The sequence below is a fragment of the Oncorhynchus tshawytscha genome, linkage group LG24 (genome assembly GCF_018296145.1).
Source record: "Oncorhynchus tshawytscha isolate Ot180627B linkage group LG24, Otsh_v2.0, whole genome shotgun sequence".
Taxonomy (NCBI): Eukaryota; Metazoa; Chordata; class Actinopteri; order Salmoniformes; family Salmonidae; genus Oncorhynchus; species Oncorhynchus tshawytscha.
The window spans coordinates 8,313,469-8,385,557 of record NC_056452.1 but is presented as its reverse complement, the minus strand read 5'-3'; the positions used below and the strand labels follow the sequence as shown (position 1 = coordinate 8,385,557).

Below are 72,089 nucleotides of genomic sequence, written 5' to 3'. Positions count from 1 at the left end.
GAATTTGAAGGTGTCAAATTCACTTATAGTGTTGTAGTAAATTAGTCAAAAGTGTATTATTTGGTCCCATATTCCTAGCATGTAATGACTACATCAAGCTTGTGACTCTACAAACTTGTTGGATGCATTTTCAGTTTGGTTTGGTTGTGTTTGAATCACTGCTTGACTTGGACTGAAATAGATTCCACTACTCATTTTGGGTACAGTTGTTACAGTATGTAGGTGCAGGAACTCCACAATACTTTTGAGCTAATATTCTATAAGACGAACAGGAACAGCTCAAGCAGTAGAACATTTGAGGTGCCGGTACTCAGCTCCTGTCCAAGTCAAGCACTGGTTTGAATGAATTGTGAATAACGATGAGTGAGAAAGTTATAGGAACAAAGAACATACCCACAAAACATGCTAATCTCTCACCCTTACCAAAAACAAGGGAGGTTCTTCTCACTCATCATAATTCAACATTCATTAATGATTATCTTAATGATTATCTATAATTATGGCAGCATCCATACTAATGTAGTGTTCAGTAACATATTCTATTGTTATTTAATCTAAAAGTGACTCCAAAATACATTATTTACCATTCATTTTTACTGGGCACAACATAATCCGAAACACAACCAAAACAAACTGTCCAACAAGTCTGTAAAGTCAGAAGCTTAAAAGTAAAAAAAAAAAAACATACTGCATTCAGATGGCCTTGCTGTTACTTTTGTTGTCCTTGATGTATGGTTGTTCACGATATAATGGCGCCGGAGGGATGGCTGCCGTTTTACTGGCAGCCATCCGTTTCAAGGGCCCCTAACCAACTATGCTATTTTGTGTGTTTTTTCGCATTCCTCCTGAAAGAGCTGGTGTAACTGAGTCAGGTTTGAAGGCCTCCTTTCTCGCACATGCTTTTTCAGTTCTTGCCCACACATTTTCTATAGGATTGAGGTCAGGGCTTTGTGATGGCCACTCCAATACCTTGACTTTGTTGTCCTTAAGCTATTTTGCCACAACTTTGGAAGTATGCTTTGGGTCATTGTCCATTTGGAAGACCCATTTGTGACCAAGCTTTAACTTCCTGACTGATGTCTTGAGATGTGGATATATTGAAGCAACAGCATTTTCCTCCATCATGATGCCATCTATTTTCTGAAAGGCACCAGTCCCTCCTGCAGCAAAGCACCCCCACAACATGATGCTGCCACCCCCGTGCTTCCCCTTTTCCCTCCAAACATAACGATGGTCATCATGGCCAAACAATTCTATTTTTTTTCATCAGACCAGAGGACATTTCTCCGAAAAGTACAATCTTTGTCCCCATGTGCAGTTCCAAACCGTAGTCTGGCTTTTTAATGGCAGTTTTGGAGCAGTGGCTTCTTCCTTGCTGAGCGGCCTTTCAGGTTATGTCGATATAGGACTCGTTTTACTGTGGATATATATACTTTTGTACCTGTTTCTTCCTGCATCTTCACAAGGTCCTTTGCTGTTGTTCTGGGATTTATTTGCACTTTTCACACCAAATTACGTTCATCTCTAGGAGACAGAACTCCTTAGTGAGCGGTATGACGACTGCGTGGTCCCATGGTGTTAATACTCGCGTATTATTTTTGTACAGATGAACGTGGTACCTTCAGGCGTTTGGAAATTGCGCCCAAGGATGAACCAGACTTGTGTAAGTCTACAATTTGTTTTCTGAGGTCTTGGCTGATTTCTTTTGATTTTCCAATGTTGTCAAGCAAATATGCACTGAGTTTGAAGGTAGGCCTTGAAACATGTACACTTGATTGAAATTATGTCAATTATCCATGTCAATTAGCCTATCAGAAGCTTTTAACCATGACATAATTTTCTGGAATTTTCCAAGTTGTTAAATTAAAGGCACAGTCAACATAGTGTACGTAATCTTCTGACCCACTGGAATTGGGATACAGTGAATTATCGGTGAAATAGTTAAATAATCGGTCCGTAAACAATTGTTGGGAAAATTACTTGCATCATGCACAAAGTAGAGGTCCAAACCGAATTGCCAAAACTATAGTTTGTTAACAATAAATGTGTGGAGTGCTTGAAAAATGACTTTTAATGAATCCAACCTAAGTGTATGTAAACTTCCGACTTCAACTGTATACAGTTAAGGGTAGGCAACAACTCATCTGCCAAGCTGATCCTCAACACGGGGGACCCGCATGGGTGCATGCTTAGTCCCTCCTGTGCTCCCTGTTCAACCATGACTGTGTGGCCAGGACAACAACCTCTCCCTCAACGTGAGCAAGACCAAGGAGATGATTGTGGACTATAGGAAAAGGAGGGCTGAACACGCAACCATTCACAGACAGGGCTGTATTGGAGCAGGTCAAGAGTTTCAAGTTCCTTGGTGTCCACATCACCAACAAACTATCATAGTCCAAACACACCAAGACAGTAGTGAAGAGGGCACGACAACACCTTTTCCCTCTCTGGAGACTGAAAAGATTTGGTATGGATCCCAATATCCTCAAAGTTCTACAGCTGCACCATCGAGAGCTTCCTGTGTTACTTTATTTTATAAATATTTTCTTAACTCTATTTCTTGAACTTCATTGTTGGTTAACAGCTTGTAAGTAAGCATTTCACGGTAAGGTCTACACCTGTTGTATTTGGCGCATGTGATGGATTTGATTTAGTTTTTTGCATTGTTTGTTTTCTTTTGTCTTTCTCTTTTGTTCATTTTGTTGGTGCATTGGGGATGGGGGTGTGGGGACAGCGGGGGGTCTCGGATGGTTGAGTTGCAGCCCTTGGGAATCTGTGGGGGAGATCTTGGAGCCTGGTGGTTGGGAGCTTGGACCGGTGGCTGACAGGTCTCTGGTTCAAGTCCCCGTTTTTGACCTTGTGTGAGATCTGTCAACATGCCCTTGAGCAGGACATTGACCCTGATTGCGTCTGTGGGTCGCTCTGGATGGGACTGAGTTTGTTAGATGACTGAATGTGATGTGAAATAGAGCCCCACAGTGGAGGTGTCATAACCATAAAACCTAGGGGGTTATTGATTTTTTTTAGGTGCACTTCTTTGCGAGGCATTGGAAAAACTCTGATCTTTATGGTTGAATCTGTTTGAAATTCACTGCTCGACCTAACAGATTACTGTATGTGTGGGGTACAGAGAGGAGCTCGTCATTCAAACAGGGTCGGCTCTAGCCTTTTAGCAGCCCTAATTGAGATTTGGCGACAACAAAAAATGTTTCCGAGTAAATTTCCTACAATTCTACACATTTTGCTATGGGTTGTAGAGAAAATGTTGCAGTTTTAAAGAAAGTTTTCTACAGATTTTGCAATGGGGCCGAGAGAAAACATAGCAATTTTAACACATTTCATCCAATTCTACTAATTTAAATCAAATGTATTTATATAGCCTTTCTTACATCAGCTGATATCTCAAAGTGCTGTACAGAAACCCAGCCTAAAACCCCAAACAGCAAGCAATGCAGGTGTAGAAGCACGGTGGCTAGGAAAAACTAGGAAGAAACCTAGAGAGGAACCAGGCTATGAGGGGTGGCCAGTCCTCGTCTGGCTGTGCCGAGTGGAGATTATAACAGAACATGGCCAAGATGTTCAAATGTTCAAAAATGACAAACCGGGTCAAATAATAATAATCACAGTAGTTGTCGAGGGTGCAACAGGTCAGCACCTCAGGAGTAAATGTCAGTTGGCTTTTCATAGCCGATCATTAAGAGTATCTCTACCGCTCCTGCTGTCTCTAGAGAGTTTAAAACAGCAGGTCTGGGACAGGTAGCACGTCTGGTGAACAGGTCAGGGTTCCATAGCCACAGGCAGAACAGCTGAAACTGGAGCAGCAGCATGGCCAGGTGGCTTGGGGACAGCAAGGAGTCATCATTCCAGGTAGTCCTAAGACATGGTCCTCAGGCTCAGGTCCTCCGAGAGAGAGAATTAGAGAGAGCATACTTAAATTCACACAGGACACCAGATAAGACAGGAGAAGTACTCCAGATATAACAGACTGACCCCAGCCCCCCGACACAAACTACTGCAGCATAAATACTGGAGGCTGAGACAGGAGGGGTCAGGAGACACTGTGGCCCCATCCGATGATACCCCTGGACAGGGCCAAACGGGCAGGATATAACCCCACCCACTTTTCCAAAGCACAGCCTGCATACCACTAGAGGGATGTCTTCAACCACCAACTTACCATCCTAAGACAAGGCCGAGTATAGCCCACAAAGATCTCCGCCACGGCACAACCCAAGGGGGGGCGCCAACCCTGACAGGAAGATCACGTCAGTGACTCAACCCACTCAAGTGACGCACCTCTCCTAGGGACGGTATGGAAGAGCACCAGTAAGCCAGTGACTCAGCACCTGTAATAGGGTTAGAGGCAGAGAATCCCAGTGGAGAGAGGGGAACCGGCCAGGCAGTGACAGCAAGGGAAGTTCGTTGCTCCAGGGCCTTTCCGTTCACCTTCACACTCCTGGGCCAGACTACACTCAATCATTTGACCTACTGAAGAGATGAGTCTTCAGTAAAGACTTAAAGGTTGAGACAGAGTCTGCGTCTCTCACATGGGTAGGCAGACCGTTCCATAAAAATTGAGCTCTATAGGAGAAAGCCCTGCCTCCAGCTGTTTGCTTAGAAATTCTAGGGACAAATAGGAGGCCTGCGTCTTGTGACTGTAGCATACGTGTAGGTATGTACTGCAGAACCAAATCGGAAAGATAGGTAGGAGCAAGCCCATGTAATGCTTTGTAGGTGAGCAATAAAACCTTGAAATCAGCCCTTGCCTTAACAGGAAGCCAGTGTAGGGAGGCTCGCAATGGAATAATATGATCAATTTATTTTGGATCTAGTCAGGATTCTAGTAGCCGTATTTAGTACCTGCTGAAGTTTATTTAGTGCTTTATCCAGGTAACCGGAAAGGAGAGCATTGCAGTAGTCTAACCTGGAAGTGACAAAAGCATGGATACATTTTTCTGCATCATTTTTGGACAGAAAATTTCAGATTTTTGCAATGTTACGTTGATGGAATAAAGCGGTCCTTGAAACAGTCTTTATATGTTCATCAAAAAGAGAGATCAGGGTCCAAAGTAACGCAGAGGTCCTTCAGTTTTATTTGAGACGACTGTACAACCATCAAGATTAATTGTCAGATTCAACAGAAGATCTCTTTTGGCCATGGGGTTGGGCAGAGACACATTCTTTCACTTCTAAAGCAAATTGTCTGCAGTTCTACACATTTTGCAATGGGGTGGAGAGACATTTTTGCAATTTTATAACAAATTCAACTGTTTTTCCATGACTTATACCATGCTAATGATATCTGAGTGATAGGGACTATCAAAATCAATGGTACCCCCTGGAAGTCAGGGCCCCTGGGCACCTCACTTTTTACAATTTGATAATGCACAGATTTGGTCAAATTAATTCGGATAAATTCCACCACTAAAATTCCATGACAACGATAGAATGACAAACAAATTAAATATGTACTGTAGGATACAGCAGCCTATATGTAGGTATGGTGGTTTCTTCCCTGTCTTCTATCTCTCTGGAATAACTGTAGGTGTGTGCAGAGGCATGTTGGTCGGAGCATTTTGACCAGGCCAAACCCGACTTAACAAGAACAGCCACAGACAGAACTTTAACAGGGGTTGCTAAAATGGCTGTCCTCAAAGCAGTTTGTTATGGAGTTGGTACTCATGTACAAGTATGATGCACTTGAACTCACCGTACTGTCCGAGTCCTTAGCTTACAGAAACGTACCACTGCGTATGCAGACAAACTGATCCACCGAATTAACCTTATCACACCAACCAGATCTAGGATCCAAATTCACTGGGTGTCTCCTTGATGTTCAAAAAACTCCACTGACCCCCCTCTTGTGCAGAGGAACCCTGAACAATATGTGGCTACGTGGTTATGGTGTTGTCCACCACAATTCGAAGGGCACTCAAATTGCTTAAAATAACCCTCATCAAGATCTGTGTCTGTTGCCTACATCTAATAGTCCTACTCATCATCATTACAAATAGAAGATCACATCTCACAACGATGCTTGTTTAGTAAAGTTAGATCAAAGCTGAATCAACGTCTCGCAAGTATCACAGGCCGGCTCATAGCCTGTGGCAAAAATGAGGGGACGCAAACAGGTATAGGCCAATTTAAAAAAATTATTTATTGTAAACAAAACTATTAACTTTAAACTAAGAAAAATGAATGAGTTGTGGAAGTATCATAATGTAAGGTGTATGTAAAGTGCATGGATGTGTGAATCTGTGTGTGTGAATGACTGAGTGAAAACTGTGCAAAACTACAAACAAAACAGGTTCATACCTGGAGGAGCAGACAGAGAGAGAGAGAGAGAGAGAAGTGATTAGTGACACAGTTTAAATACTTAGAGCCCAGGTGACTCCAATCACTAATGACCCTCTGCCTGCAGGAGAAACCGCCCCTGCACTGCAGAGGAGCCGTGACACAAGATCAGTGATTAATTAGCATTTTCCATAACATAACCGAAAATAATAGCACAATAGGCCTAGCATAATAGGCCTATACTATGTTACACCAAAAACACCTCCTCAGTCAATTCTTATCTGAAGCTGAATAGTAAAAAAAAAAAATCATAACGCGAACAAAACTCAACAGCGCCCACCACTAGGCAGGATACAGTATACACTTTGATTAAAACAAAATAGGCCTACAAGAAAGGCTGATGGATAGATATTAAGCAAATCTGGAGTCCGAAATGGTCATTCCAACACTGACAATTTGGTAGGAACTATTCCAAGCTATATGTTCTTCGTTTTGGCACCATACTTCACAGCAATACTTTTTTTTGTAATCTACAGGGGATACAGATTAACCTTTTTTTTTTAAACAGATTTGGTACCATGTACTGTATGTTCTATTCTGTTCTGTTTTATTCTATTTCAATTATATTCTGTTCTGTTCTTACCCCTTAAGTACTTACTTATCAAGTAAGGTGAAATTAAATTGACTTTCACTCGTGTGAAACAAACTGCATGGATTCTTCTAGAAGAAGCATAGGAGGGTCCCACTGGGAACACACTGGTTGAATCAACCCCACTGGGCACAGATGTCAATTCAACATCTATTCCACGATGGTTAAACATCATTTCATAGAAATGACGTGACAACAATGTTGATTCAACCAGTGTGTGCCCAGTGGGACGTTATTTTCATGCCATTTCAATGAAATGACGTTGAACCAACGTGGAATAGATGTTGAATTGACGTTTGTGCCCAATTGAGTGTCTTCTTTTTAAGTAAGCAGTTTCTTGGAAGCTGTACAAGTACTCAATGAGCCAGAGAATAGATTACTTTATCTGGGGTTAATTGGGGTGAGGGGAAAGAACAAACTGCCCTTATGAGAGATGTCAGGAATCCTCTATTGCCCTTTAGATTCTCTCTAGGCTCTATAAAAACACTGTCAGTGTGTTTCCCAAATGGAACCCTATTCCCCATTTAGTGCACTAGGGCCATAGGGCTCTGGTCAAAAGTAGTGCACTAACTAGGTAAAAGGGTTCCATTTGGGACAAGATTCAGTGTTCCTCTGACCCATGCATGCAGAGTCCCTAGAAAACCTAATTAATGTTAAGCTCATGCATTGTGAGTGTGTTTGAATAAATATACTGTCAGTGTGCATTGGTTGACTGTCAGATATTGACTAGACCTAGACAGTCTCGTATTGCTGTCTACAGTCTATCACTTTGGTCCTAAGGTACTGTAGCATTTATTTAGACTTAAAAAAAGACATACATACTACCATTCAAAAGTTTGGGGTCACTGAGAAATGTCTTTGTTTTTGAAAGAAAAGCACATTTTTTGTACATTTAAATAACATTAAATTGATCAGATTTACAGTGTAGACATTGTTAATGTTGTAAATGACTGTTGTAGTTGGAAACAGCTGATTTAAAAAAAGAATAATATCTACATAGGCGTACAGAAGCCCATTATCAGCAACCATCACTCCTGTGTTCCAATGGCACGTTGTGTTAGCTAATCCAAGTTTATCATTTTAAAAGGCTAATTGATCATTAGAAAACCCTTTTGCAATTATGTTAGCACAGCTGAAAACTGTTGTCCTGATTAAAGAAGCAACACAACATTCTATACTTACTGTAGATGCAGGTATGGATATTGTTTTTCCTCTCAGACCGCAAAGGCATGTTGTTTCTTGATTTGTTTTACAGTAACCCTTAAGAGGAGTTGGGAACAACCCATGTCCGTGCAAGCCAACCCTTTAATATCTTCACACACCTGACATGTTTAGTGCAGTCAAAAAGTCCTGTGTTTTATATACAATACCAGTCAAAGGTTTGGACACACCTACTCAAGGGTTTTTCTTTATTTTTACTATTTTCTACATTGTAGGATAATAATAGAGACAAACTATGAAATAACACATGTGTAATCATGTAGTAACTAAAAAGAGTGTTTAAATAAAAATGCATCTTATATTTGAGATTCTTCAAACTAGCAACCCTTTGCCTTGATAGCTTTGCACACTCTTAGCTTCATGAGGTAATCACCGGGATTGCTTTTCAATTAACCTCTTGGTGTTAGGGGGCAGTATTTACATTTTTGGGAAAAAAATGTTCCCGTTTTAAACGGGATATTTTGTCAGGAAAAGATGCTAGAATATGCATATATGCAGCTTTGGATAGAAAACACTAACGTTTCCAAAACGTTTCCAAAACTGTAAAGATATTGTCTGAGTACAACAGAACTGATGTTGCAGGCGAAAGCCTGAGAACAATCCAATCCGGAAGTGCCCCAGGTTTTGAAAGCGCTCCCTATATGGCTGTGAATGTACCATCAACGAGCTTACGCTTTCTACCTATTCCCCAAGGTGTCTACAGCATTGTGACGTAGTTTTACGCATTTCTGTTGAAGAATAGCTGTATGGGGGCACATTGCGTAAGTGGTCACATGGTGGCTCCGAGAGAGATTCTCACGTAAAGTGCAGAGGTAGCCATTACTCCAATCGGTCCTAGAGAAAAAGAAATTGTCCCGACGGATATATTATCAAATAAAAGATATTAGAAAAACACCTTGAGGATGGATTCTAAACAACGTTTGCCATGTTTCTGTCGATATTATGGAGCTAATTTGGAATATTTTTCGGCATTGTAGTGACCGCAATTTCCGGGCAATTTCTCAGCCAAACGTGAATAACAAACGGAGCTATTTCACCTACAAAAATAATCTTTTGGGAAAAAATGAACTTTGGCTGTCTACCTGGGAGTCTCGTGAGTGAAAACATCCGAAGTTCATCAAAGGTAAACGATTTAATTTGATTGCTTTTCGGATTTCCGTGACAAGTTTGCCTGCTGCTGGCAAGGCATAATGCTATGCTAGGCTATGATAAACTTACACAAATGCTTGTCTAGCGTTGGCTGTAAAGCATATTTTGAAAATCTGAGATGACAGGGTGATTAACAAAAGGCTAAGCTGTGTTCCAATATATTTCACTTGTGATTTTCATGGAAGATTTATGTCCGTTGCGTTATGCTAATTAGTGTCAGATGATGATAACGGTCCCGTTCACGGGCTGGGCGTCACTACAGGTTAATTGAATTGACTCAATAGCAATGGAATTGACCCCAACACAGCTAACACCCTGTCCTGTGTTTCCCCTATTGTGCCAGGTAGGCTGCACTCCTTAAATAACCTTAAGCCTGGCTCGTAGATTAATCAATCAATCACATTTATTTATAGATCCCTTCTTACATCAGCTGATGTTACAAAGTGCTGTACAGAAACCCATCCTAAAACCCCAAACAGCAAGCAATGCAGGTGTAGAAACACGGTGGCTAGGAAAAACTCCCTAGAAAGGCCAGGACCTAGAAAGAAACCTAGAGAGGAACCAGGCTATGAGGGGTGGCCAGTCCTCTTCTGGCTGTGCTGGGTGGAGATTATAACAGAACATGGTCAAGATGTTCATAGATGACCAGCAGGGTCAAATAATAATAATCACCGTGGTTGTAGAGGGTGCAACAGGTCAGCACCTCAGGAGTAAATGTCAGTTGGCTTTTCATAGCCGATCATTCAGAGTACCTCTACCGCTCCTGCTGTCTCTAGAGAGTTGAAAACAGCAGGTCTGGGACAGGTAGCACGTCCGGTGAACAGGTCAGGGTTCTATAGCCGCAGGCAGAACAATTGAAACTGGAGCAGCAGCACGACCAGGTGGACTGGGGACAACAAGGAGTCATCTGTCCAGGTAGTCCTAAGGCATGGTCCTAGAGCTCAGGTCCTTCGAGAGAGAAAGAAAAAAGAGAGAAGGGGAAAAAGAGTATTAGAGAGAGCATACTTAACTTCTTACGGGCAGGTGGGACGGTAGCGTCCCACCTGGCCAACATTCAATAAAATTGCAGAGCGCAAAATTCCAAAATACGTTATTCAAATATTTAACATTCTTGAAGATATGTGTTATACATCAAAATAAAGCTTAACTTCTTGTTAATCCAGCTGTCTTGTCAGATTTCAAAAAGGCTTTACGGCGAAAGCAAACCATACGATTATCTGAGCACAGCGCCCCATCATACAAATGCATGACAAACATATTTCAACCAGGGAGTTGCGACACGAAAGTCAGAAATAGCGATATAAGAAATGCCCTACCTTTGATGATCTTCTTCTGTTGGGCACTCCAAAAGGTCCTAGTTACATCATAAATGGTCATTTTGTTCGATAATGTTCTTCTTTATATCCATAAACTCAGTTTAGCTGGTGCGCTTCAGTCAATAATCCACTCAGTTTCCCTCTGTCAAAATGCATACAAAATTAATCCCTAATGTTACTAATAAACTTTTCCAAACAAGTCTAACAACATTTATAATCAACCCTTAGGTAATCTAATACCCGAATAATCGATCAAATTTAAGACGGAGAATCGTTAATGTCTTTACCGGAGATAAACAAGAAAGAACGCGCTTTCCTCCACGAGCTTGGAAACACTACAGCCAAAATGGGAGCCACCTAGAAAAACTACAATTTCTGGGTCATTTTTCAAAAAAACTGCCCGAAACTGAAAAACCAGCCTCTTTCTAAAGACTGATGACATCTATTGGAAGCCCTAGGAATTGCAATGTGGGAGGACTTGGACTTTTTTTTTGGGGGGTTGTCCTCGGGGTTTCGCCTGCCATATCAGTTCTGTTACACTCACAGACATAATTTTAACAGTTTTAGAAACTTTAGAGTGTTTTCTATCCAGATCTACCAATTATATGCATATCCTAGGTGCTGGCAGTTAGTTTACTTTGCCCCCTACCCCAAAGAAGTTAAATTCACACAGGACACCGGATAAGACAGGCGAAATACTCCAGATATAACAGACTGACCCTAGCCCCCCGACACAAACTATTGCAGCATAAATACTGAAGGCTGAGACAGGAGGGGTCGGGAGACACTGTGGCCCTGTCCGACGATACCCGCGGACAGGGCCAAACAGGCAGGATATAACCCCACCCACCTTGCCAAAGCACAGCCACCACACCACTAGAGGGATATCTTCAATTATAATTAGAAAGAGATACATACAGTACCTTTAAGTTATCTGTCTTCAGAGCTTGATGTGATCCATGATATGGATGGTGTTCTTGGTGTTATTAGATTGTAAACTGTCATGGTCAAAGCATGTTGATGCACAATTGAGAGCATCCTGTCGGGCTGTATCATCGCCTGGTATGGCGACTGCATCGCCCACAACAGCAAGGCTCTTGTGGGCGATGTGGACTGCACAAAGCCTCACCGGGAGTAAACTACCTGCCCTACAGGACATCTACAGCGCCCAATGTCACAGGAAGGCCAAAAAATCAAGGACAACCGCCACCCAAGCCAATGCCTGTTCACCCTGCTACCGTCCAGAAGTCGAGGTCAGTACAGGTGCATCAAAGCTGAGACCGAGAGACTGAAAAACAGCTTCTATCTCAAGGCCATCAGACTTTTAAACAGCCTTCACTAACACAGAGGCTTCTGCCTACATACAGACTTGAAATCATTGGCCACTTTAATAAATGGATCACTAGTCACTTTAGTGATGCCACTTTAATAATGTTTACATATCTTGCACGACTCATCTCATACGTTTATACTGTATTTTATACCACATATTGCATCTTGCCTATGCCGCTCTGTCATTGCTTATCCATATATTTATATATTCTTATTCCATTCCTTTACTTAGATTTGTGTGTATTAGGTAGTTGTTGTGGAATTGTTAGATTACATGTTAGATATTGCTGCACTGTCGGAACTAGAAGCACAAGCATTTTGCTACACTCGCAATAACATCTGCTAACCATGTGTATGTGACCAATAAAATGTGGTTTGATTTGATTATATTGTTGAAAAGATGGGGAGAGGTCTGTCTTTGATAAAGCAATGCTCTGCAATCAACAAATCCTGTAAACTCTGATTTTGTAGCATCTTGACTATTTCCCAGTTGTATGGTCAGGTGCGGCAAAAAATTACCTAGAAATGCTGCAGCTAGCCCAGAACAGAGCACCACGTCTGGCCCTCAAATGTACATGGAGGGGCTAATGTCAATAACATTCATTTCAGTCTCTCCTGTTTCAGAGTGGAGGAGAGATTGACTGCATCAAGGAGGGGAGATTGATGTGCTGAAAGTACCAAATTGTCTGTTCAGCCAGTTAACACAGCAAAAAAATCCATACATACCTGACAAGACACACAATCAGTGGTCTCTTCACAGTCCCCAAGTCCAGAACAGAGGCTGGGAGTTCCACAGTACTGTATAGTGCAGGGGTATTCAGCTCTTATCCTACGAGATTCGGATGGTTTTCTGTTCTTCTACCTGATACTTAATTGCACTCACCTGGTGTACCAGGTCTAAATCAGTTAATGATGAGAAGGGAACAAGGAAAATGCAGTGGAACTGGCTTCGAGGTCCAGAGTTGAGTTCGAGGGGTATAGAGCAATGACTACATGGAATTCTCTCCACCTCAGGTAACTCAGGCAAGCAATAAAATCACTTATTAAATACCAGATACAACAACACTGCAAGGAACAATGTGGTCTTTGAAGAGACACAAACCACACACTCTAACACACCCTCTCACACACACAAACCCACACATACATTTATTTGCTGCATTCTTTAGCTGCAACATCCTAAACATGTCTACACGACAATGCACTTGAATGTTTGAGATTAGTATTATTCATTTATTTATTTTCTCCTACTTCATCTTTTTTTTAAACAGTCATAATGTTCTTTAGTCGTAGTGTTCTTATTTAAATGTTATTGCTGTTCTTGTCCATTAGTGTTCTGTATTTTGTCATGTTCTATGTTTTCTGTGGACCGCAGGAAGAATAGCTGCTGTTCTTCAACAGCTAATGGGGATCTGACTAAAAATCATAAAAAGTTATAAATCATATGCTAATTGTAGTTACACAGTCCTATTCTTACCATGTCAGTCTGTGTGTTTTGATTGACAGGTGGCAGATGTATTATTGCTTGGCTGCTGATGAAAAGTCTGCACTTTAACCTTTTTGGCAAGATTAATCATAGCCCATAAAAACACATTGGACTGTCTTTTTCAGATCACACTGAAAGCAGATTATGGCAGGTTTAGGAAGTTAAAACTAAAGACTAAAACAAAGACCTTGAATCATGCCTCGAGTCTAAATAGTTATCCTTGCCATATCAATGGTCAGTTTGTGTATAATGCCCTGCATGTGAGGTCTCTGCTGCCATCTGTTGGATAAAAAATTAAATTTAGCCACGACTCCTGTCACTTATGTTCAGAGAACGATAGACAGAGTTTACAAAATATTAAGATCACCTTCCTAATATTGAGTTGCACCTTCTTTTGACCACAGAACAGCCTACATTTTGGGGGGCTTGCACTCTGCACTCTACAAGCTGTTGAAAGCATTCCACAGGGATTGTGGCCCATGTTGACTCCAATAATTCCCACAGTTGTGTTAAGTTGGCTGGATGTCCTTTGGGTGGTGGACCATTCTTGATACACATGGGAAACTGTTGAGTGTGAAAAACCTAGCAGCGTTTCAGTTCTTGACAAACTGGCACCTACTAACATATCTCATTCAAAGGCACTTAAATCTTTTGTCTTGCCCATTCACCTTCTGAATTGCATACATATTCAATCCATGTCTCAATTGTCTCAAGGCTTAAAAATCCTTCTTTAACCTGTCTCCTCCCCTTCATCTACACTGATTTAAGTGGATTTAGTAAGTGACATCAATAAGGGATCATATCTTTCACCTGGATTCACCTGGTCAATCTATGTTATGGAAAGAGCCGGTCAGACCTTCTCGTTTTCTAAACCATATAACGCACCTACAAAGAGTTTCCATATTTCACAAGTTAATATCCACTGTCAAACTGTCGATGACGATAACGATTCTGACAGCAGAGCAGGATAAATGATGTCCATATGGTTTATGAGAGAATACAAGTGGAGGAGCGATACTGTTAATAGAGTACAGACATAAACCTGCCCCATCTAAGAGGAAGTTTGTTTCAAAACATGTAATCCCCAAGTCAAGGACACTCCCACTTATCTTTCCTGACCAATAAAAGGAGCCACCAAACTAACAGAAATTCTAGCAACCTTCTCTGAGTTGCCCTTATAGTTGCCATGTATATGGAATGTATTAATTAGCATTTCTAGGAGAGGACTTGGCCTCCCAGACAGTGAATTCCTAGAGTAAGGTCTTCTTGCTTGATGATTCCTTTCCTCAACTGAACACATGAGCTCTACTTCACATGTAATGGAAGCTACTCTGACAAGCTTTTTTTCCCCAGAGGTGAAATTCAGAATATGAGCTTATCTTGAAGTAAGGAGAGTATTTTATCTCACTTCGGTATCACCCATATAGCCCAGTGATACACTCTGTTTGTGCTTTTGCCAAATGTAAGACATGACAACGAGCTGTTTATACTGTAGGCCTAACAACATTATGGGACCAGGCTATTACCATCATGCCCAGAGTTACATACATGCCTTACATTCAGATGGTTATGACATGGTGGGCTGACTCTGTGGTTGCTGTGTGTGGTTTCTCAGTATGGGTGTTTTTCCCCCAATAACTAATGTTGAAAGAGGATGGGACATATGATATTTATGCCTCTTTAACATTCTCAAATCAAATCAAATCAAATTTTATTTGTCACATACACATGGTTAGCAGATGTTAATGCGAGTGTAGCACAAGCATTTCGCTACACTCGCATTAACATCTGCTAACCATGTGTATGTGACAAATAAAATTTGATTTGATTTTCTCACTCACCATTATTCACAATTCATTCATGATTATCCGTAATCGTGATAGTAACCGCATTAATTTAGAAGTGTTTAGAAAGATATTCTATTCTTATTTACAATAAAAATTAGTCTAAAATGACACAATACATTATGTACCATTAATTTCTATTGGGCACCACATAATCTGAAACAAATTGCAAATGCAGCCAACAAGTTTGTAGAGTCACAAGCTTGATGTAGTCATTGCGTGCTAGGAATATGGGATCAAATACTAAACCTTTGATTACTTTAATACACATAAGATAATTTGTCTAAGTACTCAGGACACCTTCAAATGGGGGGATAAGACACATAAAATGCTTTCGGTAAAACAGATATGTATGAAAATACACTAAAATAAAAGGTGACATTCGGGAATGTCGCCTCATATGAAACATGTGATCTCAAATCCAAATGCCGGAGTATAGAACCAAATGTCAAGTTCTATCTTCACTGTCCAAATAAATATATAGGGGAGTGTATGTAATTGTGTGGAGAATACAGTAGATATGTGCATCGATGCATGAGCAAAGAGGGCATTTCCTGCATTTTCTAGTTTCGCATCTTTTTTTATTTTTTCACTTTCATTTCCTGTTTATATTCTGAGCTACTGTACTGTGCACACTAGTTACCAAACACGATGCAGCAAATGCTAAAATTGTCCTGTCAGTTATTTTAGTCGCTACGCCTAAGATAAATTATGTAAATAAATCCACTGAAGTTGTTATACATGGGTAGTAATACTATAGTAACAATATTGTTTTAGTAAATGCATAGTAATGGACTTCAGTGGTTTTTGCTATTACAAAAGTGAAATAAGGAGCAGTCCATATTCCTCTTGTGTAATTTCCAAAACTGCTCAACATGTAAACACAATGTTCTTAGTGTAATTACAGCTCAGTAGAATTTGTGGGACAAAATCTACATTTTAAAAGGCCATCACACATTATCACATACACAGTAGGCCTATTCCAACAATGATTTCGCACTACTACTGCAAGTGGAATGGTTACAGGGATAGCCTACAGCTTTTGTGATACAATAATACTCACTGATACTACATTATTTTCAGTGTGATATTTTCAGTGTAGTTTATTATTTGATATTTGCCCAGCAAAAGTTGCAGTGTGGTGTCATTTTTGCAGCTTTTGTGTTTTGGTTTGATCACATTACAATAAGTCCATCACGTACGTAACTTGTTCCTTTAAATTGAGAATTTTTCCAACCATTAGGCACTTGAGAGTCATGTTCAGTCATATTTAGAATAAAATACAGTGACGAATAAGAGCCAAATGTCCCTGCATGTCCCTCCTCCTGCTCTCCCTCCACCAATAATCTGACTGACTGCCTACATCAGTTTGTGTGCGTGTGTTCAGCCAACCGACTCACTCCTTACCGCTGACATCACTAACTAGCCAGTTCCCTCCAGCAGCACCAGAGAGCTTCATTTTCGGATCTGCTTTTGTGTTAAAATGGAGGCTGGCTCCTTGCCTTAAGTGGATTGCCTTCCTGGTCGAGTTTAGATGTTGACATGCACTAAAGCTGGAATCAGGATGGTTGTGGATGCACCTAATTCCAATGGGCCTTTCCAGCCAGTGGCTCTTATGCACTTCAGAGGTACGTAGGAACCATTGTTGCTTTTTGTCCTGGGGAAAAGAGAGACAGCATTTCACTAGCTGTTCTTCCCCCCCCTCCCCCCCGTTGGTTATTGGCTGATTTGTCACCAAGATGGGAAGATACGGTTTAATTAAGAGTCTTTGTTTCAGAAGGATTGATGTTTGGAAAGGGTTTAATTGTTTCCTTATAGGGGATCGGGGATGTTTTAGTAAAAGCTGGTTTTACTACACCCCCACACACACACACACACACACACACAGAGCGCAGGGATGTAAAAGGAAGTGAGGTCATAGCCTAGGGAAGGGTTTTGTGTGTGTGTGTGTGTGTGTGTGTGTGTGTGTGTGTGTGCGCGTGCCTATCTGTGTAAGTGTTTGAGAGAGTTAGAGAGAGGAGGGAGAAAGAAATAGGGAAGGGTAGCCTTTGCCTGTGTTCATTCTGCTTGTCTCAATTTGGTCCCGGCTCATGGTTTGTGTAACACTCCAGTTCATTTGGGCACAATTTAGCCATAGGGTGTTGTAGACTACTGCCTCTGCTGCAGCAGCCTCTCCCTGCCCTTCTTCCCTCCTTCCTCTTTCCTATGGAGGAGAGGTTGCATCCGCTTAAGAGGGGGAAAGCCTGTTATTACCTTCCCTTGAAAAAACAAACCTTAACTTCATTGGGATAGGGGGCAGCATTGGGAAGTTTGAATATAATTAGTAGATTTGGATAGAAAACACTCTAAAGTTTCCAAAACTGCTAAAATAATGTCTGTGAGTATAACAGAACTCATATGGCAGACAAAAACCTGAGAAAAATCCAACCAGGAAGTGGGAAATCTGAGGTTTGTAGTTTTTTAAGTGATTGCCTATCCAATATCCTGTGTCTATGGGGTCAGGTTGCACTTCATAAGGCTTCCAGTACATGTCAACAGTCTTTGGAAGTTGTTTCAGGCTTCTATTGTGAAAGGGGAGAGAATAAGAGCTGTTTCAAGAAGTGGTCAGGCTGAAATGGAATGCCATCCGGTGAAGATCATCAAAGGTTAGTGATTAATTTTAATGCTATTTCTGACTTTTGTGACACCTCTCCTTCTTTGGAAAATGGCTGTATGGTTTTCTGTGGCTAGGCGCTGACCTGATATAATCGCATGGTGTGCTTTCGCCGTAAAGCCTTTGTGAAATCGGACACAGCGGCTGGATTAACCTCTTGCGACGAGCAAACCGGTATCCGGGAGCGTAATCATAGCCTCAAACACATTAGCATAACGCAACGGACATAAATACCCCTAGAAACTTTTCCTATTCATGAAAATCGCAAATGAAATGAAATAAATATATTCAAACACAAGCTTAGCCTTTTGTTAACAACACTGTCATCTCAGATTTTCAAAATATGCGTTACAGCCAACGCTAGACAAGCATTTGTGTAAGTTTATCATGGCATAATGCTATGCTAGGCTCTGCTGGCAGCAGGCAACATTTTCACGAAAATAAGAAAAGCAACCAAATTAAATCATTTACCTTTGAAGAACTTCAGATGCTTTCACTCAGTTAGATAGCAAATGTTCCTTTTTTCCCAAAATATAATTTTTGTAGGTGAAATAGCTCCCGTTTCTTCATCATGCATGGCTGAGAAATCGACCCTAAAATGCTACAACTATATCGCCAAACTTTTTTCAAAATTTGCTCCATAATATCGACAGAAACACGGCAAACGTTGTGTAGGATCCATCCTCAAGGTGTTTTTAGCAAATATATTCAATAATATATCCGTCGAGGCAGTTGGTTTCTCATAAGAAGCGATTGGAAAAATGGCTACCTCAGTATTTTAAGCAAGGTTTTCTGCGGGAGACACCATGTGACCACATGCCATATATGGTCCCTACAGCCATTCTTCAATGGAAATGACTAAAAAGACGTCACAATGCTGTAGACACCTTGGGGAAATTGTGGAAAATGTAAGCTCATTCGTAGCTCATTCACAGCCATATAAGGAGTCATTGGCATGAGGCGGTTTTAAAAAATGCGCCTTTAACAAATCAGTTCTGTGGCACTCACAGACAATATCTTTGCAGTTTTGGAAACGTCAGTGTCTTATTTCCAAAGCTGTCAATTATATGCATAATCGAGCACCTTTCGTGACAAAATATCTTGTTTAAAATGAGAACGTTTTTCATCCAAAAATGTAAATAGAGCCCCCTAAATCCAAGAGGTTAACAAGAAGTATATATTTAATCCTAACAGAATTTCTGAAATCATAGTAGTCACAAACCACAGTTGGGTCACCTGCTTACTGTCCTCTTTTCCTCTGGCATACTGTTATGTATAGCTGAGAACTATTTTCTTTCTCTTTCTGTCATCTGGTTGTCAAAGCGAGTGTGAAAAGTCTTGACTGTCACGTTCTGACCTTAGTTTCTTTTTTATGTCTTTGTGTTAGGTTGGTCAGGGCGTGAGTTGGGGTGGGTAGTCGATGTTATTTCTATGTGTTTGGCCTAGTATGGTTCTCAATCAGAGGCAGGTGTCGTCCGTTGTCTCTGATTGAGAATCATACTTAGGTAGCCTGTTTTCCCCATTTTGGTTGTGGGTGTTTAATTTTCTGGCGGTTTTCTCTTCGTTGTTATTTTGTGTAGTGTTCAGTTTTTCAATTAAAATATGACGAACACTTACCACGCTGCATTTTGGTCCTCCTCTCCTTCCACCAACGAGAATCGTTACATGGACAAACCCTCCCTCTCTCTCTCCAATGTCACCTCTCCTGGCTCTGACTTGATTTCAACGTCCACAGACCTCGTTTTTTAGTCAGGTCTAGACCAGCCTTGCTTTCAATGCCCATATACGTCTGGACCAGTCTTCATTTGGGCCAAACATAGATGTCATGGACGTTCTATGTTTCGACAGCATAGTACATTACAGTAGAGCACAGTAAAAGAACAGTAGAGTATAGTTCAGTACAGTCCATTTCATAGCTGACTCCCCATTCTTTCTGCAGACATTTTTTAAAATATTATTTCAGAGCAGATTTTTAGGAGTTAAAAAAAAACATGATCACAAAAAAACAAAGGGAGATTTTAACAAAATTCTGTCACCAAACTTTGCATCTGCACAGTTCTTAGTTAAATGTTTTTACAAAATATTCAGTGTATATTGTCAAAAGTAGCCCTTCTGCATAGTTGTATGGTTTGTTAAACTTTGAAATCAATGATTTTAGTTTGGCATACATAGTCTCAGTTCAATTACATAACTGTGGAGTTTCCCTGAGCTATAGGCAAGGCTAGCCAGCACACTGAGTAAATAGTATGCAGACTTGAACTTGTCTGAAAATGTGAGGTCTCTGCCCCAACTGTATTCTGTGAAAGCCAAGGGGTGGTGGTGTTGAATAAGATCCATGATGCCATGGGGTGTTATTGATTTGACTATGAATTTGAACCGTCACACCCCTGCATTGAATTACACTAATTTGTTTTGTGTGAGCTATCACACACTCTCTCTTATCCCCTATGTCCTTGTAAGACGACTGACATATTCTTCTTGCATAGCACAAATGGCCGTAGAAAGGCCTTAAGTTTATTATTCTGAACGCAAGACACAATGGAAATTGCAGCATAATGTGACATGCTTTACCTATTCAAATCAAATCAAATTTTATTTGTCACATACACATGGTTAGCAGATGTTAATGTGAGTGTAGCGAAATGCTTGTGCTTCTAGTTCCGACAATGCAGTAATAACCAACAAGTAATCTAACTAACAATTCCAAAACTACTGTCTTATACACAGTGTAAGGGGATAAAGAATATGTACATAAGGATATATGAATGAGTGATGGTACAGAGCAGCATAGGCAAGATACAGTAGATGGTATCGAGTACAGTATATACATATGAGATGAGTATGTAAACAAAGTGGCATAGTTAAAGTGGCTAGTGATACATGTATTACATAAGGATGCAGTCGATGATATAGAGTACAGTATGTACGTATGCATATGAGATGAATAATGTAGGGTAAGTAACATTATATAAGGTAGCATTGTTTAAAGTGGCTAGTGATATATTTACATAATTTCCCATCAATTCCCATTATTAAAGTGGCTGGAGTTGAGTCAGTGTCAGTGTCAGTGTGTTGGCAGCAGCCACTCAATGTTAGTGGTGGCTGTTTAACAGTCTGATGGCCTTGAGATAGAAGCTGTTTTTCAGTCTCTCGGTCCCAGCTTTGATGCACCTGTACTGACCTCGCCTTCTGGATGATAGCGGGGTGAACAGGCAGTGGCTCGGGTGGTTGATGTCCTTGATGATCTTTATGGCCTTCCTGTAACATCGGGTGGTGTAGGTGTCCTGGAGGGCAGGTAGTTTGCCCCCGGTGATGCGTTGTGCAGACCTCACTACCCTCTGGAGAGCCTTACGGTTGTGGGCGGAGCAGTTGCCGTACCAGGCGGTGATACATCCCGCCAGGATGCTCTCAATTGTGCATCTGTAGAAATTTGTGAGTGCTTTTGGTGACAAGCCGAATTTCTTCAGCCTCCTGAGGTTGAAGAGGCGCTGCTGCGCCTTCTTCACGATGCTGTCTGTGTGAGTGGACCAATTCAGTTTGTCTGTGATGTGTATGCCGAGGAACTTAAAACTTGCTACCCTCTCCACTACTGTTCCATCGATGTGGATAGGGGGGTGTTCCCTCTGCTGTTTCCTGAAGTCCACAATCATCTCCTTAGTTTTGTTGGCGTTGAGTGTGAGGTTATTTTCCTGACACCACACTCCGAGGGCCCTCACCTCCTCCCTGTAGGCCATCTCGTCGTTGTTGGTAATCAAGCCTACCACTGTTGTGTCATCCGCAAACTTGATGATTGAGTTGGAGGCGTGCGTGGCCATGCAGTCGTGGGTGAACAGGGAGTACAGGAGAGGGCTCAGAACGCACCCTTGTGGGGCCCCAGTGTTGAGGATCAGCGGGGTGGAGATGTTGTTGCCTACCCTCACCACCTGGGGGCGGCCCGTCAGGAAGTCCAGTACCCAGTTGCACAGGGCGGGGTCGAGACCCAGGGTCTCGAGCTTGATGATGAGCTTGGAGGGTACTATGGTGTTGAATGCCGAGCTGTAGTCGATGAACAGCATTCTCACATAGGTATTCCTCTTGTCCAGATGGGTTAAGGCAGTGTGCAGTATGGTTGAGATTGCATCGTCTGTGGACCTATTTGGGCGGTAAGCAAATTGGAGTGGGTCTAGGGTGTCAGGTAGGGTGGAGGTGATATGGTCCTTGACTAGTCTCTCAAAGCACTTCATGATGACGGAAGTGAGTGCTACGGGGGCGGTAGTCGTTTAGCTCAGTTACCTTAGCTTTCTTGGGAACAGGAACAATGGTGGCCCTCTTGAAGCATGTGGGAACAGCAGACTGGTATAGGGATTGATTGAATATGTCCGTAAACACACCGGCCAGCTGGTCAGCGCATGCTCTGAGGGCGCGGCTGGGGATTCAGAGCCCATGGCTTTGTCAGTAACCTGTCCAAATAATACAAAAAGCAAATGTCTGTAAGGGGTGTGTAATCGGTGGCAGGGAAGTCAGATGCAGGAGAGCAGAACTTGGTAACAGCCGGAGCAGTTTAACCTCTGTAGGTAGGGGGCAGCATTCGGAATTTTGGATGAAAAGCATGCCCAAACTAAACTGCCTGCTTCTCGGGCCCAGAATATGATATGCATGTAACTGCATTTGGATAGAAAACACTCTAAAGTTTCCAAAACTGTTAAAATAGTGTCTGTGAGTATAACAGAACTGATTTGGCAGGCGAAAACCTGAGAAAAATCCATTCAGGAAGTATTTTTTTGTTTGTTGGTTTTGTAGTTTTCTACTCAATGCCATTACAGTATCCATTGACTTAGGACTCTATTTTCATTTCCTATGCCTTCCACTACATGTCAACAGTTTTTAGAAATCGTTTCAGGGTTGTATTCTTATAAATGAGGGAGTAAGACCAGTCTGAATGAGTGGACCCTGACATGTCACAGAGCTTTTTCATGCGCAATTATTGAGTAAATGAATGTCTTCTGAGTGTCACCATATGAAGATCATCAAAGGTAAGGGATCAATTTTATCTCTATTTCTGAGTTTTGTAACGCTTCTGCTTGGCTGGTTACTGTTTGTAATAATTTGTCAACTGGGCTATGTTCTAAAATAATTGTAAGGTATGCTTTCGCCGTAAAGCATTTTTTAAATCTGACACCTTGGTTGGATTCATAAGAAGTTCATCTTTAAACCTATGTAAAATATGTTTTGTTTTCTGAATTTTTATAAATGAGTATTTCTGTATTTGAATTTGGCGCTCTGCAATCCCACTGGATGTTGGCCAGATGGGACGCTAGCGTCCCACATACCTTAGAGAGGTTACTAGCAAAACCCACAGCATAAAAATAACCAGATAATTTGGGTACAAAATCCCGTCAGGCACCAAACAACACGTGCACTTACAATAAACAATCGCCAAGCGCCGCCTGACCAAGGAGAGGACCCAACTTCAGCGGAAGTTGTGACAATGACGCTTTAGAGCTCCTTCCTAAACCAGTTTTCTAGGCTGAAATGCCTACTACTGACTTCTGTTTATATCCTAAAATAAACAAGCAAAATGTTTTTTTAACCTTTATTTTACTAGGCAAGTCAGTTAAGAACAAATTCTTATTTTCAATGACAGCCTAGGAACAGTGGGTTAACTGCCTGTTCAAGGGCAGAACGACAGATTTTGTACCTTGTCAGCTTAGGGATTTGAACTTGCAACCTTTCAGTTACTAGTCCAATGCTCTAACCACTAGGGTACACTGCCACCCCTTTGCCTGCAAAGTTTCAGTCACTGGAACTTACAATAGCCCGTACTGAATCAGATTGCGATTTTGGAAGCTATTAAGTGAATATGACCCATGCCAATGAGACTCCCATTTAGTATTGCTATTATATCCATGCAAAGGCGATAATACTTTTCCGGTAAGGCTGCCTCCCATGACCCTATTGTGCGTAAGGGAACACCCCCCTGAAATGTACAAAAATGAATGGGAAGTCATTGGCACTGTACGAACCATATACACGGTGTCCAATACCACTCAATTCGGCGTCATTTCATTCAAAGTTGATTGCAAATGCCATATGGCAAATGCCAAGTGTAACACTGCAAAAATCCAACAGATGGTGAGTGCAATCCTCCATGGTTTTTCATATTGCAAATGTAACACAAGTCAAGACCCAAAAGTAAAATTTTGAAAAACTGAAAAAAAATTCAAAAACGTATCACCCCCTTAAGGGAACATTTTGTCATTCGTCATATGGTTAGTGAGAAAGTCCACATTGCAAATGTACCGTTCCTTACTAGACGTCCGACACATTTTCTAAAATTTGCGGACGACGTCGGGCCGTGCGGCAGGGCCGGATCTTCCAGGAAGTCACCAAACAAACTCTCTCGGACATTCGGTTTCCGTTTTATGAAATTTTCACATTTTGGTGTGAATAAACGGTGTCGGTGTCAATAAAAAAAGAACCAGCCATTTATCTATCGTAATTTAAATCAAATTGGTGATGTTCAAAAATAGTTAGTTTTTTAAGTTACAGATCCAGTTGCAGCGTGTTCATATGAATCTTTTTAAAGTGTGCTTCGGAGCTCTGCGAGATTTCTGTGATTTTCTGTGATTTTCTGAAATAACACACACTCACTAAACCCTCTGTAAATAAGTCAGTTCTTAACATAAAGACTTATAACTCAAAATTATAGAACTGTCTACCCCAAGGAGGATATGTGTTCACTTTCAGCTTCCTGTGTAAACCGGAAGTGCCTTAAAATCGTGTCATAGGTGCTGTTTTGAAGGGTTAAAAAGGTCTGATCTTTTCAAAACTTCATATGTGTTATTAGGCAACCCTCATGAACTGTAAATCAGTAATTTCTCCCAACATATGTAAAAGAAAAGCTCTCACACACACACACAGCAAGGATGGAGTGACAAAGTCCGGTGCTTAAAGACACTCAGAGCCTGCAATGGCATTACCATAACCTCTAGGCTGTGCCGAGTTCAACGAGATGTCCCTCTCTTGACCATAGCTCATTCGGTCTAAGCGCAGCGACCATGAGAAAAAGTAGGCCCATAATGAAGCCTGGCCCTAATTTTGGGTGACAGTGGGATAACCTTTAGAAGCACAATTTGACCTCAGGAACGTTCCTGAGGTCCTCCCGATCTGTGCAAGCCTAACCTTAACCGTGTGGCATTAACCCTTAACAGTTAAAACCTGTTGGGGCTAGGGGGCACAAGGAGTTCCCTAAAGGGAACACCCCCTTCCATTCAGCTGAAAGAAATATTCTTTAGAAATATTTAACTTTCACACATTAACAAGTCCAATACAGCAAATGAAAGATAAACATCTTGTTAATCTACCCACCGTGTCCGATTTTTAAAAATGTTTTACAGCGAAAACACAACATATATTTATGTTAGATGACCAACAAATTCAAAAACACACACAGCGATTTTTCACAGTCAGTCACAAAAGCATAAATATAGATAAAATGAGTATAAAATAACTGATATTGCAGGCGAAATCCTGAGAAAAATCCAATCAGAAAGTTACTCTTATTTTGAAACCTCTGTCTTTCTATGCATCCCTATTGCCCATTGAAAGGGATATCAACCAGATTCCTTTTTCTGTGGCTTCCCTAAAGTGTTTACAGCCTTTAGACTTAGTTTCAGGCCTTTATTTTGAAGAATGAGCGTAAACGACTACATTGTGTCAGTGGCCAGCTGAGGGCTCTCAGAGTGATTCTTGCGTAAAAGACAGAGGTAGTAATTTTTCCTCTCGCTCCTACTGAAAAGCCAATTGTCCCGGTTGATATATTATTGAATAGATACAGTATTTGAAAAAAACCTTGAGGACTGATTATAAAAAATGTTTGCCATGTTTCTGTCGATATTATGGATGTCGTGACCGCTATTTCCGGTGGATTTCTCAACACAACGTGACCAACAAAAGGAGGTATTTTGGGTGTAAAAAGAATCTTTATGAAACAAAAGGAACATTTGCTGTCTAACTGGGAGTCTCGTCAGTGAAAACATCCGAAGATCATCAAAGGTAAACGGTTAATTTGATTGCTTTTCTGATTTTCATGACCAAGCTTCCTGCTGCTAGCTGGACATAATGCTATGCTAGGCTATCGATAAACTTACACAAACGCTTGTCTTGCTTTGGCTGTAAAGCATAATTTCAAAATCTGAGATAACAGGGTGATTAACAAAACACTAAGCTGTGTTTATATTATATTATTTTTTCATTATATTTCATTATATTTCACTTGTGATTTCTTGAATATGAATATTTTCTAGTAAAATTTTTTGATCGTTGCGCTATGCTAATTACTGCAGTTGATGACAATTCTCTCGTATCCTGGATGGGTAGTTCTAAGATTAAGTCCCAGTTGTTGCTAGTAAACTTTCAGTGGACACACCCATGTGTGACTTTCTGAACCCCCTCTTAGAATGTATGAATGTAACAAAATGGGGCTCGTCCGGGTTCTTGATTCCCAGTAGTATGGTAGTTGTATGGTATGGTAGTATGGTAGTTGCTCAGCTGTGCCCAGACAGTCTATGTCACTGACATCCACCCAGAGGGGTTATAATATTGGTGGAATCATTTTGAAAGTTGCATAAACACGCAGGCTAATAATAAAAAACATGGACTTCAAGTTGAAAGCATTTGGGCTAGTACAGATCGGAAGGACCTCAGGAACGTACCTGAGGTCGAATTGTGCTTCTCACCCCAACGGTTCTCTCACTGTCACCCAAAAGCAAATGACATTTAGGGCCAGGCTTCATTTTGGGCCTTCTTTTTTTCCAAGGTCGCTGCACTCAGAGCGAGCTACGATCAAGCGGGGCGTCTCGTTGAACTCGGCACAGTCTGGAGACTATGTGATGCTATTTTTTGGCTAGCTAGCCACTGTCTGTCTCTACGCACCTCCTTCCAAGTTGTGTGTGTGTGTGATTTTAGTTTTTCTTTGAAATTTGATGGGGAAATGACTGATTTACAGTTCATGGGGGTTGCCTAATCACACATATGAAGTTTTGGCAAGATCTGACTTTTTTAACCCTTCGAAACAGCCCCTGTGACACCAATTATGGCACATCCGGTTGGCACAGGAAGCTATAAGTCAACATATATCCTCATTGGGGTATGCTTTCACAGAATCCTGAGTTTTAAGTCTTTACGTTGAGAACTGACTGATTTACACAGGGTTGAATGCACTATTTCTATCAAACTGCAGGTAGGGTATGGATATACACTTTTAGGGTGATTTTAACCACTTCCGGTTGGTCCAGGAAGCTTAGAATCGACACAGGTAGACCTCATAGTGTCCTGATGGACTGTCATTGAAGACAGGTTCATAAGGCATTCATAACTCACATAGGCTTCAGGTTGACTTTAGAGGAGCAGGCAATGTATTCCTATGGGGAGAGATGTCATTGTAATCTGTGAGATCAAAAAAAACTGTTTTACTGTTAAGGGTTAATGCCACGCGGTCAAGGTTGGGCTTGCACGGATCGGGAGGACCTCAGGATCGTACCTGAGGTCGAATTGTGCTTCTCACCCTAACGGTTCTCTCACTGTCACCCAAAAGCAAATGACATTTAGGGCCAGGCTTCATTTTGGGCCTACTTTTTTTCACGGTCGCTGCACTCAGAGCGAGCTACGGTCAAGCGGGGCGTCTCGTTGAACTCGGCACAGTCTGAAGACTATGGTGATGCCATTTTTTGTGTTGATTTCAGAATGCCATTTTGGTGATGGTCCATCTCCGTTTAAACATATTGCAAATGTACAAAAGTCAACTAGCAAGTCAGTGTCCATCAGAGCGAGCTACGGTCAAGCGGGGCATCTCGTTGAACTCGGCACGGCCTAGAGAATATGGAAATGCCATTTCAGGCTCTGTGTGTCTTTAAGCACCGCACTTTGTCACTCCATCCTTGCTGTGTGTGTGTGTCTGTGTGCTGTGTGTGAGAGAGATCTTTTCTTTGACATCTGTTGGGAGAAATGACTGACTTACAGGTCATAGGGGTTGCCTAATCACACATATGACGTTTTGAAAAGATCTGACCTTTTTAACCCTTGGAAACAGCCACTATGACACCATTTAAGGCACTTCCGGTTGGCACAGGAAGCTATAAATAAACTCATATCCTGATTGGGGTATGCCTTTACAGAATCCTGAGTTTTAAGTCTTTGCGTTAAGAACTGAGTTATTTACGGAGGGTTTAGTGAGTGTGTGTTATTTCAGAAAATCATAGAAAATTACAGAAATCTCGCAGAGCTCCGCAAGCACACTTTAAAAAGATTCGTATGAACACCCTGCAACTGGATCTGTAACTGTTTTTGAACATCACCAATTTGTCATTGTACAATTTCTCTTAAATGACGATAGATAAATGGCTGGTTCTTTTTTTATTGACACCGGAGGCTCCTTGACTTTGACGTGAAGCGGAAAAATTATTTCTCTATTTTCATTTTGGACCTTTAATCCCAGAAAAATGGCCATAACTCAAAAACCGTTGAGGCCTAGATGCCATCTTGTTCGGGGCCAACTGCCCATTATGCCAAACCTACGCTCACCAAGTTTCGGATTCGAAATATTTTCCGTTTTGGAGATAAAGCCACGTCGTGATTCGTGATGTTTTGTACATTTGCAATATGATTGCTTATGCCCTCTTGTGGGATTTTCCGGGATAGCGGAAAAATGACCAAAATTTGATTATTTTATATAACGGAAACCGAATGTCCAAGAGAGTTCGTTTGATGACTTCCCGGTAGGTCCGGCCCTGCCACTCGGCCCGATGCCGTCCGCAAATTTTACAAACATTTTCGGACATCTAGTAAGGGACCGTACATTTGCAATATGGACTTTCTCACTAACCATACGGCGAATGTTAAAATGTTCCCTTAAGGTATGTTATCCTTCTGGTTTATGAGTTGGTCCCAGATGCATACAGACAACTGTTCTGTAAATTATGGAAGACAGAAATACAAAGCCATGTTGAGTTTGCAAGGGAACAAGCATGTATTTTTGATCAGTGGTATGGTTCTCAAGAGGTCAAGGACCTTGAGGATTTAAAGACACATACTTCTCAAGCAGTTGAAGACTTGCCTTCATTAAAGGGTTGCTACCTACATTGATGAGCACAAGGATCTCGCTCTTGAGAAAACTGCGGTCTGTGCAGATGAGTTTGTGTTCACACATAATCCTACCTTCACAAACAAAGCACCCAGTAGTTATGCCAATGCGAAAAGCAATCCCGAAAAGACACATCCTACTACAAGGTTTCAGTCTTTTTCTACAGTGCCCAAAGATAAAGATCGGCAGAAAGCAACTTTTTTTCCACATCCGCCAGTTTATCATTACTGCTGTGAGAAAGGGCACATTGTTTCTGTATCCTAAGATGAAACCGAACAATTTGAGGGAGAAAAAGCTGTTTCTTCTTGTGGGAGCACTCCAGCCCATCAAGTCTCTGGTTGGTTGGGACTGGTGTATCTCCTAAACAAGATTTTGGATCTGATGACTTGAGTCTGATCTTGTTTCTGGTTCGTTTTCGTTGGAGTGAGGCCTAGCCTAGCAGTGAAAGGGGGTCTCATTCATTTAGCAAAAATATTTGGCTGGAGGTGATGTTGTGCCAAATCCTGTCATTTGTAAGGAATCTGATGGGTTACCTGAAAAGTACCCAAGAGTATTCCCAGCGTGCGCCGTTAACATGCTGTCTAAGAAAGTTGCTGGGAGCAAGTCTAGTGTTGAGGAGGATGTTAGCGACCCCACCTTGATCGATCTGTCTGAGACGTTTGTGTGATCCTGAGTTGACCTCTCCTACAAAGATGAGCGAGTTTGAAGGACCACTGAAAGAAGATATGGTCCATACAGTTGACACATCGATGTCTAGGAAGCAGCTGATTGCAAAACAGAGTAAAAAAAACAGAACACACAAAACAGTCTGTTCTGATGGGGAAATGGCGTTCTAGGGCCATTTCTGGACAAGACGATTGGCCCAGTGTATCTCAAATTGTCTTTCCAGTTACAACTTCGACATGACCATATCTTGTATATCTTCTTCTGGCCTGGTCTGAAACAAGATGTTGTGGCTTACTGTAAATCCTGTTGTGTTTGCCAGTGGGTAAATCGAACCAAGCTGTACCGGTTGCAACTTTGCAGCCTATTGTTGCTTTTGACTAACCTTTCAGCAGGGTTCTGGTGGATTGTGTTAGTCCTTTGCCCAAAGCAAAGAGTGGTAACCAGTTTCTCTTAACCATCATGGGCACTGCCACTCGATTCCTTGAGGCCATTCCGCTGAGGAAAATCACTGCTCCCAGTATTAAGACCCCTGGTGAAAATCTTTTCAACGTTTGGACTTCTGCAGGTAGTGCAGTCAGACGAAGGTTCGAATTTAATTTAAATGTTCTTCCAGCAAGTTCTACAGCAGTTGGGTGTTACCCATTGCCCTTCGAGTACCTAGTCTCAACGTGCTCTTGAGAGATTTCATCAGACTTTGAAGTCTATGTTGAGAGCTTACTGCTTTTAGTTTGAGAAAGACTGGGAAGAAGGGGTCCCTCTTGTGCCGTTTGCCACAAGGGAGGTTGTTCATGAATCTCTCCGGTTTTAGTCTGTATAAGCTCATGTTTGGACATCATATCAGAGGACCTTTGAGCTTGCTGAGGGAGAGGTTGTTGCAAGGCAACAGCTTACCTTGCTTAAACACAAAAGAAATCTGTTGGAGTACGATAGCGCTTTTCGATACAGATTGCACCGCGCCTGTGAATTTGCCAGTGAGAATCTGCAAACAAAAATGAAAGTTTGGTACGGTCGAAAGGACCAAAACCACTCTTTCGATGTGGGTGACCAAGTCCTGGTTTTGTTACCCATTCTGGGCTCACTGTTGCAAGCTCACTTTTCAAGCCCTTACCCCATAGTGAAAAAAGTTGTTAATCTTGTGGCAAAATTAATCTTGTGACAATTTTAATGTTGTAACAATTTGGTTTCTAGCTGGGGAATGTAACATCAGTACGTTAGTATTGTTGACTTTGGGACATGGTGTAGAAGGAGTGTCTATTCTCAGAGTATTTTGTTCCCAGGGTGTAAACCGGAAGGTCTTAAAACTCTATATTGTACATGCAGGAAGGGATGCCTTTTCAGTTGTGTATTCGACCAATGATGCAGATGACTGACTCCACACATTGTTGGTGGATATGTATGTTGGGCTCTTTGAATTCTCACTCAGTTCTCCTTATTGACAGGGAACTCACTCCTCTCCCCTCTCCTCTCTCTCCCTCCTCCATTTTTGTGAGATCACTAGAAGAAAAATATTGAGTCCGGTCAAGCGAGAATTTGAACTAGAATTTTGAGCAACAATTAAACATTGCATAAAAATGTTATGAGACCTCTCAGGCTTTGGGATCATTTTGGGTCGTTCTATATGAATTCACTTTCTGTCTGCACCCCTTTTAGATTTGAACAAAACCTTCCAAACATGTGTGCCCATGGTAGTGGTCAAAACATTCAGGAGATTTATTTTGCATACTCCACCCTACCATGAGTAGGCTGTCATTTCAAATAAGAATTTGTTCTTAACTTATTGCCAAGTTAAATCAAATAAAAAAACAAAAAAAAACAATTAAGTCATCCATGTCTTCATCGCTGAAAAAGATAAATGTTTGAGTTTGATAACATTTCAAAGCTTACAAACAGGTTTGTCAAAAGTTTGGACATAGCTACTCATTCCAGGGTTTTATTTTATTTTATTTTTTACAATTTTCTACATTGTAGAATAACAGTGAAGACATCAAAATTATGAAATAACACACATGGAATCATGTAGTAACCAAAAAAGTGATTCTTCAAATTAGCCACCCTTTGCCTTGATGACATCTTTGCACACTCTTGGCATTCTCTCAACCAGCTTCATGAGGTAGTCACCTGGAATGCATTTCAATTAACAGGTGTGCCTTAAGTTAATTTGTGGAATTTCTTTAGGTAATGCGTTTGAGCCAATCAGTTGTGTTGTGACAAGGTAGGGGTGGTATATACAGAAGATAGCCATATTTGGTAAAAGACCAAGTCCATATTATGACAAGAACAGCTCAAATAAACAAAGGGAAATGACAGTCCATCATTACTTTAGGACATGAAGGTCAGTCAATCCGGAAAATCCCAATAACTTTGAAAGTTTCTTCAATTGCAGATGCAAAAACCATCAAGCACTATGATGAAACTGGCTCTCATGAGGACCGCCACAGGAAAAGAACACCCAGAGTTACCTCTGCTGCAGGGGATAAGTTCATTGGAGTTAACTGCACCTCAGATTAAATGCTTCACAGAGTTCAAGTAACAGACACATCTCAACACCAACTGTTCAGAGGAGACTGCGTGAATCAGGTCTTCATGGTTGAATTGCTGCAAAGAAACCACTACTAAAGGACACCAATTGGAAGAAGAGACTTAATTGGGCCAAGAAACACGAGCAATGGACATCAGACTGGTGGAAATCTGTCTGATGAGTCCAAATGTGAGATCTTTGGTTCCGATCGCAGTGTCTTTGTGAGACGCAGAGTAGGTGAACAAATTATCTCTGCATGCGTGGTTCCCACCATGAAGCATGAAGGAGGAGGTGTGATGGTGTGGGGGTGCTTTGCTGGTGAAACTGTCTGTAATTTATTTAGAATTCACGGCACACTTAACCAGCATGGCTACCACAGCATTCTGCAGCGATACGCCATCCCATCTGGTTTGCGCTTAGTCCCACGATCATTGGTTTTTATCAGGACATTGACCCAAAACACATCTCCAGGCTGTGTAAGGGCGGGTGATGGAGTGCTGCATCAGATGACCTGGCTTCTACAATTCTCAACCCAATTTGAGATGGTTTGGGATGAGTTGGACCGCAGGTTGAAGGAAAAGCAGCTAACAATTGCTCAGCATATGTGGGGACTCCAAGACTGTTGGAAAAGCATTCCTCATGAAGCTGATTGAGAGAATGCCAAGAGTGTGCAAAGCTGTCATCAAGGCTACTTTTGAAGAATCTATTGTATTTTGATTTGTTTAATACTTTTTTGGGTTACTACTTGATTCCATATGTGTTATTTCATAGTTTTGATGTCTTCACTATTACTCTACAATGTAGAATTTTTTTTTTTTAATAAAGAAACTCTTGAATTAGTAGGTGTGTCCAATCTTTTGACTGGTTCTGTATGTTGTAGCTTAGACCCTATATTACAGGGTCTGAGTTGTTTTTGTTATGGCCGCCATCAGTTTAGTCACAGCATTCTCTTGAATACAGGGTAGGTGTCATTTCAATCATAGAAACAGAATTCATAGAATGGACCTATCCCTTCAGACCACTGCAATTTAGCTGGTATGCCACTGACATATGAATGAGTCTAAATTACTCTCAGAAAGATGACCGCCAGTCCACCATCTGTCGAAGGTCAACTTGAATGTGTATTCTGTTATCTAGGCTATTTCTATGATTTCAATAGGTGTCCTATGGGAGATTGACACTTTCCTTTAAAACAATGGATATTCCCACTCAAGTCAACATTCTCTGTGTGGACCTCCAACCATCTTTATGGTGACATTTGAAAGTTAAAATGTACACTTTTAGTTCATTTATTAGGCAAAACATGACATGCACACTGTATTCAGGGGCTCCGAAGTGGCGCAGCAGTCTAAGGCACTATGGGACAAAGAGTCTCATAGGGCATGCAGAATTGGCCTAGCGTTGTCCCGGTTACGGGAGGGTTTGGTCGGGGTAGGCCGTCATTGTTAAATAATAATTTGTTCTTAACTGACTTGCCGAGTTAAATATTTGTTTTATTCAAGAGCTGTGTCTCAACAGATGGTGGGCACAACAAACACCTCTGATGTAAAATAGTCTAAGCTTCAACATATATGAACAAAAAAACGGATATCATGTTTGCGATAGTTGATTATAAAGGTGAAACTTATTTTAAATAAATTATCAAATAGTTTGGCAACCATGTTTTGTAATCTTTCAAATTATATCAAGCTTAACTATTTACATTTTTCAGTGATGAAGACATTGTTGTCTCATGGCAGTGTGGAGTTTGCAAAATGGGTTAACTTTGATTACCCCTAGCTCCTGAATGTTTTGTCATTCAGGTCCAAAAAGTAATGTTCTGACTAGACGTCGACCGATTAATCGGAATGGCCAATTAATTAGGGCTGATTTCACGTTTTCATAACAATCGGACATCTGTATTTTTGGACACCGATTTGGCCATTCTTTTTTTTTTCTTTTCTTTTACACCTTTATTTAATCTTTATTTAACTAGGCAAGTCAGTTAAGAACACATTCTTATTTTCAATGACGGCCTAGGAACGGTGGGTTAACTGCCTTGTTCAGGGGCAGAACAACAGATTTTTACCTTGTCAGCTCGGGGATTCAATCTTGCAACCTTACAGTTAACTAGTCCAACGCTCTAACAACCTGCCTCTCATTGCACTCCACGGAGCCTGCCTGTTACGCGAATGCATTAAGAAGCCAAGGTAAGTTGCTAGCTAGCATTAAACTTCTCTTATAAAAAACAATCAATCAATCAATCATAATCACTAGTTAACTACATATGGTTGATGATATTACTAGTTTATCTAGCGTGTCCTGCGTTGCATATAATCGATGCGGTGCGTATTCGCGAAAAAGGACTGTCTTTGCTCCAACGTGTACCTAACCATAAACATCAATGCCTTTCTTAAAATCAATACACAGAAGTATATATTTTTAAACCTGCATATTTAGCTAAAAGAAATCCAGGTTAGCAGGCAATATTAACCAGGTTAAATTGTTTCACTTCTCTTGCGTTCATTGCACACAGAGTCAGGGTATATGCAACAGTTTGGGCCGCCTAATTTGCCAGATTCTTACGTAATTATGACATAACATTGAAGGTTGTGCAATGTAACAGGAATAGTTAGCAGGATGCCACCCGTTAGATAAAATACGGAACGGTTCCGTATTTCGCTGAAAGAATAAACGGCTTGTTTTCGAAATGATAGTTTCCGGATTCGACCATATTAATGACCAAGGGCTCGTATGTACTTGTACTTCCGGCGCCGACAGAGATGGCCGCCTCGCTTCGCGTTCCTAGGAAACTATGCAGTTTTTTGTTTTTTTTACGTGTTATTTCTTACACTAGTACCCCAGGTCATCTTAGGTTTCTTTACATACAGCCGAGAAGAACTACTGAATATAAGATCAGCGTCAACTCACCATCAGTACGACCAAGAATATGTTTTTCGCGATGCGGATCCTGTGTTCTGCCTTACAACCAGTGTAACCGAGTGGATCACATGCAGCAACCAAAAAAAAAAACGACTCAGAAAAAGAGGGAAACGAAGCGGTCTTCTGGTCAGACTCCGGAGACGGGCACATCGTGCACCACTCCCTAGCATTCTTCTTGCCAATGTCCAGTGTCTTGACAACAAGGTTGATGAAATCCGAGCAAGGGTAGCATTCCAGAGGGACATCAGAGACTGTAACGTTCTTTGCTTCACGGAAACATGGCTAACTGGAGAGACGCAATCCGAAGCGGTGCAGCCAGCGGGTTTCTCCACGCATCGCGCCGACAGAAACAAACATCTTTCTGGTAAGAAGAGGGGCGGGGGCGTATGTCTTATGGCCAACGTGACATGGTGTGATGAAAGAAACATACAGGAACTCAAATCATTCTGTTCACCTGATTTAGAATTCCTCACAATCAAATGTAGACCGCATTATCTACCAAGAGAATTCTCTTCGATTATAATCACAGCCGTATATATCCCCCCAAGCAGACACATCGATGGCTCTGAACGAACTTTATTTAACTCTCTGCAAACTGGAAACGATTTATCCGGAGGCTGCATTCATTGTAGCTGGGGATTTTAACAAGGCTAATCTGAAAACAAGACTCCCTAAATTTTATCAGCATATCGATTGCGCAACCAGGGGTGGAAAGACCCTGGATCATTGTTACTCTAACTTCCGCGACGCATATAAGGCCCTGCCCCGCCCCCCTTTCAGAAAAGCTGACCACGACTCCATTTTGTTGATCCCTGCCTACAGACAGAAACTAAAACAAGAAGCTCCCACGCTGAGGTCTGTCCAACGCTGGTCCGACCAAGCTGACTCCACACTCCAAGTATTTATGAAGTGCTTTGAGAGACTAGTCAAGGACCATATCACCTCCACCCTACCTGACACCCTTGACCCACTCCAATTTGCTTACCGCCCAAATAGGTCCACAGACGATGCAATCTCAACCACACTGCACACTGCCCTAACCCATCTGGACAAGAGGAATACCTATGTGAGAATGCTGTTCATCGACTACAGCTCGGCATTCAACACCATAGTACCCTCCAAGCTCGTCATCAAGCTCGAGACCCTGGGTCTCGACCCCGCCCTGTGCAACTGGGTACTGGACTTCCTGACGGGCCGCCCCCAGGTGGTGAGGGTAGGCAACAACATCTCCTCCCCGCTGATCCTCAACACTGGGGCCCCACAAGGGTGCGTTCTGAGCCCTCTCCTGTACTCCCTGTTCACCCACGACTGCGCGGCCATGCACGCCTCCAACTCAATCATCAAGTTTGCGGACGACACAACAGTGGTAGGCTTGATTACCAACAACGACGAGACGGCCTACAGGGAGGAGGTGAGGGCCCTCGGAGTGTGGTGTCAGGAAAATAACCTCACACTCAACGTCAACAAAACTAAGGAGATGATTGTGGACTTCAGGAAACAGCAGAGGGAACACCCCCATCCACATCGATGGAACAGTAGTGGAGAGGGTAGCAAGTTTTAAGTTCCTCGGCATACACATCACAGACAAACTGAATTGGTCCACTCACACAGACAGCATCGTGAGGAAGGCGCAGCAGCGCCTCTTCAAACTCAGGAGGCTGAAGAAATTCGGCTTGTCACCAAAAGCACTCACAAACTTCTACAGATGCACAATCGAGAGCATCCTGGCGGGCTGTATCACCGCCTGGTATGGCAACTGCACCGCCCTCAACCGTAAGGCTCTCCAGAGGGTAGTGAGGTCTGCACAACGCATCACCGGGGGCAAACTACCTGCCCTCCAGGACACCTACACCACCCGATGCTACAGGAAGGCCATAAAGATCATCAAGGACATCAACCACCCGAGCCACTGCCTGTTCACCCCGCTGCCATCCAGAAGGCGGGGTCAGTACAGGTGCATCAAAGCTGGGACCGAGAGACTGTAAAACAGCTTCTATCTCAAGGCCATCAGACTGTTAAACAGCCACCACTAACATTGAGTGGCTACTGCCAACACACTGTCAATGACACTGACTCTACTCCAGCCACTTTAATCATAGGAATTGATGGGAAATGATGTAAATATATCACTAGCCACTTTAAACAATGCTACCTTATATAATGTTACTTACCCTACATTGTTCATCTCATATGCATACGTTGATACTGTACTCTATATCATCGACTGCATCCTTATGTAATACATGTATCACTAGCCACTTTAACTATGCCACTTGGTTTACATACTTATCTCATATGTATATACTGTACTCGATATCATCTACTGTATCTTGCCTATGCTGCTCTGTACCATCACTCATTCATATATCCTTATGTACATATTCTTTATCCCCTTACACTGTGTATGACAGTAGTTTTTTTTGGAATTGTTAGTTAGATTACTTGCTCGTTATTACTGCATTGTCGGAACTAGAAGCACAAGCATTTCGCTACACTCGCATTAACATCTGCTAACCATGTGTATGTGACAAATAAAATTTGATTTGATTTGATTTGATTTGATGTCTGTGTGTTATTATGTTATAATTAAGTCTATGATTTGATAGAGCAGTCTGACTGAGCGATGGTAGGCACCAGCAGGCTCGTAAGCATTCATTCAAACAGCACTTTCGTGCATTTTGCCAGCAGCTCTTCCTTGTGATTTCAAGCATTACGCTGTTTATGGCTTCAAGCCTATCAACTCCCGAGATTAGGCTGGTGTAACCGATGTGAAATGGCTAGCTAGTTAGCGGGGTGCGCGCTAATAGCGTTTCAAACTTCACTCGCTCTGAGACTTGGAGTATTTATTCCCCTTGCTCTGCATGTGTAACCGGTGCTTTACTGCATCAGTGTAACTCTGCGTTGTGTGTGGTTGATTGAGACTATAGACATGGACTTTGGAGATCAGATAGATTTAATCAAGCAGAATTCACTCTCTGCATCCTGCATCTGCATCCAAAATAAAATAAAACATATGTAGTGCACATATGTTCCGCGAATCGTCGCCTCTTTCTTTCATAGTGCATCAATATGATTTTTGAATACAAAAATTAATACAGCCTCTCCTTATTATACATAACATATGTTGCATAGATAAAACCACATACCTGCATCCAAAAGAAATTAAAACATTTGTAGAGCACATATGTTCCGCAAATCGTCGCCTCTTTCTACAACAGATGCACAATACAAGGGACTGGGATCATTTGAGGAGCTAGCCATCATTCACACATACACACGCTAACATCTTAGCTAGCTATTAACACATGTTGAATTCAGAATGTTGATATCATCCTAAAAAGTACAATTACAAGTGCATCTTAAAACTTCTTACGGATAGGCGGGACAGTTGCGTCCCACTTGGGCAAAAAACAGGGAAAATGCAGCTCTGCAAATTTAAAAAAATTATATAAAAATCAAACTTTCATTAAATCACACATGTAAGATACTCAATTAAAGCTACACTCGTGAATCCAGCCAACATGTCAGATTAAAAAAATTCTGAACGGTTAGTCCTCGGGGTTTTGCCTGCTATATAAGTTCTGTTATACTCACAGACATGATTCAAACAGTTTTAGAAACTTCAGAGTGTTTTCTATTCAAATCTACTAATAATATGCATGTCTTATATTCTTGGCATGAGTAGCAGGAAGTTGAAATTGGGCACGCTTCTTATCCAAAAGTGAAAATGCTGCCCCCTATCCCAAAGAGGTTAAAAGAATCAAACTTTTCTGAAGACGACAGAAAAAGCTTGCCTACCTCTCATAGTGCATCAAAATGATTTGAGCACGAGCACGCAGGGCATTAACGTAAGTACACACTCCCCTCTCCCAGGATGCAGGCAGGCATAATAACAAATCAACATGACATATTAATATATGAACCTGGTGAAATTCACACAGTACTTTAACAACTGTTACACATGGGTAATGCTGCTTTGAGGGTGGCTGTTGTCGATGCGTTCTTGGTTCGAGCCCAGGTAGGGGCGAGGAGAGGGACGGAAGCTATACTGTTACACTGGCAATACTAAAGTGCCTATAAGAACATCCAATAGTCAAAGGTATATGAAATACAAATGGTATAGAGAGAAAAAGTCCTATAATTTCTATAATAACTACAACCTAAAACTTCTTACCTGGGAATATTGAAGACTCATGTTAAAAGGAACCACCAGCTTTCATAAGTTCTCATGTTCTGAGCAAGGAACTTAAACATTAGCTTTCTTACATGGCACATATTGCACTTTTACTTTCTTCTCCAACACTTTGTTTTTGCATTATTTAAACAAAATTGAACATGTTTCATTATTTCTTTGAGGCTATATTGATTGTATGGATGTATTATATTAAAATAAGTGTTCATTCAGTATTGTTGTAATTGTCATTATTACAAATAGATTTTGGGGAAAAAATCGACCGATTAATCGGTACCGGCTTTTTTTTGGCCCTCCAATAATCGGTATCGGTATCGGCGTTGAAAAATCATAATCGGTCGACCTCTAGTTCTGACCACTTCTACCATGGGCAAACACGTATAAAAGGTTTTGTTCAAATCAAAACGGCTGTAGTCAAAAAGTAATTGAAATCATATGGAATGGTGCTACAGGGAACTTGTCTGTTCAGTTGTGGGGGAACTATTCTTTTGACATTGAAGTTAACAGGGTGAAAACGAGTATGTACTTCTGAGTGAGTTTTTTTATTTTATTTTTTATATACATGTATATACATCTTTTTTTACTGTATGTTATTTTCCTCCCTGTGCTATACACGCAGTAAACAATCTATATGAGTGGCAGGTAGCCTAGCGGTTAGTGTTCGGCCAGTAACCGAAAGGATGTTTGTTCGAATCCCTGAGCTGACAAGGTGAGAATAATCTGCCGCCGTGCTCTTGAGCAAGGCACTTTACCCTAATTGCTCCAGGGTAATGTTGATAATGTCTGATCCTGACTGTAACCCCCACTCACCAAGGCTGTCTCAGGGGGAATTGGCGTAAGACAAATGTGTGAAATAGGACAAATATACATATAAAATAGGATAAACATAAGGACCCACCAAATTATTATTATTAGAATACCTTCTGGGAGAGAAACTTTCACAACAAAATCTCAATTTTTTATGTAAATGAAATGTTATCAAAGGGTCCAGACCCCTTTTTTTGTGATTTCACGTTTTAGAGAAACGTATCCCAAAGACCAAATCACTTCCTCATCCTTGTTGTGTAGTATTGGGTCCCCAAAAAACATGAACAAAGGCTCAAAAAACACTCATACATCCTTTTAGAAACGGCAAAGCTCTCAGTATAGTGACACATTTGTTTAGATGTTGTTAACTTGAAATTGTGTCATTATGAACTGCGACCTTATATTACATTTTGTTGCGACTCTAGCATTTTGCAGGTAGCTGACAAAATAATGGAAACACTTGAGGAAATTAGGGATACAAAGTGTATTGAAAGCATGGGGTGCTTCCACACAGGAAGTTCCAGACACTTGTAGAAACTATGCCAAGGCGCAGTGAAGCTGTTCTGGTGGCTCCTGGTGGCCCAACACCCAACACCCTAGTAAGACACTATATGTGTTTTCTTTATTTTGGCAGTTACCAGCAGGCTACATGGAAAATGGAACCGCTCGAATTGCGCAAATGGGAATATAACATTGTGGATAAAGTTCAGAATGACAACTTCATGTGTACGAAATCTAAAGACCTGCATCACTATACTGAGAGCTTTGCCATTTCTAAAAGGACATATTTGGGTGTTTTTGGAGATTTTCTTCATGTTTTTTCAGGGCCCCCATACTACACAATGAGGAAGTGATTTGCTGTTTGGGTAAGTTTCTCTAAAACATGTGAAATCACAAATGTGTCCTGGACCCTTCTATAACATTCAATTTACAGAAAAAAGTATTGAAAATGTATTTTTCAAAATAACCATTTTATAAAACATTATTTTCTCTCTCCCTCAGACTGTGCTCCAGCGGAGCAGGAGAAGCTGTTTGTGCAGAAGCTGCGCCAGTGTTGCATGCTCTTTGACTTCCTGTCGGACCCACTAAGTGACCTGAAATGGAAGGAGGTGAAGCGTGCGGCGCTGAGCGAGATGGTCGAGTACATCACCCACAACAGGAACGTCATCACAGAGCCCATCTACCCAGAGGTGGTGCACATGGTGAGTGTCAGCAGACTACACTGGAAGAGAGTAGATGAGCCAGCCTTAAGGCTGGGGTGAATATGGCTGTTTTGAGTTGGACTGGGTAGAGCTGGTGTTATGATCATCTTTGCTACCACCCAGAATGTGCTACTTTCTAACAATTTAAGCTATCCCTCAGAATGTGCTATTTTTATGTCCCGGGTCCCACTGTTCAGAATGAAAGACTAAGGGTAGCATGCTTTAAAACATGTTTCCAACAGAAAGAATACAATGCCATGAGAATCTCCATTGAGGCTAGCACATTCTGAGCTGTCAGGTCAAAATTATTAACCAGATTATTAGCATTTTACAGGGATTTGCTTTACATTTGAGCTCCACAAATTAAGAAAGAGATAGATAGTGACAACACCAGATGTAACAGATAGGAATGGGGTTAATTTCAATTCAAAAAAGTAAACCAAACTGAATTTCCAATTTTCCTCTTTGAGGAGTCATTGACATCACACAGCCATACAAAAACTACAAATCTGAAGCATGAAGCAATTCTCTACATGCGTGACCCATCAAGTTAACCTGACGTAGTTTTTAATGTGATAGCTCATTGTGGCCTAGCATAAGGCTGTCATGGATAAGTGTGTAAACGCAGTGAGCCTTTTCAAGTGTCAAAGCATTTCATTCAGTCCATGATTTTAGAATATTCAAATTGTAATGCTTTACCCCGGCTCCCTACTGTATACTCGCTTGTCTTTCAGCAGACATCACCCAGATTCACTTTGAAGTATTTTTCTTTTATACATCAAAGCTTCCACAGTAAGCGGTGAAGCTAATGAGTTATTATAATCATTTGACATTGAATTAAAAACCTCTGTGAATGAATAAATGTATATTTTCTCTTTTTAAAAGCTACATCTGGACTTGAACTTGTTTACCTAGCTAGCAGCTCTGCAACCAACAGAAATAGCAGTGTTCTATATCCTCAGGCCACTTGCACTGTCCCATGATCTGTCTTGACTGGGAATAGCAGTTATAGCTAGCACCCCACAGGGCAAGTCAGTTGATGTTGGAGACAAATGATAACACACTTGGTTCCAATGAAATATGTACAACTGTTTGAGTTGGCCAAGTAGATGCCCTGAAAACTTCAGACATGCGCCCTTCCTTCCTTATCTCCTTGAGGTAAACACAGATCTATAAGTGACTAGATAGAGTGGTAACTTTCTCTCATCCATTACTTTCACCAATTTTATATCTGTGTTTAAGTAAGGTATGAAGGAAGGATCAAGGATGCATTTTAAAGTATTTAAACAGGGCCTATATTTTTTGGACAAAAAAAATCCCAAGGCGATCCTGTTACATTCGATGTAAAATGAAACAACAGCCAGGGAAGCGTTTCGGCTCCATACTGGCCTTCATCAGGGTGATCTACTGAATCTGAGTATACTTTGTTGTGCTTTTCCCACCCTCAGTTTATGGTGAACATGTTCCGAACGTTGCCTCCGTCATCCAACCCCACAGGAGCAGAGTTTGACCCGGAGGAGGACGAGCCTACACTTGAGGCTGCTTGGCCACATCTCCAGGTATCCAGGGCATCTAATAACCCAGCTTACATGGCCCGGGTCGTGTTCATTCGGCACCAAACGGAAGAAAACAGACGGAAACTACCTGGTTTTGTCCTAAACACACATTTTTGTTCGTAAAGAGATTTCTGTTGCATGTCCTAATGAACACACGTCCCTGCTGTTTGAGTAAGATTTAAATGCTGCAAATCGTACATTCTCTGAAGTACAGTGCTGTAAAATGAAAGCATCTAATCAGTTTAGAATTAAAGTCAATTGGACCTTCCCTAACTCTTGGCTCAGACCAAACGAGCACATCTGTTTATTATGGATCATTATTTATTTTATTTATTTATTTCACCTTTATTTAACCAGGTAGGCAAGTTGAGAACAAGTTCTCATTTACAATTGCGACCTGGCCAAGATAAAGCAAAGCAGTTCGACACATACAAAGACACAGAGTTACACATGGAGTAAAACAAACATACAGTCAATAATACAGTATAAACAAGTCTATATACGATGTGAGCAAATGAGGTGAGATAAGGGAGGTAAAGGCAAAAAAAAAGGCCATGGTGGCAAAGTAAATACAATATAGCAAGTAAAACACTGGAATGGTAGATTTGCAGTGGAAGAATGTGCAAAGTAGAAAGACAGATATACCTGCTGGAGCGCGTGCTACAGGTGGGTGATGCTATGGTGACCAGCGAGCTGAGATACGGGGGGACTTTACCTAGCAGGGTCTTGTAAATGACATGGAGCCAGTGGGTTTGGCAACCCAGTATGAAGCGAGGGCCAGCCAACGAGAGTGTACAGGTTGCAATGGTGGGTAGTATATGGGGCTTTGGTGACAAAACGGATTGCACTGTGATAGACTGCATCCAATTTGTTGAGTAGGGTATTGGAAATGACATTGCCGAAGTCGAGGATTGGTAGGATGGTCAGTTTTACAAGGGTATGTTTGGCAGCATGAGTGAAGGATGATTTGTTGCGAAATAGGAAGCCAATTCTAGATTTAACTTTGGATTGGAGATGTTTGATGTGGGTCTGGAAGGAGAGTTTACAGTCTAACCAGACACCTAGGTATTTGTAGATGTCCACGTATTCTAAGTCAGAGCCGTCCAGAGTAGTAATGTTGGACAGGCGGGCAGGTGCAGGCAGTGATCGGTTGAAGAGCATGCCTTTAGTTTTACTTGTATTTAATTAAGAGCAATTGGATGCCATGGAAGGAGAGTTGTATGGCATTGAAGCTTGCCTGGAGGGTTGTTAACACAGTGTCCAAAGAAGGGCCAGAAGTATACAGAATGGTGTCGTCTGCGTAGAGGTGGATCAGAGACTCACCAGCAGCAAGAGCGACATCATTGATGTATACAGAGAAGAGAGTCGGTCCAAGAATTGAACCCTGTGGCACCCCCATAGAGACTGCCAGAGGTCTGGACAGGAGACCCTCCGATTTGACACACTGAACTCTATCGGAAAAGTAGTTGGTGAACCAGGCGAGGCAATCATTTGAGAAACCAAGGCTGTCGAGTCTGGTGATGAGGATGTGGTGATTGACAGAGTCGAAAGCCTTGGCCAGATCAATGAATACGGCTGCACAGTAATGTTTCTTATCGATGGTGGTTAAGATATCGTTTAGGACATTGAGCGTGGCTGAGGTGCACCCATGACCAGCTCTGAAACCAGATTGCATAGCAGAGAAGGTATGGTGAGATTCGAAATGGTCGGTAATCTGTTTGTTGACTTGGCTTTCGAAGACCTTAGAAAGTCAGGGTAGGATAGATATAGGTCTGTAGCAGTTTGGGTCAAGAGTGCCCCCCCCCCTTTGAAGAGGGGGATGACCGCAGCTGCTTTCCAATCTTTGGGAATCTCAGACGACACGAAAGAGAGGTTGAACAGGCTAGTAATAGGGGTGGCAACAATTTCGGCAGATAATTTTAGAAAGAAAGGGTCCAGATTGTCTAGCCCGGCTGATTTGTAGGGGTCCAGATTTTGCAGCTCTTTCAGAACATCAGCTGACTGGATTTGGGGGGAGGAGAAATAGGGAAGGCTTGGGCGAGTTGCTGTGGGGGGTGCAGTGCTGTTGACCGGGGTAGGATTAGCCAGGTGGAAAGCATGGCCAGCCGTAGAAAAATGCTTATTGAAATTCTCAATTATAGTGGATTTATCAGTGGTGACAGTACTTCCTATCTGCAGTGCAGTGGGCAGCTGGGAGAAGGTGTTCTTATTCTCCATGGACTTTACAGTGTCCCAGAACTTTTTTGAGTTAGTGTTGCAGGAAGCAAATTTCTGCTTTCTAGCCTTGGCTTTTCTAACTGCATGTGTATAATGGTTTCTAGCTTCCCTGAACAGCTGCATATCACGGGGGCTGTTCGATGTTAATGCAGAACGCCATAGGATGTTTTTGTGTTGGTTAAGGGCAGTCAGGTCTGGGGAGAACCAAGAGCTATATCTGTTCCTGGTTCTAAATTTCTTGAATGGGGCATGCTTATTTAAGATGGTTAGGAAGGCATTTAAAAAAAATAACCAGGCATCCTCTACTGACGGGATGAGATCAATATCCTTCCAGGATACCCCGGCCAGGTCGATTAGAAAGGCCTGCTCGCTGAAGTGTTTCAGGGAGCGTTTGATGAGTGGAGGTCGTTTGACCGCTGACTCATTACGGATGCAGGCAATGAGGCAGTGATCGCTGAGATCTTGGTTGAAGACAACAGAGGTGTATTTAGAGGGCAAGTTGGTTAGGATGATATCTGTGAGGGTGCCTGTGTTTAAGGCTTTGGGGAGGTACCTGGTAGGTTCATTGATCATTTGTGTGAGATTGAGGGCATCAAGCTTAGATTGTAGGATGGCTGGGGTGTTAAGCATGTTCCAGTTTAGGTCGCCTAGCAGCATGAGCTTTGAAGATAGATGGGGGGCAATCAGTTCACATATGGTGTCCAGATCACAGCTGGGGGCAGAGAGTGGTCTATAGCAGGTGGCAACGGTGAGAGACTTGTTTTTAGAGAGGTGGATTTTAGTAGAAGTTCAAATTGTTTGGGTACAGACCTGGATAGTAGGACAGAACTCTGCAGGCTATCTTTGCAGTAGATTGCAACACCGCCCCCTTTGGCAGTTCTATCTTGTCTGAAAATGTTGTGGTTTGGAATGAACATTTCAGAATTTTTGGTGGTCTTCCTAAGCCAGGATTCAGACACAGCTAGAACATCCGGGTTGGCAGAGTGTGCTAAAGCAGTGAATAGAACAAACTTAGGGAGGAGGCTTCTAATGTTAACATGCATGAAACCAAGGCTATTACGGTTACAGAAGTCATCAAAAGAGAACGCCTTGGGAATAGGAGTGGAGCTAGGCACTGCAGGGCCTGGATTCACCTCTACATCGCCAGAGGAGGAGTAGGATAAGGGTACGGCTAAAAGCAATAAGAATTGGTCGTCTAGAACGTCTGGAACAGAGAGTAAAAGGAGGTTTCTAGGTGCGATAAAATAGCTTCAAGGTATAATGTACAGACATAGGTATGGTAGGATGTGAATACAATTGTCTCTAGAAACATAATTGAAACCAGGAGATGTCATCGCATGTGTGGGTGGTGGAACTAATAGGTTGGATAAGGTATAGTGAGCAGGACTAGAGGCTCTACAGTGAAATAAGCCAATAGACACTAACCAGAACAGCAATGGACAAGGCATATTAAGGAGAGGCATGCTTAGTCGAGTGATCAAAAGGGTCCAGTTGTCACGTTTTATCAAGGTGGGTGGAATCAGGCGCAGAGAGCAGGTTTCAGATATTTGACAGTTTATTCTCCGGCGCACGAAAAACACGGTCAACCCAAACACAGGGTGAATAATCCAAATCAGGATCAAAAATAGACCGGAGAATAAAACACAAGCACTACACCAAATGACATGAATACAAAAACAATCCCGCACAAAACAAGGGCGGGACAACCTACTACATATAAGGACGTAAATTAAACTAAAATACACACAGGTGAAACTAATAAGACAAAACCAATAGACAAACGAAAAGGGATCGGTAGTGGCTAGTAGGACGGTGACGACGACCGCCGAGCACTGCCCGAACAGGCAGGAGAGCCAACTTCGGCGGAAGTCGTGACACCAGTGAGTAGTGAGGTTGGTTGGGGTCACGGTGATTTAGACAGCTAGCCGGGCCATCGGTAGCAAGCTAGCATAGGATGGAGGTCTGTTATTAGCCACCTTGTGCGTTTCCGTTGGTAGGATTAGTGGGGTTCCGTGTGGTAGAGGGGATGAATCCAATTCGCAATTTTTTTTATTATGATAGGATTTGCATTGGGGAATTACTGTGATTTTACAAAACATTTTTGTAAGGAAAGATTATGACTAGCATTTTGGACATGATCTTTCTTTATATGCATTCAGCAAATTAGGTATTTGTAAAAGGTTTTCTTTCTTTACAGCTCGTCTACGAATTTTTCCTTCGGTTTTTAGAATCTCCTGACTTTCAACCGAACATAGCAAAGAAGTACATCGACCAAAAATTTGTGATGCAGGTAAGAGCTTATAGAAACATGGATACTCGCACATTGTTGAATGCTCACACAGTTTTATTGTGATGGCAAGGGCATTTCTTTCTTTAAGTGTAAAGTCTTGTCTTTGGTTTTGTGGAGTCTGATGGGAGTGATGTCATGTGTCCACAGCTTTTAGACCTGTTTGACAGTGAGGACCCACGGGAGAGGGACTTCCTCAAAACCACTCTCCACAGGATCTATGGGAAATTCCTGGGACTACGGGCCTACATCAGAAAACACATCAATAATATATTTTATAGGTGAGTTTAATTTCAGCCGATTTGTTTAATCTTAGATATTTTAACACATCAAATTGATTGCTGAAGATTCAATGGTGAATTTGGTTGTTTAGTTTTATAACTACAAGAAATGTATGTTTTTAGCTGCGTAACTAAATAAAATGGCTCTCTGTTTTTAACAGGTTTATCTATGAGACTGAGCACCATAATGGAATAGCAGAATTACTGGAGATACTCGGAAGGTACACTTTAAGCTCTAATCCAGTGTGTCTTGCAGTGGAGTTAGAATAGTTATTTTTGACTGTTATCCAGTCTCATGATGTCTTCTCGACTGCAGATAGGATCTCTAACCATTCATGGTCAGCTGTTGTTTATCCTTTATCCCTTTAATTTTCTGTTACTATTTTTAGTTCAGTTGAATTATTTGTTTCTCTCTCCATTCACAGTATAATCAATGGGTTTGCCTTACCACTAAAAGAGGAGCACAAGATTTTCCTGTTAAAGGTCCTTTTGCCTTTGCACAAAGTCAAATCACTTAGTGTCTACCATCCACAGGTAAGCCCTTCTTTTTTCGTGTTTAATGTCATGTTTATTAGGCACATAAGGTAAGAAAACAGACTGAAACAGGGAGGGACTACCTTTACTTGTCCAAACGTGTGTTTTCATTTTCCTGTGAAAGACATTTTAAAACGTTTTCCATTGTGTGGCCCTAATCAACATGACACAGTTCTGATGATTGTTCTGCTATCAGCCATGCTGCCCTGGGCTCGGTTCAGGAGGGTGAGAATTTACAGAACGTTCAGATAGAAATGCATTGTGTAGAACAGACACGATTCTCTGTCGTCTAGAATAGGGAGTTATTTCAGCTCTCTTCAATAAATTTCGATCTGCAACTTTCTGATTTTTTTTCCTTTTTTCCCCTGCTGAATGGAAATGTATAGAAATCTATGGAAATGGCTGAGTATAGCCCTAGTTATGGCCAGTTGGCACACAGTGGTGTTGTTTCCAGTTGGGTCAGGCCTGTTCAGGCAGTGAGTGGGGGAGGTGAGAGCAGTATCCTGGCTGCTACAAGTTAGCTGTAATCTGATACCTGGCATTCACAAGCCTGAGTTACTATGTTGACAAAAGCCGCTCTCTCTCGCTCTCTGTGCCGGCATGTGTCTCTTTCCCTGTATGACTGCTGTCAGCCAAGTGGGTCCCTTGAGCTGGTGGAACAGTTTTTAGTCTGCTCTGTGGGCCATTGCATAGCATAGTAACTCAAATAGAGCTTGATCTATGTGTTAGCATCTGTTTTGCCCCAGCCTAATGCAAAATGAGGAAACATGCCTTACAGTAATTGTCATTGCAGTGCAGAACATTGCAGTTATATCGCCGTTATACTGCTAGTATTACTGCGTCCAAAGTATTAGTTACTACAATGATTTGTTTTCGGACTATTTTTGGTGTAAATGTCAAAACAATAAGATTGTGTCTTCACTAATTGAATCATCACTAATTGTGTAATATATTGTGTTTTTATTCCCCCTAGCTGGCATACTGTGTTGTGCAATTTCTAGAGAAGGACAGCACTCTCACTGAACCAGTAAGTCATGTGAAATTTCTCCTCACATTTCCTTGTGAATCGCTTGTTTATAGTACTTGACCTGAGGCTGTGTCACGTTCTGACCATAGTTCTTTTGTGCTTTCTTTGTTTTAGTGTTGGTCAGGACGTGAGCTGAGTGGGCATTCTATGTTGTGTGTCTAGTTTTCCCATTTCTATGTTTGGCCTGATATGGTTCTCAATCAGAGGCAGGTGTTAGTCATTGTCTCTGATTGAGAACCATATTTAGGTAGCCTGTTTTGTGTTGGGTTTTGTGGGTGGTTGTCTTCTGTCTTTGAGTCTATGCACCAGATAGGACTGTTTCAGTTTTTTACATTTGTTGTTTTGGTATTTTGTAGTGTTCACATTTATGGTCTTTATTAAACATGTTGAACTCTAACCACGCTGCACTTTGGTCCGATTCTTCGTCCACAGAAGAAAGCCATTACAGAACCACCCACCAAACAAGGACCAAGCGGGATGGTAACAGGCAGCAGCAGGAGAGGCAGCAGCAGCAGCAGGAGAGGCAGCAATATTTAGAGAAATGGACTTGGGAGGAAATCCTAGATGGGAGAGGACCCTGGGCACAGCCAGGGGAATATCGCCGCCCCAAGGCAGAGCTGGAGGCAGCGAAGGAGGAGAGGCGCTGGTATGAGGAGGCAGCATGGCGGTGCAGATGGAAGCCCGAGAGTCAGCCCCAAAAATGTCTTGGGGAGGGGGCACACAGGGAGTATGGCGAAGCCAGGTAGGAGACCTGCGCCAACTTCCTGTGCTTACCGGAGAGCGAGAGGGACCGGGCAGGCACCGTGTTATGCTGTGGAGCGCACGGTGTCCCCAGTGCAGGTGCATAGCCCCGTGCGGTACATACCAGCTCCTCGTATCGGCCGGGCTAGAGTGGGCATCGAGCCAGGTGCCATGAAGCCAGCTCTACGCATCTGGTCTCCAGTGCGTCTCCTTGGGCCGGCATACATTGCACCAGCCTTACGAGTGGTGTCCCCGGTTCGCCAGCACAGCCCAGTGCGGGCTATTCCACCTCGCCTCACTGGCAGGGAGACCGGGAGTATTCAACCAGGTAAGGTTGGGCAGGATCGGTGCTCAAGAGCTCCAGTGCGCCTGCACGGTCCGGTCTATCCAGTGCCACCTACACGCACCAGCCCTCCGATGGCAGCCTGTGCATGTCCAGAGCCCTGTACTCCCTGTTCCTCCTCCCCGCACTCGCCCTGAGGTGCGTGTCCTCAGCCCAGTACCACAAGTGCCGGCACCACGCACCAGGCCTACAGTGCGCCTCGCCTGTCCAGAGCCGCCAGAGTGTCCCGCCTGTCCAGAGCCGCCAGAGTGTCCCGCCTGTCCAGAGCCGCCAGAGTGTCCCGCCTGTCCAGAGCCGCCAGAGTGTCCCGCCTGTCCAGAGCCGCCAGAGTGTCCCGCCTGTCCAGAGCCGCCAGAGTGTCCCGCCTGTCCAGAGCCGCCAGAGTGTCCCGCCTGTCCAGAGCCGCCAGAGTGTCCCGCCTGTCCAGAGCCGCCAGAGTGTCCCGCCTGTCCAGAGCCGCCAGAGTGTCCCGCCTGTCCAGAGCCGCCAGAGTGTCCCGCCTGTCCAGAGCCGCCAGAGTGTCCCGCCTGTCCAGAGCCGCCAGAGTGTCCCGCCTGTCCAGTCCAGCCTGTCCAGAGCCGCCAGAGCGTCCCGCCTGTCCAGAGCCGCCAGAGCGTCCCGCCTGTCCAGAGCGTCCCGCCTGTCCAGAGCCGCCAGAGCGTCCCGCCTGTCCAGAGCCGCCAGAGCGTCCCGCCTGTCCAGAGCCGCCAGAGCGTCCCGCCTGTGTCCCGCCTGCTACCCTTCAGTGCCGAGCTGCCCCTCAGTGCCGAGCTGCCCCTCAGTCCAGTGGGGCCACTTAGTAGGGTTGACAATCCTAGGTCGGCAGCGAGGGTCGCCATTACTAGGAGGTCCACGTCCTTGTGTTTTCTTTGTTTTAGTGTTGGCCAGGACGTGAGCTGAGTGGGCATCCTCTGTTGTGTGTCTAGTTTTCCCATTTCTATGTTTGGCCTGATATGGTTCTCAATCAGAGGCAGGTGTTAGTCATTGTCTTTGATTGGGAACCATATTTAGGTAGCCTGTTTTGTGTTGGGTTTTGTGGGTGGTTGTCTTCTATCTTTTCTATGCACCAGATAGGACTGTTTCGGTTTTTCACATTTGTTGTTTTGGTATTTTGTAGTGTTCACGTTTATGGTCTTTATTAAACATGTTAAACTCTAACCACGCTGCGCTTTGGTCCGATCCTTCGTCCACAGAAGAAAGCCGTTACAGGCTTACAAGCCGTTACAAGTTGTATTGCTTGTTCCTTCTGTGTTGTTGTATTGCATCATCTCAGAAGGTATTGCTATTGCAATGCATATCAACCCATTTATCAAAATTGATCGGTTTTGATAAAAAGTGTAAATGCTCATTACAAGTTTATAAATAATTTACTAATTTATTATTCGAATATACACGATAAAAAAGGTAATATTAAAGTAAATGCTTATTCATGGGAGTCATTATAAAGTGTTACTAACTAATATATTGGTCAATATCCACTCCACTCACTGATCATTGTCTTCCCAGGTGGTAATGGCCCTTCTCAAATACTGGCCAAAGACTCACAGCCCCAAAGAGGTGATGTTCCTCAATGAGCTGGAGGAGATTCTGGATGTCATTGAGCCGTCTGAGTTCGTCAAGGTCATGGAGCCACTCTTCAGGCAGCTGGCAAAGTGTGTGTCCAGCCCGCACTTCCAGGTGACTGACCCTCTGACCCCATGCCCCACAGGAACCCTGTTATTGGTGCCATTTGATCTTTATAGTCATTATAATCTTGTGGGAAAATAAAATTCAGTAGTGAAATGCTTTTATTTGGTTCCGAGAACTAAGCAGTCCATTACAATGGAAACAAAACAAGAACCAGGAATTTAACAGTTATGCCTGGATCAGACTTGTAGTAGAGAACTGACTTAATATACAGTCAGGTCCATAATTATTGGCACCCTTGATAAAAATAATAGGCTCACAAAAATTGGGAAATTATATTATTTTATAATACAATTGTAAAAAGAAATACATTTTGTTTAACAAGTAATAAAAAAAGGGGGTCAAAATTATTTGCACCCCTGTTTTCAATACTCCATCACCCTACCCATGCGAGGATAATGACACTGGGCCTATTTCTAAAATGTTTTATGTGATTGGAGAACAATTTGGGAGGGATTTTAGACCATTCTTCCATAAAGAATCATTCCAGATCCTTGATATCCTTTGTTTGCTCTTTTGGACTGCCCTATTCAATTCAAACCATAGGTTTTCAAGGCATCAAGTACAGAGACTTGAACCCAAAGTGGTCAATTAACAATTTATTTGTGGATTTTGATGAGTGCTTGGTGTTATTGTCTTGTTGGAAGATCAACTTGCGGCTAAGATCCCTCCCAATGAGTTGTCCATTCTCATAAAACATTTTAGAAAATGGCTGTGTCATTATCCTCACACGGGTAGGTTGCTGGAGTATTGAAAACAGGGGTGCCAATACTTTTGAACCCTGTCTTTTAGAGACTGTTTGTATTACCTGTTAAACAAATTCTTTCTCTGAGCATTGCATCGTTTTTTGAGAATGCAATATACATCAGCACTTGTATTTATTTTATACAGTCTTTTTCGCTCATCTTTTATCAAGGGTGCCCATAATTATAGGCTTGAGGGAAGTATGTGACATGTTAATGTTGTCACCTTTTTGTTTCATCTTTCAAGACTACTCATCAGTAGTACTCTTATTGCCCCTCTAATGCTTCTGCAATTAATGGGATAGGTCACTCAAAATACATATTCATTTCCTTATCCTGAAAGCAGTCTATGGACAAGAAGAGAGTGTCCCTTACCCTTCTGATGCCCTACAGTATATGGCTTCCCCTTCCGTTATCATATTGAGTGAGATGTCCTGACCGATGGTGCTGTATGCTTGTGGTCACTGTGCAGGTAGCAGAGAGAGCTCTGTACTACTGGAACAATGAGTACATCATGAGTCTAATCAGCGACAATGCAGCCAAAATCCTGCCCATCATGTTCCCGGCACTCTACCGTAACTCCAAGACCCACTGGAACAAGTAAGTAGCCCCTCCAATTGGGCCGCGTTCATTGGGCACCAAACGGAAGATGACAAACTGAAATAGGGAGGGACTAATAAATGCAACTTTTTCATTGCAAAACATTTTCCGCTTTGTGGCCTAATCAGAATGCCCCATTGGTCACTTACTTCCATTTCTCAGGACATGCAGTGTCAGCCAGACCTGGGTTCAAATGTTATTTGTTTTCTTTCAAAAATGAACCAATATAATAGTCCCAAAAGTGCGCACCCAAAAGTGTGCACCCATCTGGCACTCCAGGCAGGCTCAATCAAATGTTCAGTTTTGAAAAATTTCCAATAATCCATATTAGAACCCAGGCCCCTAGGAAATGTATAGAATTTAGCTGAATTGGAAAGACATTGCCCCTTCAATGTCAACACCTTACCAAACAGTTTTATGTGGAATGAGAGTTATTTAACTTAAGCTGCCCCGGAAGTGCAGTGTTGAATGCGGAGAGCTCAACATTAGTACAGACCTACTTTACTCATTCCCCTGAATCAAATTTTGGTTTGGGATGGAGGACAGGGCTGCCTTTTAAGACATGACGGTAGACTGACTCTGTGTGCGTGTGTGCAGGACCATCCATGGCCTCATCTACAACGCTCTCAAGCTCTTCATGGAGATGAACCAGAAGCTGTTTGATGACTGCACACAGCAGTTCAGAGCAGAGAAAAATAAGTATGTAAACAATATCATTTGAGATGAGCATAATTATCTGAAGTCTTGACTTGTAGCTAAGACTATGAATTATGATGTAATATTATCATTTACATTTGTACATGGCAAATGCTGACTAAAGATTGTAATGTAGACTATTACAATCTAGAAGCTTCAGAAAGGAGCTTTAGTGTTTTTAACAGGAAACCAGTGTAGCGAGGCTAGCACTAGAGTAATATGATACATTTTTTTGGTTCTAGTCAAGATTCTAGCAGTCGTGTTTAGCACTAACGGAAGCTTATTTAGCCCTTTATCTGGGTAGCCGGAAAGTAGAGCATTGCAGTAGTCTAACCTAGAAGTGACAAAAGCATGGATACATTTTTCTGCATCATTTTTGGACAGAAAATTTCAGATTTTTGCAATGTTACGTAGATGGAAAAAGCTGTCCTTGAAACAGTCTTGATGTGTTCGTCAAAAGAGAGATCAGCGTCCAGAGTCCCGCCAAGGTCCTTCAGTTTTATTTGAGACGACTGTACAACCATCAAGATTAATTGTCAGATTCAACAGAAGATCTCTTTGTTTCTTGGGACCTAGATCTAGCATCTCTGTTTTGTCCAGGTTTAAAAGTAGAACATTTGCCGCCATCCACTTCCTTTTGTCTGAAAAACAGGTTTCCAGGGAGGGCAATTTTGGGGCTTCACCATGTTTCATCGAAATGTACAGCTGTGTGTCGTCTGCATAGCAGTGAAAGTAAACATTATGTTTCCGAATGACATCACCAAGAGGTAAAATATATAGTGAAAACAATAGTGGTCCTAAAATGGAGCCTTGAGTAACACCGACATTTACAGTTGATTTGTCAGAGGACAAACTATCCACAGACCAATTTGGGTTTCCAATCTCTCCAAAAGAACGTGGTGATCGATGGTATCAAAAGCAGCACTAATGTCTAGGAGCACGAGGACAGATGCAGAGCCTCGGTCTGATGCCATTAAAAGGTCATTTACCAGCTTCACAAGTGCAGTCTCGGTGCTATGATGGGGTTTAAAACCAGACTGAAGCGTTTCGTATACATTGTCTTCAGGAAGCCAGTGATTTGCCCCCGCAACAGCTTTTTCAAAAAAAATTGAGAGGAATGGGAGATTCGATATAGGCTGATTTTTAGTTTTTAAAATATTTTCTGGGTCAAGGTTTGGCTTTTTCAAGAGGCTTTACTACTGCCACTTTTAATGAGTTTGGTACACATCCGGTGGATAGACAGCCATTTATTATGTTCAACATAGGGGGGCCAAACACAGGAAGCACCTCTTTCAGTAGTTTAGTTGGAATAGGGTCCAGTACACAGCTTGAAGGTTTAGAGGCCATGATTATTTTAATCAATGTGTCAAGATATATAATATTAAGAAACTTGAAAGTTCTGCTCGCTGAGATTGACATTTCTTGAAGTTTCAGTATACCGTGCAACACAGCTATAGATTGATTCAATGTTTAGACTATTTTAATGATGACTATAGATTATGATTCAATATTCTCATTCAGATTTTCATACCCTAAGGGACTTATAGGTAACTGCCAAAATAATGGAAACACTTGAGTAAATGAGGGATACAATGTATATTGAAAGCAGGTGCTTCCACACAGTTCTGGTTCCTGAGTTAATTACGCAATTAGCATCAATCATGCTTAGGGTCTTGTATAAAAATGCTGGGCAATCCAATATTTTGACTACCATGGCTAAGCCCCAGGGGAGAAGACTGCCCCTTCTCATTGAAGCCATGGAAGTTCAAGGCCAACCGCAGTACTGTTAGCAGTAAACAGGATCCCCCCCATTATAATTATTATAAATGTCAATTTTTTGTTTAATTAAACAGTTTTGAATTACAATCATGGTACCAATAATTGCTTCTAATAGGCTAGATATATGTTCTTGAACCAATTTTATTTGAAAGTCACACATTAATTTTGTTCCTAATTGCAGCCTGCAGCCTTCAACTTGAGTTAATCAATGAGAGGGGGCGGCACTGAGCTATAGCATGCAACATAACTTCCTTGAGTAGCTCAAACTGCGCATGTTATGTTTTCATGAGGCACCATCTTAACTGGCTTCAATGCGATATTGAGTCTTAAAATTAATGGTGTCACGTGATTGAATGATTTGTCCACTCTTTTTACAGACATTGCTATAGGATGATAATGACCCCATCCACAGGGCACGAGCGGTCACTGAATTGTTTGAGCATAAAAACGATGTAAGCCATTTGCCATGGCCGTGTCAGTCATCAGATCTCTACCTAATTGAACAAAACAACAAATTATGGAATTTCTCATGGAAGAATGGTGTCGCATCCCTCCAATAGAGTTCCAGACGCTTGTAGAATCTATGCCAACGTGCATTGAAGCTGTTCTGGCTCGCCTGGCCCAACACCCTATTAAGACACTTTTATGTTGGCATTTCCTTTATTTTGGCAGTTACTTGTAGATTGTAATGGCACATTTTATTTAACCTTTATTTAACTAGGCAAGTTAGTTAAGAAAAAAATCTTATTCCAATGGCGGCCTACTCTGGCCAAACCCAGACGATGCTGGGACAATTGTGCGCCACCCTATGGGACTCCCAATCACAGCCGGATGTGATACAGCCTGGATTCGAACCAGGGACTGTAGTGATGCCTCTTGCCTTAGAATGCTGGTTCACTCGGGATCCTCATGTTGATGACTATAGATTATTATTATTTTTTAAATATATATTTTGGGTAACAGACATGTACAATGTGGACCCAGAGGATATCACTTGAAAGTATTAATTAAAACACTTGTTTCCAAAGTGGTCCTCGACGGTAAAAACAACACAATGATTAAAAGGTAAGACACAATTACAAACAACCATAAATACATTAATTTATATTGACATCCTTAAAGTGGCACTTTTCCCTAACCTTAAAAATCAACCATATTAATTGCACATCATACCGATCCTTCAAATAAATACACCTGACCAGCAGTAGGGGGCACAAGGGGCAGTGGAGTAGTTTCTCTTACTTAGACAACCTTTTCCAAATGTAAAACTTTTTAAAGTCATTTGTACTTTTTCTTTGCTTGATCTCTAGGGGTAGGCTACTCCATAGACAAATGCCTGCATAGAAAAACGTGCTCCTCGCAGTACTGATTACTCTTGGGATTTTACAAGACATAACACTAGATGATAATGTTGACATTTTGTCTTTTTTGTCCTATAGAGAAAAGGCCAAGTCAAAAGAGAGGGAAGAGGCCTGGCTCAAGATTGAGAACCTTGCCAAATCCAATCCACATGTGAGTGAGGGACACATCTGCACTAAGACTCACTTCACAGCATTATTTGTGTGTGCCATCTAAAGAGCTGAAGTTGTTTTATTTTCTTTCTGTACCCCCTGAGGACTGTTCTGGTATGCTGTGCAGAGCATGACCAGTTTTTATACTCATGCACTGCAAGTGATCGGTTGGGTGCCATAGCCAATGAGTTCAACTTATCTACTAAATTGCATTCCCAATATATTGTTTTATTCTAGGTAGTGTGCTAATGTGGATATTGGATCAGAGTCCTAGTGAAAGGTAAAATTATATTTTATGATATCTACTTAATCACGGTACTAACGTACATCTTTTAGATTTAGAGGCTTCAACTGAATGATCAATGTCTGTACGTCGTCCATTTAAATTATAACCAAATCACTAATAGAAGCAATGACTCCAGCATCAGAGTTTCAACCCTTCTGCTTATCTAACCTCTGATTCCATCTTTCTTTGCATGCAACAAGTTCCCATTGTTTTTGTCTTTACTTTGTGTTATATTAGTTTCTTATGTGTGTTGATTCCACTGTCCTCAATGGACCAGTAGAAATGGAGTCTGATGGTCTATTAACCTCTGAAGAAGTTCACAGGTTAAAAAAGACAGTAACGGAAGAATCCACTCAGGTAAATGTTGACTTCTTTATCTACCAATGCTGGTCCAGTATCAGGTTCCCTCCGTACCTGTCTTATTCATTATGATCTAAATGGATCCTAGATCCTCTCCTACTCTGAGACATTTTATGAATATGGGCCCTGACCTCTCTTCAAAATGGGCATAGCTCATAGAGAAGGAATGACAAGTCAAACTATGGACTGAACACTGGAATCAAGTACATTTGTTATTGTCTGTTATGTACAGTATCTACTGGATCTGCCTTGCATGTGTTTTTAAATGACATGGGGGTAGTCCTGGTAGCTTATCACTAACATTTCATCAGCTCTTTTCTCACCTTCCTGTTTTGGTGTTTCTTCTTTGAAACTTGGATTAGTTCATTTAAGATGATGCATGGTTAGCATTTTTTTGTCAATTGAGAAAGTTTAGCATGAATTTGATGTGAACAAGGAAGTGGTACTTGTGGCAAACTTGGTAGTGCTTAACCCAAGGGAAATAATGTAGTTACACAAGCTAACTATTTTATTCCTTTGGAGCTAACTGTCACCTCTAACCCTCCCCACCCTTCCATTGTTGCAGTTACAACAAAGAGGCCAGAGAAAAGACCATCCTCTGGTGCAGCGCGAGTCGGATCTCCCTCAGGACATCTACACCGCAAAAGCCTTGGAGACCCATCGCCGCGCCGATGACATGATCACCACCCACAATGGGCTCTAGGTCTCCCCCTCCTCTCTCTTCTCTTCTGTCCAGTCCCCTAAAGGAGTACCCTCGCCCCTCCACACCCCACCTCCCAACCCACACAGCACATTCAGAATACTGGCCCGGTTTCCCTATCTCGCCAGTACACTGCCCCACCTCCCTCGGATTTCTGCTTTCTCTGGTGTATATTTTGGGGGGAGGGGTGGGGCCGCAACTCTTTTAGCTGTCGGTCCTGCGGAGTCATTGTTTTCCTTATTGTTTCCGCTGAATTGTGCATAAAACAGTATATCGGCTCATCCCTCCCTGCTCTTATTGTATGAATGAAAATGGGGACGTTTCGTTCCACCTGCGACATGAAATGTGAAATGCACAACAAACGTAGAGAGCAGAAACTAAATGAGGGAGACTTCTTTTCTTCTTCTGTCTTCTGTTTTCTGTCAAGGGGAAACAACCAAAAACAGATGGTTAGATGGAGGGGTAGGACTGTTGGATTGACTTTCCAGACTTTATTTTTATCCCAGGGACATCTGCCAGTGCCAAAACCATTTGTGTACTTTTTTTTGTTTCTGCGTCTATTTTTCTCTCTGTGATTTTTAACAAGGGCGACTAGCTAGGTAGAGCCTGCGTTGTTTGCCTTCATTTTTTTGGCCTCAGATGTTTTGACAATTGTTTTTAATAAGCTGAAGAGCAACAGGGCTGTCTAAAGTGACATCCATCTGTTCTGATGAAGTCACATTGTGACAGGGATTGAGAGAGGGAGGAAGGGATGTTCTCTGTGCACACTAGACTCTTTACACTCTACAGTTTGTGCCATATAAAAGTTGTATTTTGTCTTATTTCCTTTCTCATACCCATCTGAATTCCATCTGCAATATGTGAGCTGGAAATTTCACAGTGAAATTATTGACAGAAATATTGACAGTTCAAACAATGGTACAAACAATGGTTTATTTCATATAGAGAAACACATTGGGTGGTTGTTAGTTTCCACCCTGTTTGTCATACTCAAAAGCCCCTCTTAGACATTTCAACATCTGTAGCCAGTTTTTACTGGAATCACATTATGACACCTTACCTGGGGGTATCACATAATGAGTAGTTATTTGGGATGCAAGATGATTTGTAGATCAGTGTTTCTGCACAGCCTGACTGCAATCTAGTCCATCTTAAATGCATACCCCACTGGGCACACACTGGTTGAATCAATGTTTCCATGTAATTTCAATGAAATGAAGTTGAACCAATGTGGAATAGACATTGAGTTGATGATCCAGGCTTCAGCAGTCCTGGAGCTACTTGCTAGTCAAGCATTGACCTCCATTCGTTTCAGAGGTACCCATGATATCACATGTCGTGTTCATCTCGTACCCCCCCAACATGCTCACTATTCCCCTGTTGTTTTTTACATTTTTACCACCACCCTCTTATCCAGATGTGCTTCTCTGTGGAGCTGAATGGACTGTTACTAAGCAAAGAACAAAACAAATTATTCACTTCCATAAGACATCCTTTTCGAGGACATCGGAGTGCCTTTTATCATGAGGAGGAATATGAAATAATTTTTGGCCCCAATGAGGAGAATAGCAACACTGTTTGGATGGGAAAACCATTTCATGTGACGGTTAAATGGGCATATGTGTCCATTGCCAATAATATATACTGATTCACAGGCACATTCACAGAGATAGTAGAGACCGAGCAGTGATTCCAGACCTGAATAACTCTTGGAAGTAGATGAATCGTGTAGTTGTTAAGAAAAAGTATATTGAACTACCTAAAAAGCACTTCCTGAAAACTTGAAAGATGTGACATGTTTGTGTATATTCAAATGAAGCTCTGTATCCCGTTGAGTATATATGTACAGTCTATTCTGCTTTGTCAAGTCAGGAAGCTGTCAATTCCAGGAGTGTTTTGGACATTAACATTTACAAGTGGGTCGTCTCTTGAACCATTGTTTGAACTTCCAAATCTAGCATGGGTATACAATCTGTAATGTGTTTTGTGTTGTCCCTGGTAACTTATAGCCTGGATGCTAGTTTTAGCATTGTAGCTGCCAATGGAAATGGCCAATGCTAAAACAGACAGATCGAGGCTTGGCAACTGTATTATTCATATTTGCTTGAATGGAAAAGGTGTACATTTATACAACCAATGTTAAACATGTATTTTTTTCCCCTGGAAGAATGGCACTCACCAAAACAATTTATATCCTAAAAGAATATATTTGCTTTTTATTTAACGGTATTGGTTTAAGATATTTTTTCAATTTGCATTTTGTTTGTGTTCGAACTGTTGTTTTTGTGTAGACCCATAGGTAAATGACTCGTAAAACAAGTTAGACGGGGAAAAAAATGTTGGTGACTGTTTTTCTAAATTCTTTGCTTGACCGCAGCATCTTTGCAGGATTTTAGTTGAACATGTACTTTACAAAATATAATAACTTGACAAGTGTCCTTTTGTATGTGACCTGTACTATATGGCTTCATTTAATATTGTGTACATATGATTTACTTTGTTTTATGTAGTGTTATAGATCTAGATTTTGTACAAAATGGTCCTCTGTACAGAATAAAACATCAATAGCAATGACAAGAAGTCAATGTGGCACATACATTCTTTTCCTCTTTCACTTGTAACTTTGCATTATTAAATATGTCATAATTGTATCTGTTTGAACTCTTCAAGGTTTGTTCCCTATTCAAAATGTCTTTGACCAGATTTCAGTCCATAGCCTTTGAGCTTTTCTCACAGTTTCAAGTGGTGTACATCTATATTGAATGAATAAAGAGAATATTTGATTTTATATTTTCAACCATACATCAATTCTGGAAGTCTCAACGTGGACAGTTGTTAGGAGTTTTGACAGTTTAAGTATGATTGACCTGAAATAAAAAGTGATAGCAAAACTACTATATAATATAGTAAGTAGTATACTGTAAGTTAGTCTAAACTTTTTTTGCAGTGTGCGGACAGCACTTCTGTCACTGCTTTTACAGAACTAACCATGATAAAATGTCTCTCAAATCAACCCATAGTGGGAAAACAGGCTGCCTAAGTATGGTTCTCAATCAGAGACAACGATTGACAGCTGCCTCTGATTGGGAACCATACCAGGCCAAAACCAGAAATACAAAACATAGAACAAAAACATAGAATGCCCACCCAAATTCACACCCTGACCAAACTAAAATAGAGACATAAAAAAGGAACTAAGGTCAGGATGTGACATTCAGGCAAACTACAATGTAGTGGTTATGGACCCCTACACCACCACCGCCTGATCAAAGTGAAAGGAGGGTTAATTTTTTTTGTCCATTTTTTTGTCCATTTTAAAATAACATCAAATTGATCGAACTTCTACTTTTAAAAATCCATCTCGCCAGAAATAAGTCCCTCACTGTTGCCGCTTGTTATAGACCCCCCCCCCAGGTCCCAGCTGTGCCCTGGACACCATATGTGAATTGATTGCCCCCCATCTATCTTCAGAGTTTGTACTGTTAGGTGACCTAAACTTGGATATGCATAATTAACACCCCGGCCATACTACAATCTAAGTTAGATGTAGTAATCTCACACAAATGATCAAGTAACCTACCAGGTACAACCCCAAATCTGTAAAAATGGGAACCCTCATAGATACCAACTTGACCTCTAAATACACCTCTGCTGTTTTAAACCAGGATCTCAGCAATCACTGCCTCATTGCGGTCAACGTCCACCCCTCATCACTGTCAAACGCTCCCTAAAACACTTCTACAAGCAGGCCATCCTAATTGACCTGGCTTGGGTATCCTGGAAGGATATTGACCTTGTCCCGTCAGTAGAGGATGCCTGGTTGTTCCTTAAAAGTGCTTTCCTCATCTTAAATCAGCATGCCCCTTTCAAAAAAATTTAGAACTAAGAACAGATATACAGTGGGGCAAAAAAGTATTTAGTCAGCCACGAATTGTGCAAGTTCTCCCACGTAAAAAGATAAGAGAGGCCTGTAATTTGCATCATAGGTACACTTCAACTATGACAGCTCTTTGGTCTTGGCCATAGTGGAGTTTGGAGTGTGACTGTTTGAGGTTGTGGACAGGTGTCTTTTATACTGATAACAAGTTCAAACAGGTGCCATTAATACAGGTAACGAGTGGAGGACAGAGGAGCCTCTTAAAGAAGAAGTTACAGGTCTGTGAGAGCCAGAAATCTTGCTTATTTGTAGGTGACCAAATACTTATTTTCTACCATAATTTGCAAATAAATTCATAAAAAATCCTACAATCTGACTTTCTGGATTTTTTTTCTCATTTTGTCTGTCATAGTTGAAGTGTACCTATGATGAAAATTACAGGCCTCTCTCATCTTTTTAAGTGGGAGAACTTGCACAATTGGTGGCTGACTAAATACTTTTTTTCCCCACTGTAGCCCTTGGTTCACTCCAGACTGCCCTTGACCAGCACAAAAACATCCTGTGGCATACTGCACTGGAATCGAATAGTCCCTGTGATATGCAACTTTTCAGGGAAGTCTGGAACCAATATACACAGGCAGTTAGCCTTTGCTTTCCAATCTTTTTCAAACAGAAATTTGCATCCTGCTGCTCTAATTCCAAAAGGTTTTGGGACACTAAAGTCCATGGAGAATAAGAACACCTCCTCCCAGCTGCCCACTGCACTGAGGCTAGAAAACACTGTCACCACCAATAAATCCACGATAATCGAGAATTTAAAGAAGCATTTTTCTATGGCAGGCCATGCTTTCCAACTGGCTACCCCAACGCCGGCCAACAGCTCTGCACCCCCCGCAGCAACTTGCCGAAGCCTCACTAACCCCCCTTGTACTTCACTCAAATCCAGACAGCTGATGTTCTGATTGAGCTGCAAAATCTGGATTCCTACCAATCAGCTGGGCTAGACAATCTGGACCCTCTCTTCCTAAAACTATCCGCCCGCGATATTTGCTACCCCTATTACTAGTCTGTTCAACCTCTCTTTTGTATCATCTGCAATTTCCTAAAGATTGGAAAGTGGCCGCAGTCATCCTCTTCTTCAAAGGGGGAGACACTCGAGACCCAAACTATTATAGACCTATATCCATCCTGCCCTGCCTCTCTAAAGTCTTTGAAAGCAAAGTGAACAAACAGATCACTGACCATTTCGAATCCCACCGTACCTTCTCCGCTATGTAATCCGGTTTCTGAGCTGGTCACGGGTGCACCTCAGCCACGCACAAGGTCCTAAACAATATCATAACAGCCATTGATAAAAGACAGTACTGTGCATTCATCTCCGTCGACCTGGCCAAGGCTTTTGACTCTGTCAATCGGCGTATTCTTATTGGCATACTCGACAGCTTTGGTTTCTTTAATGACTGCCTCACCTGGTTCACTAACTACTTCTCAGAGTGTGTCAAATCGGAGGGCCTGTTGTCCGGGCCTAAGGGGGTGCCACGGTTCAATTCTCGGCCCGACACTTTTCTCTGTATATATCAATGATGTTGCTCTTGCTATGGGTGATTCTTTGATCCACCTCTACGCAGATGACTCCATTCTGTATACATCTGGCCCTTCTTTGTACACTGTTACCCTCTTGCAGTTCCCCCCCTACTTTGTGCAATTTCTGCCTGAAGACATACCCACATCTAACAGCCTGTAGCTCAGGCACAGAACCAAGGATATGCATATTATTGGTACCATTTGAAAGAAAACACTGCAGGTTGTGTAAATGTGAATTGAATGAAGGAGAATAACACACAATAGATCTGGTTTAGATAAAACAATTAAAAAAACATACGTTTTTCCTTTTTCTTTTTGTATCATCATCTGTAAAATGAACAAGATCAAACAAACATTCAGATAGGATTATGGGGACAATTTCAGTGAAAAATATAAGAGGGCAACAGTACTTGTGCAAAGTTTCAGAATGATAACTTCCAAAATGAGTGTGCTTACATGACATTTATCACGAAGTCACCCAGGTGTCCCACACAAGTAGCCCAAATGTACCCAAGTGGCCAAATTGGTGAAGGTATACATTTTGAAACAAATAACTACATACAAAATGCCAAAATGGTATTCTAACACACCCCCCCAAAAAAATAAATTTGAGAAAAATAAATGAAATAAATAAATAAATGGAAAAAATAATAATTATTGATTAAAAAATATGAAAAAAATATATACATTTACAAAATAACATGTGTAACATTCAATATTTGGATGACCCTCAGTCCTCTATCAACTCAAATCTATTTAAAACCCTAAACAGCCTAAAACCCTAAACAGCAAGCAATGCAGGTGTAGAAGCACCTAGGAAAAACTCCCTAAGCAAAAACCTAGGAAGAAACCTAGAGAGGAACCAGGCTATGAGGGGTGTCCAGTCCAATTCTGGCTGTGCCGGGTGGAGATCACAGTGGTTGTAGAGGGTGCCACAGGACAGCACCTTAAGAGTAAAAATGAACAGTTTAGGGTTCCATAGCCGGAACCCTAAACTGAAAAGTCACGTTCTGTGTGGGTGATTTACCTGGAATGTGTCGTCGAAAATGGAATGAGACGGAATTCACTACACAAGCGGTTCACAAAATGTTTCGTGTTAGGCTATAAAAACGGATTTTATCAAACAAAAGATCATTCATTGTGTAACAATGAGCATTGGAATTGCAAACAGACGAAGATTGTCAAAGGTAAACGATTTATTTTAATGCAGTTTGTGATTATGTTACCCCTGTGCTGGTTAAAAATGTTTTATTTTTATGGGGCTCTATGCTCAGGATAGGGAAAGTTCAATCTGAGTTCACATGCTGGTGTCCACATAACAAGATCAAAGATAAAAGTACTGTACACACTGTAACAACACTTTGTTGTTATCATATCATTTGGTGTGATTTAGACAGTTAGAGCTCTGGGAGCGCAGTACAGTACAACTGCAAAATACAGCAATGGAAAAAGATGAAGTCATTGCTGCTGCTTCTCGTTCTGCTGGCATTACACATCTGCTATGTCCTGTGGGGCGGCAGTGTCTACCGGCCCCGCCGAGACCAGAGTCGTCTGGCATCAGTGTGAGAAGGAGCAGCTCGTAATCTCTTGCCCTCTCAAGTGGCAGAGTGGAGGAGTCAACCAGAGGACTGTGCGATATAATAGCTGGACCGGCTGAGAAAGAGCCAGCAGCAGCCAACCTCCAACCACTGTGCAATATCACTGAGACACTCCCAGTGCCTGGTCCTCAGTGAACAGACAGATAGATGGTGACTAGGGTGTAGTGCTTTCCGCTGAGCATCAACACTTCCTATGAATGAGGTCACATGGTATGGGAACAGTCGCGTCGGAAAGGGGTGATGTCAAGATGATGGAAGCATTCTGGTTCCTTGCTCCCCGAGTCGTTCGTTGAGTTCTTCTCATATGACCAGGTGACTGCGCCTACTGGCGCCTGTGTGGTGTCACATGCTACCGTGCTCAATGGAGCTCAAATGCAGGAGATGAATTACTCTGACCAATCCCATTTCCCGCTCATCATCACACATAGACACATAGCTCAGCATCTAGACTGCCAACGGGAATGTACTGTACTGTCAATACCACATGCTGCAAGCAAAGCCTTCAGTGCAGACCTTGGTGACTACTCAGTGCTCCAGCTGCCCCTATACAGTACTAAGTGATCGATACGCTTTGTTGGGGAATACAGACACCATGCTCCATGCTCACACAGCATGGTTGCAGAGCCCAAAGAAGGTTACATTTTACACCAGCCCACAAAAGGGATGTTACAGAGATTTTACATCAGATCGTTTTTCGCTTTGTGAGGTCAAACCGAAATTAATGAGGGATACGGCCCTATGAACGTTTGTGTAATTAGTAAGCTAAACAGCTGACAGATCTAACTACTATGGACAATTTCCCTGCCTTGTTTATGAAATGTCCTCAATAACTGGTCAAATCGTATTTAGGAATTCATGATCGGTAAGGTGAGGAGAAAGCCTAAAAGTATGGCAGCGTTTCCAGTCAATGAGTAATAGTGGATCAGTTTACAGAGGGAAAGTACATAACACTGTCTCTGTCTCCCCCTTCTGGCGACAAATAAAATGACACTCCCTCTGTGCAGGTCAATGTAATGTGTTCAGTAGAAGCACATACTGAACAACAATAATACATACCGTAAGAGCGCTTGTTGGTGGAATTACGACTACATAAACCATGCAAACTGCTCTTTGTCGATTTTATCCTGCATTGCAAAACTTGCATAATCATGCATGAGCAATTCTGCTATTTCAAAAACAAAAATGCACAAAAGTGCTTTGGTAACTGAATTCACATATCTGCTGATACTGTACGTTTTTTTCTTGCCATTTCCATCATGTTGATAATGCATAATCAAATAGTTTGAAGACAAGACAGCACTTCAAGTGTTAAAGAAAGAGCTTTTTCTTTATCAGAAAAAAACGGACACGTCATTATGTGACTGTCGTCTTTCATGGTTAGAAAAAAAAGCATCTGTCAGATATCTCACAATACGCCCGCTGAGTGTGCATGTTCATTCTTCTTCACTTGTTTGTATGTACGTGGTGCTCATCTTGGGCCCTGTGCAATTACCATACGACTGCAATGCATTTCACTGTCTACTTAATCACAATACAAATTGCCCCGGTTCTGGAGGAATGAGAGTTTTTTTTTTCATTCAGCACAGGCCCCTGGTGAATCTGCTCACTCTATGAGACTCGCTGCTACTTTATCAAGCGGGCCAGGCTTGTTCCATTGGGATTACCTATCAAAGTGGAAGGCAATGGTAACTCAATGCCTCACCCAGACAGTGATTGATGATAGGACTGTCTCGTAACAAATCGCAGACGGAAAGGCTCACGCACAACACGTGCTGGAAATGTTCATTGAAATGCAGTACGCAAAGGCAGACTTTTACAGTGTTCACTGTTCTAGGTGAGGAGACAATGTACATTACAAACTGTAAAGTATCTCCTTGAAAGAAAATGATTGTAAAAAAAAAAAATCACAGCTGTTTCCTTACTACCGGGTTGTAAAACATTATCTTATTTAAATGGGAAGCTTTAACCTCTAGTGACACCCCATCCCGTGAACGAGACCGTTGTCATCATCTGACACTAATTAGCATAACGCAAAGGACATATATCTTCCTAGAAAATATTCCTATTCATGAAAATCACAAGTGAAATATATTGGAACACAGCTTAGCCTTTTGTTAAAAAGGTCTTTGTTTCTTGCTTTTCCTGGACCGAGAATAATGGTTTCATGGGGGGAAAATCATAATAACCCACAAAAGGCTCTGGACGGCAGATCCTCGCCGTAGGCCCCGGGCTGGGAACCCTCGCTGCGTGGCCCGTCGCTGGAGACCCCGGACTGTGGCCCGTCGCTGGAGACCCCGGACTGTGGCCCGTCGCTGGAGACCCCGGACTGTGGCCCGTCGCTGGAGACCCCGGACTGTGGCCCGTCGCTGGAGACCCCGGACTGTGGCCCGTCGCTGGAGGCCCTGGACTGTGGCCCGTCGCTGGAGGCCCCGGACTGTGGCCCGTCGTTGGAGGCCCCGGACTGTGGCCCGTCGCTGGAGTCCCCGGACTGTGGCTCGTCGCTGGAGGCACCGGAATGTGGCCCGTCGCTGGAGGCCCCGGACTGTGGCCCGTCGTTGGATGTTCCGGACTGTGGCCCGTTGTTGGAGCTTTCGGACTGTGAATTGTCGCCGGACGCTCCGGACTGTGAACTGTCGCCGGACGCTCAGGACTGTGAACTGTCGCCGGACGCTCAGGACTGTGAACCGTCGCCGGACGCTCCGGACTGGGTACTGTCGCCGGACGCTCTGGACTGCCGAGGCGCACAGTAGGCCTGGTGCGTGGTGCTGGCACTGCTGGTACCGGGCTGGGGACACGCACATCAGGGCGAGTGCGAGGAGCAGGAACAGGGCGTACTGGACCCTGGAGGCGCACTGGAGGCCTGATGCGTGGTGCCGGTACTGGTGGTACCGGGCTGGGGACACGCACCTTAGGGTGAGTGCGGGGAAGAGGGACAGGGAGTACTGGACCCTGGAGGCGCACTGGAGGCCTGGTGCGTGGTGCCGCAACTGGTGGTACCGGGCTGGGGGGACACACCTCAGGGCGAGTGCGGGGAGGAGGAACAGGGCGTACTGGGCTCTGGAGGTGCACAGGAAGCCTGGTGCTTGGTGTTGGCACTGGTGGTACTGGGCTGGTGACACGCACCTCAGGGTGAGTGCGGGGAGGAGGCACAGGATACACTGGACCGTGGAGACGCATTGGAGATCCATAACATAGAGCTTGCTCAATACATCCTGGCTGGATGCCCATAATAGAATAGCGCACTGAAGACACCGTGCACATCTCTGCATAACACAGTGCCTGACCAGTTACACGCTCCCAACGGTAAGCATGAGGAGTTGGCTCAGGTCTCCTACCTGACTCATACAATCTCCTCGTGTGCCACCCCCAAAAAAATGTCTTGGGGCTGCCTCTCGAACTTCCATGCTAGCCGTGTACCTTCATATCGTCGCTGTTCCTCTATTCTCCTGTATTTATCCTCGTAGTATCGCCGTTCCGCTTTCGCTGCCTCTAACTCCTCCTTAGGACGGCGATACTCCCCCGGCTGTGTCCAGGGTCCTGCTCTATCTAATATCTCCTCCCAGGTCAATTTCCCCATTAAGTGCTGTTCCTTCTTTTCACGCTGCTTGGTCCTGGTTTGGTGGGTTATTCTGTCACGTTCGTCATAACGAGGAGACCAAGGCGCAGCGTGAGATGAATACATTGTTCTTTATTTAAACAAAGAACACTAAAACAAACTAACAAAATAACAACACGAACGTGAAGCTATAAACACGAGTGCTGACATGCAACTAAGACAATAACCCACAAAACCAATTCAGGCCACCTTGACCTACCTAGATAATCCCAAACCGCATAGATATACAAAAAAAACCTAGACAAGACCAAAACACACATACCACCCTCGTCACACCCTGACCTAACCAAAATCATAAAGAAAACAAAGATAACGTAGGTCAGGGCGTGACAAAGTAGCAGAGGCCGATTTCTTAAGTCTTTCTACAGATTTTTTATGGGATTCAAGTCTGGTCTTTGGCTGGGCCACTCAATGACTTTCACGTTATTGTTCTAAAGCCATTCCAGCATTACTTTGACTATATGGTTGGGGTCATTGTGCTAGAATGTACATTTTTGTCCCAGTCTAAACTCTTAGAAAAAAAGGGTTCTTTGGCTGTCCCCATAGGAGAACCCTTTTTGGCATGTGTCTTTTTCTCAGGAATGGCTTGATTCTGGAGTCTCTCCCATAAAGCCCAGATTGATGAAGTGTTGTAGAGAATGTTTTCCTTCTAGCAGGTTCTCCCATCTCAGCCAAGGAACTCTATAGTTTTGTCAGAGTGGTCATTGGGTTCTTGGTCACCTACCTGACCAAGGTCCTTCCAGCCTGGTTGCTCAGTTTGGTCGGACGACCAGCACCAGGCACCAGAGTCTGGGTAGTTCCATATTTTTTCAATTTCCCAATGATGGAGACCATTATGTTCTAGGAAACGTTCAACACTAGAAATGATTTTATACCCTTCCTCAGATATATGCCTCATCACAATTCCATCTCGGAAATCTATAGACAGTTCCTTGGATTTCATGGTATGGTGATACCGAAACGTTGGTAAATACCCATTAAATTGCTGGAGGATTATACATGGGGTGTGCGGCTTTCTTTATTTTGATAGTTTATAGTTTATTCGCCGTTGGACAGCACCTCCACACAAACTATTGTTCTGGGTGTGCGCCAGCTCATGTTTTTTTATGGTTTCTGCCCTGACATGCATTGTCAACTGTGGAACCTTATCTAGAAAGGTGTCTTTCTTTCTAAATCATGTCCAAATAATTGAATTGGCCACATGTGGACTCCAATCAAGTTGTAGTCACATCTTAAGGATGATCAAAGGAAATTTGGTACAACTGAACTCAATTTGAAGTGCCATAGCTAAGGGATGTGAATACTTGAGGTTGAAGTCGGAAGTTTACATACACTTAGGTTGGAGTCATTAAAACCTTTCAACCACTCCACAAATTTCTTGTTAACAAACTATCGTTTTGGCAAGTCGGTTAGGATATCTACTTTGTACATGACAAGTCATTTTTCCCACAATTGTTTTCTAACTCACTGTATCACAATTCCAGTGGGTCAGAAGTTTACATACACTAAGTTAAACAGCTTTGAAAATTCCAGAAAATTATGTCATGGCTTTAGAAGCTTCTGACAGGCTAATTGACATCATTTGAGTCAATTGGAGGTGTACCTGTGGATGTATTTCAAGGCCTACCTTCAAACTCAATGCCTCTTTGCTTGACATCATGGGAAAAGACCTCAGAAAAAATAATTGTAGATCTCCACAAGTCTGGTTCATCCTTGGGAGCAATTTCCAAACACCTGAAGATTCCACGTTCATCTGTACAAACAATAGTACGCAAGTATAAACACCATGGGATAACGCAGCCGTCATACCGCTCAGGAAGGAGACACGTTCTGTCTCCTAGAGATAAATGTACTTTGGTGCGAAAGTGCAAATCAATCCCAGAACAACAGCAAAGGCCCTTGTGAAGAAGCTGGAGGAAACGGGTACAAAATTATCTAAATGCACAATAAAACGAGTCCTATATCGACATAACCTGAAAGGCCGCTCAGCTAGGAAGAAGACACTGCTCCAAAACCGCCATAAAAAAGCCTGACTACGGTATGCAACTGCACATGGGGACAAAGATCGTACTTTTTGGAGAAATGTCTTCTGGTCTGATGAAACAAAAATAGAATTGTTTGGCCATAATTACCATCGTTATGTTTGGAGGAAAAAGGGGGAGGCTTGCAAGCCGAAGAACACCATCTCAACCATGAAGCACGGGGGTGGCCGCATCCTGATGTGGGGGTGCTTTGCTGCAGGAGGGACTGGGGCACTTCACAACATAGATGGCATCATGAGGTAGGAAAATTATGTGGATATATTGAAGCAACATCTCAAGACATCAGTCAGGAAGTTAAAGCTTGGTCGCACATGAGTCTTCCAAATGGACAATGACCCCAAACACACTTCCAAAGTTGTGGCAAAATGGCTTAAGGACAACAAAGTCAAGGTATTGGGGTGGCCATCACAAAGCCCCTCAATCCTATAGAAAATCTGTGGGCAGAACTGCATGTGCGAGCAAGGAGGCCTACAAACCTGACTCAGTCACATCAGCTCTGTCAGGAGGAATGGGCCAAAATTCACCCAACTTATTGTGGGAAGGTTGTGGAAGGTTACCCGAAACATTTGACCCAAGTTAAATAATTGTAAGGGAACACCCCCCTGAAATGGACAAAAATGAATGGGAAGTCATTGGCACTGGACAAACCATATAC

At 42.3% G+C, this 72,089-nt stretch overlaps 1 protein-coding gene across 19 annotated transcripts; it reads left to right on the top strand.

Moving 5' to 3' along the window:
• The first annotated feature begins 16,699 nt into the window (after positions 1-16,699).
• LOC112256394 (serine/threonine-protein phosphatase 2A 56 kDa regulatory subunit gamma isoform) lies at positions 16,700-61,505 on the top strand. Of its 19 annotated transcripts, XM_042305278.1 has the most exons (17): positions 16,793-16,919; positions 17,849-17,936; positions 40,994-41,034; positions 41,171-41,370; positions 42,819-42,929; positions 47,341-47,433; positions 47,581-47,711; positions 47,873-47,932; positions 48,137-48,245; positions 49,219-49,272; positions 51,863-52,033; positions 53,258-53,385; positions 53,983-54,084; positions 57,300-57,372; positions 57,613-57,651; positions 57,974-58,014; positions 58,583-61,505. In XM_042305278.1, the coding sequence occupies exons 2-15, from the start codon at positions 17,911-17,913 to the stop codon at positions 57,643-57,645; spliced, it is 1,332 nt and encodes a 443-aa protein (XP_042161212.1). In that variant the 5' UTR covers positions 16,793-16,919; positions 17,849-17,910; the 3' UTR covers positions 57,646-57,651; positions 57,974-58,014; positions 58,583-61,505. The 19 variants fall into 19 exon arrangements, 9 of the variants coding, with proteins under 9 accessions (XP_042161209.1, XP_024285401.1, XP_042161215.1 ...); XR_006079782.1 differs by lacking the exons at positions 17,849-17,936; positions 40,994-41,034 and adding an exon at positions 56,889-56,925 and having other exon boundaries at positions 16,700-16,919; positions 57,609-57,651; XM_042305282.1 differs by lacking the exon at positions 17,849-17,936 and having other exon boundaries at positions 16,794-16,919.
• The last annotated feature ends 10,584 nt before the right edge of the window (positions 61,506-72,089 follow it).

Excerpts from the sequence above, each read along its gene's own strand:
- LOC112256394 (XM_042305276.1), top strand. The coding sequence starts at position 16,826 with ATGTTGACATGCACTAAAGCTGGAATCAGGATGGTTGTGGATGCACCT. Across the intron at positions 47,434-47,580 it reads ACCAAAAATTTGTGATGCAG|CTTTTAGACCTGTTTGACAG; the intron begins GTAAGAGCTTAT and ends ATGTGTCCACAG. Across the intron at positions 47,933-48,136 it reads TTACTGGAGATACTCGGAAG|TATAATCAATGGGTTTGCCT; the intron begins GTACACTTTAAG and ends CTCCATTCACAG.